We start from the raw sequence: 70,634 nt of genomic DNA on the forward strand, positions 1-70,634 counted from the left end.
GTCCTAATGCGGAAAGGCTTGAAAAAAAGTCTCGATCCTAGGGGTTACGTCCTACGGCCAATCTACGGCTCTGATACCACCTGAAGCGTCCCCTCATGAGAGAAGACTTAAATGTGATATAAATATCAGTCCCAGGAGGCTGATAACACATTTATTACATCAGATGGTATATCACCGTACAACTCTACGTGGTAATGGACAGTGAAGCGCCACTATCGCGAGGATAACAACTAAAACCCACACAATGTTATTAACTACGAAGAGGTCATCAGAGTCTTGCGCCACACAGAGCTTCCTGTGGGCAACCCTATCCACAGGCAAGGTTGGGTGCAGGACGGAACCCCTACTCAACGTCTTCGGGAACAAAGTCTGGATCTTCCTCTGTAAAAATTAGAAAAAGGGGTGAGTACAAATGTACTCAGCAAGTCCAACCACACCCACGGAGGGGGTATAAACAGAATATAATACACAGGGTAAACCAAGGGTGAGGCTAGGGTTTAATTTGCGGAAAGCTAATTTTTATGCATGGGTTTATTTGAAAGAAAGGGGTTTTCAAAATCCATTATCTTGCACTGAGTAACACGTAGGGTTGATGCACACAGGATCCAAGTTTTAAATTGCTACCGGACTCCTCGTCTGCCGTAGCACACGGCACAACTGCCGGACACTTTCCCAAAATAACTCACACCAACCCATCCATTCCCAGAAGAAACACTAGTTGTGTGACCAAACCGTAACTCGCCCAGTACCGTGGGCACGACTATTCGAATAGATTTTAACTCTGCAGAGGTGTGCAACTTTACCCACAAGCGGGGTACCACAGCACGATCACCACAGTGTCGGTGCAGATCCCAACGAAGCCATTACCCACCTTAAGTAGACCTGACTAGCCACCACGGGATCCACCAAGGGGCCATCGACCTATCACCGAGGTTTAACCGGGGCATAAGTCACACAGAGCTTATCTCTTCTTCTTGGTCACCTGTTGCTCTCAACTCTCCTGATGGCTATCAGACTAATTAGTGGGATTTATGCTAAACCGTTGCCCATACAACGGTAGAGTGGTTTGCATGATAGTGGAGTTAGGTAAGATGACACACCAACTCGGTCCTTAATTGTGACGAGATGGATATCTCCCAACCTTGCTCAACCACATAGGTACGAGCACACCACTCGGCAATTCACCCAGAAGTGCCATCCATCCCGTCTAAACTCATCTTTAAAAAATTCCACATTTTTCCTTCCCACACACTCACACATTTTCCTTTTATAAAACAAGTTGTACCGTGTTTAAGGTCCTAAGTGTTCTAGCAGCGATTAACGTCCAAACAAATCACATTCAGACATTAATCTAGATGGTCAAGGAATGCTTATAGCAAATCAAGGGGTGGCTATCCAACCATGTTTTCAGCAGGCAAAATATATGCAGTTTTGTAAAACAGGCCAATAGGTTGTGTTTATAAAACTGGGACAGAACATGCATCAAAGGATGAGATTGAACTTGCCGTTCTCAACGCCTTCCGGGAAGTCCTGATCGAGGTACTGTCCTTCGGGTTCGGGGTCGCACACTTGCTCGTGGCACTGCTCATCGACAGGTTCTCCTGCGTTTACACCGTGATCTACGACGCACACCGTGATCAAGAAAAAGAAATAAAGATTTTATCGCCGAGCTCGAATCGGGAACTATTAAGATTATAGAGATATGAGTAAAATTTTTGAGCAGTTTTCTATTGGCACGGCCGTAATTATGTCAGAGATGGCGTGGTCGAATTTCGGGAGATTCGGAGAATGTTAGGCGCATGAAATGATAGATTAAAGGAGTGCTTAGGGCTAAACGGGGGTTTAAGGGCCTCTTTGTAAATAGTTTTGAGGGTAGAAGGACTGGATTGTAATTTCTAGAAATACATGGGTTACTCTGAAAAGGGGCAGGGGCATATTCGAAATTTTGTTTATAAGGTGCAAGGGTTTGTTTTGGAATATAATAAAGAAGAGAGTTTATTTTGCAAAAAAGCTAGAGAGTGGAAGGACTCTTAATTAAAAAGGAAGAAGGGCAGGGGGGTCTGGACAAAATTGCCCTCTCTTCTTCCTTCCCCCACCGAGAAACAGGGGAGGAGGGAGCGGCGCACCGGCAGCGGCCTGGCCGGCGGTATCTGGACTACGGCGGCGGCCGGCGGGTGGGGCAAAAGGACGAGGAGAGCGAGGGGTTCTTTTCCCTGTCGCGACTCGAGCAGAGGTGGAGCGAGGTGGCTTGGCCACGAGGGCCGGCGTCCTGGAGGCGCGGCGGCGGTCAAGGGGAGGGGGAAAAGCGAGAGGGAACCTTGGGGATTCGATTCCCTGCTCACCTTGGGCGGAGGTGGCCTATGGACGGCTCCCCACGGCGGCACTGCAATGCCGGGAAGGGGGCTAGGGAAGGCGGTGGAGGTTGTGGTGGTGGCGGAACGCGACGTGGAGGCCTATTTATAGGCGGTGGGGCGGTGGCCGCGGAGGTGGTCGGCCGGCGAGCTTCGCGGGGCGCCTTTAATGGCGAGGGGGCGGCAAGGTTGGCACAGGATGACAAGATGGCTCGGGCAGCGGCGAGCGGCGCGCCGAGCACTTGCAGGCACGTGGGAGCAGTGCTTGCGCGTGCGGCCGTCGGCGATGGCGGGTGCTGTGCGCTGCAGTGCGACTCGGTGGTGCGAGTGAGGAAGCGGGGGCCGGCGCCAGTGTCGAGCGCGTGCGGGAGGGCACGGCAGAGGAGAGGGAGGAAGGAGAGAGAGAGAGGAGGAGGGAAAAAGAAAAGGGAAAGGGAAAAAGAAAAGGGAAAAAGAAAAGAAAAAGGGATGGACAAAAAGAGAGAGATAGAGAAAAAGAGATCGCGCCGGCGGGTTTCGCGGCGGCGACCGCGACCGGAAGAGCACGCGCGCTGGTCGGGCGTGACGCGCGGAACAAGGAAGAACAGGGAGACGGGACAGCGATTGGATTCGGATGGCGGGACAGGTTTTTCGGGAGATTGGGAGATCGGGCGGGGGACGATTTCGGATGGATTGAGCTCAACGATGAAAAGAGATTTGAAAATATTTTTAGCGCGTGATTTATTTTGGTAATTTTTTGGACTGTTACAGGGAGAAGAGAGTGGTCTTCTAAGCAGGAGTACCTAAAGCAAGTGTGCTTGTGTTGTTAGGATGAGGCGAGGAGGGGTGGTTTATATAGGCGTGGAGGTGCCTCAGATTCAACATTCCTGGACGTTATAATGGGCTTTGATGAGCAGCAATTACTGGTGCAATTGAGTCACAGGAATCTCATTAACCGCAAAGATTTTTTTCTGTGTCATCATTCACCTGTTAATGCCAACATTTTATTGTTTCTGATTTAATGCTTTCAACAGCAAAACGTTCTCTCATCTCAGCACGTCGCAGGGGGTGGTTTATATAGGCGTGGAGGTGCCTCGGATTCAACGTTCCTGGACGTTATAATAGGCTCTGATGAGCAGCAATTACTGGTACAATTGAGTAAGGAATCTCATTAACCACAATGATTTTATTCTGTGTCATCATTCGGCTTTTAATGCCAATGTTTTATTGTCTCTGATTTAATGCTTTCAACAGCAAAATATTCTCTCATTTCAGCACATCGCGTCGCGCCTGCATGTCACGTCCGCGCCTCGGTGCGGCGCGGCGAGCGAGCGCGCGCGTGTGTGGTTCACCGACCTCCTCTTACCGGCTTCACAAGTGGTGTACATAGGGTCTACCCTTTAAGTCGGTTGAGATCCTCCTCAATTCCCGATACAAAATTAAGCATTTGATTCGCTAGCATTTAATAGTAGAATTTGATTTTTTTATTACATTGAATAGAATAAATAGGCCAATCCCATAATTCCAACAGTCTCAACCGGCCTGCTCGCTAGGTGATCCACAGATCAAACAAAGAGGACGGCGGGCCCTCTCGATCGCATTCGTGGAGGCATGTAGCATTGGGATAGGATCGAGGTCGTATAGGTACAGTACAAATCATCCGAATCACCATGATGGTCTCCAAAGGGTGACTGGCCATTTTAGCTTTCGAGCTTTTGCACTGATGTTAGATTTCACTAGTGGCGCTCCCTTTTGCTCGACAACTTGTCTTGAGAGGCTTTAACTTGGCTACAAAGAAACATTTTTGTGATTGGATAGAAAAGATTTTTCATTTGGAATCAGCTCCTAATTCAAATTCCCCATGGTAATTGTATATTTCCAACTCCATTTCGATAGTTTTTTTTCTCGAATATGCACGCAACGTATCATTGTATTAAGACGAAAAAGAAATTGGTGTTCGGTTACAACCCAAATGGAACGGATTCCAGATGGACACAAGCCGGCAAGCCAGCTGAACACAACCCGAAAGATAAACTCCCGTGAACTACTCACATCCCGCACAACCTAAACGACCGGCTTTAAACGTAGCCCTCAGTCAATGCTCCACCCCACGGAAGGAGAGCTCTTGCTCTTGTTCTTCAACATCGGAAACATGTCCTGCAATGCGTCCACGTGGTGCGGCGGAGGTTCGCGAAAGAAATTCTCCACCGCTTGCTCTGCCGAAGCCGCCAAGGGCAGAGGCTTGTTTATGTATATTTCCAACTCCATGGTAACATGAGGTTTGGGTCGGGTTGGATTCGGATCAGTTGGGTAAAACCCAATTGTTTATGTATAATTTTTGGCAAAGGCTTGTTTATGTATATTTCCAACTCCATGGTAACATGAGGTTTGGGTCGGGTTGGATTTGGATCAGTTGGATAAAACCCAATTGTTTGTGTATAATTTTTAGATCGGGTTGAGTTTTTTTGGGTTTTGGAAAATTTTGTCCCAAGCCTAGCCCTGCATTGGTCGGTTCCGGTCGTTTTTTTATGGGTCGGGCAGCCCATGCTCATATTTATGGAAGATATAAAAAGATCAATTTACGAATAAATGATTCAATTAAATATATATTAAACAAATCTAGAGGTGTGATGTAAAATGAAATCTATTGCAACTAGATCATGTTAATTATGTATTTAAGGGTATGTGTTAATATATACATGTATATGTAGCTGATTACACTGAAGAAGCAAGTGATCCTGTACAAAAGACTGCACGAGCTGAGCTAGCCAAGCCGATTAGCCTAATAATCATAATAACTAGAAATAAGCTAGTACCACCTACACACACTAGAACTCTACTAGCCTCCCCGTGAGAAGCATGGCAAGCTTGCTACAAGCGGCGGTGGCCGGAGGAGGCAAGGCCGTCGTCGAAGTTCTGGGAGTAGCTGTGCAGGTCGTAGCCGAAGCTCGGCGCGGCCCGCCTCGGCCGCGCCGCGCGCCTCCGCCTCCACGTGGACCTCAGCCTCGACAGCAGCTGCTTCACCGCCGCCGCCGACCGGCCGCCGCTCCTGCTGGCATGGACCCTCCTCCGGCTGCTGCCGCCGGTGTACAGGCCGAGCTGCAGAGACGCCATCCTAGCGCTCTCTCTCCCGGTCGCAGGCACAAGGCTCAAATAAACTCGCTCGCACAACTAGCTGCCTCGCCGGCTTCTTTGCTCGTGGCTACCTCTTCAACTGCAGCGTGTGATGAAGAACTTGTGTAAATGAAAGCACCCATGGTGCTGCTTTATAATAAGCTGGGGAGCAGGCAGGGGCCGGACGGGGATCCGACGACACGCGTCAACGTCGTGGCGAGACTCGCCACTCGCCAGCAGCTTGGTGACGAGGCATCCACTACGACGGTCGTCGGAATGGACCAGGCAAAAGCCGATTTCAGGCATCTTTTTGGAATCGCCATCGTGCAGTACAAAATTAGGAAAGATAACCACCACCGTAGAAGCATGTGTGTATTTGGTTTAGTGGTAGGCTTGCCTTAGTGACCGATCGAGCTAGGATAAGAAGCGTGGCCATGGCTATTGGGCGATTGTAACGAACATGGCACCATTGATGCCATTTCGAGTGATTTTGGTGATCGAATGACAACACAACACTTGGACTAATATGATTATTAAGATGATCATTCTCAGGCTTTTAGGTTCAAGTGATGACAAAGAGAAAGAGAAGATAGGCGTAGCAAGGCCCGATGGACTGCCCCTACGGGGGTTCCGCTACCCGGTTAGCGGACGGGGGTCGAGGGGGAGCCGCCCCTCGCGGGTCTCAGGGCAGCGCCCTGAAAGCTCTTCGATTCAGGAGCACCGGAAGAACCGACGCCAGGGCATCGGAGCATCCGATGGTAGTCGGAAGAACCGACGCCTTGATACTTTGGTGCAGAAGGGAATCGAAGCCAAGTCAGCCTATAGGCACCGGTTGAACCGACGGTCTAAAATAGGGCATCGGTGCAATGGCCGTCCTTTGTACCAGAGACGATGTCAAGTGCCCAGAAGAAGTTTCTTCAGCACCGGTTCAACCGACGGTGCATCGGTGCATACCACCGGTGTAATGACGTCAGCGTCCAGGAGAAGATTCCTTCAGCACCGGTTGAACCGGTGAGGCATCGGTGCAAAGCATCGGTTCAACCGGTGGTCTCTGCGTCAGCCATCAGGAGTCAAACGGCTACTTCGTGTTATGAGTGACCGGATGAACCGAAGCTACCCTGCCAAGAGGCATCGGTTCTTCCGGTGGTACGCAGATTTTCAGCTAACCGTTGGAGCAACGGCTACAAGACTTGGTGGCCTATATATACGCCTCACCCCGGCCATTTGAAGATTGCTGGAGTTGCTGGACATCCCTCACACACCCAAGAACATCTCCAAGCCATACAAAAGCATCAAGATCATATCCTTAGCCCTTAGCACACTTTGAGAGTGTTGTGTAAAGGATTAGCTCTTAGTGAGTGAGTTTGCAAGGCTTAGAGCCTTTGTGCTGTGGTTCATTAGTGAACCAAAACAAGAGCTTGGTGCGCCGGCACCTTGGAGCGTGGAGCTCGCCGGCAACGTCATCGACCCTCCGACTTGGTGTGGAGCGGCGACGACACCTTTGTGCGGGGGACGTGGAGACCCCCATCCTTTGTGGAGAAGCTCCTTAGTGGAACCCGGGGCCAAGGTGACCGTGATTGTGTTCACGGAAGAGACTTGGTGGCCGAGTAGCAATACTCTTAGTGAGTGCTACAACAACGTGGATGTAGGTGTGCCTTTGTGGCTAACCGAACCACGGGATAAACACCCGCGTCAAGAGTTTGCTATCTCCTATCCCGCTCTTTAAGCTTCCGCATTTCATTCTAGTAATTTGTATGCCTTTACTTTCATAGAATAGTTTCTTGATAGGAAAGGCTATATGTTGCTAAACTCTTTTGGGATAGGGGTTTTACACTAGAACAACCTAGTTGCACATATTGATAGCATGTTTTAGTTTAAGTTTAGTGCAAACTAGTTGGAGCCATAGGTCTAAGTTTTTATTAGTGCCTAATTCACCCCCTCCCCCTCTTAGGCTAGAGCACCCGATCACTTTCAGCGGTGACGGCGCCATCTCGTCGCCGTTGGCAGTTCGGCACGCGGTGGCCTGCCCCATGCATGTGCGGAGCTTCGTGCAGATGATGGCCGCCATGGACGTGTCGTCGACGCACGCGCGCAGCGGCGCCGGCCGTCGCCGTACGTGTGGAATGTCAGTGCACAATGCGTTCCGGCCGCTATAGCTGCGCGCGGCCCTGCCGAATCGATCCGTGGGTGAGTTGGGCGGCCTGGGCCGCGAGATGTGATGCTCCTGCTCCCTGGAGCTGCGCTATTTGCCCGCCATGGCACATCATCACCGACTGACATGGTGTAAGCACTATCTCGGTTGTGGATGAAGTGACGATGGACAGACGCGAGCGACCACTGACTAGCTAGTGACTAATCAAAGGCTTTCATTCTTTTTTGGAAGGATCTTATCCTTGTAAGTTTTAACGACTAACGAAGTTTACATATCCACATACCGCGTGTTAAAGTTTGGAACATGAACTTTGGATATCCACAAGAATAAAGATGCATGCCATCAGGTCATCGTCATGCGTAGGATCGATCGAGGTGGAAATTAAACAGCTCAGAAAGTGTCATCTACGGGCTACCTCCCTACAGAAAGAGAAAAAGGGAACGAACGCACTAGTGTTAAAGCAAAAACTTCTAGACGAGAGAGGAAGCGCTGGTAGTTACATCCCTCTGAAAAAGGACGCTCGGGCGGTTGGTGGCGGCGGCAGAATGGATGTCCTCAAATTCATCTGATTCAGTGATTATGGTCTCTGATCGGCAAATCTTGCATTTCCCTTCTTTTGAAAATCAACCACAGGCCGGTAAGAGAGCTGTCGTGTGACGGAACCGTCAAATTAAAATTCTAATTAAGCGTAATGGCCGTCATTTGAACACATCGGGCGCATTAGCTTAACGGTTTGATTTGGCGATCCTTTCTCAACCCACGGCCCGATCGAAACATCACCAGTAGGCCCACGCGAAGGTGGACGCAGATGGTACAAGCATGGTACATTACTTGAAAATATATTCTCAACGAAGATGAAACAATAAGTTTTACAAGCCCAGTTCAAATATATATATATACATACATTTAATGTACAAAACTAACAATAGATGTTCTGAAGTTCGAGAAACAAAAGATTTTTTACAACTACTCCAGCTTCCATCTGCTCTGCTACACCACGACCGGTTGGACCGGTTCACCTGACCGGTCGGACCGGTCGGCACCTCACTGCCGACTCCACCGGTCAGACCGGTCTACGCAAAACAGAAAGGCTGCACACTCAGCCCACAAGTGTACAACTCGACAGCGCCCTAACCTAAGGGTCCCGCTCCTCGACCTGCCACCCCTCTGCATCCCGGCAGATGAACTTGACACAGCAGGGGCAGAAGTCGACGTCCGGGTGTCCTGTAATAATAAATGTGGCAACAAACCCTGAGTATTCTAATACTCAGTAAGGCTTACCCGACCAGTGTGTATAGCTTAGCCCACATACCTAGACATGCACGGCATTTGGCTGGTGATTTGTTTGCGGAAATAGCAATTAGAGGTGTATCCTTGCTTTCAATGTTTTAGCCGCATTTTTATCAATAAAATTACCAATCATCTATGATTGGCGAAACTATAACAATCAAGGTGATCAAATCATTAATCGGATGTCATCAGCCCACATTTCATCACTTCTCATTCTACTCATCTTCCTTCCTACGATGTGACCAAGAGATCAAGACTCTCATAACCGCGAGACATGGCGAATCGATCCGATTTAACCTTGCAAGGTGGACCTAACCAACACGGCACGCAAAAGCCCCGTCGGACCCCACGCACCAACCTATCCTCTCCCCGCCTCGAAATATAGGCACCAGCCCAACGACATATGGTCAGCCGAGCTCAACGTGAGACCACCAAAAGTAAACATGTGCAACCCTAATTCTCCGCGACTACTCGACTCGCCCCAGGAGTTGGGTGCGGGTTCCTGTACTTTCGAAGCAAAGCAGTACTCGGCTTACCGGTTTCACTACCTCCTACTCCCGGTATGCGGCTAGTACAATTCAATCCCCGATCAGCACAGCCGACAACGGAACGGTCCTTAATCGACACAGATGGGACTACTCATTTCCCCATCCGGTCTTCCATCCCACATTTTCCATCTTGAACATGATAGCTCATATAAAGTAATATAAGGACATCCTATATCTCACGAGTGACCAAAACATCACTCGACTTCTATCGAGCCATATTAAGCATAGCAGTGCTAACGACCTATTCATACTAGTATAAGGCCCAGGGAAACCTAGGGATCATGCAACTAGGGTTCCAAACAATTCCTATACCTAATGCACAATTATTAGAGATATATATAGGTGACATAATTTAAAATAGTAGGATGTGCACCGGGGCTTGCCTTGCGTCTGCTGCTCAACACTGGGGTGAGTTGGGCCTTGGGCCGACTCCCCGCGAACCTCCTGCTGCGGGCTTGCCCCTGCGGCTCCTGTGGCTCCGCAACCACCTCGTATACAACCTCCTCCGCCGCGGCTGCTACACGTATGCACATGCATATGACATGAGAAATGCATGCATGATTTTATAAAAATTACAAGTAATCAATACCCAAATAAATTTCCAACTAATTGTATCCACAACCACCTATTTACCCCTGCTCAGCCCAGCTATACCGGTCAGACCGGTCCCCCCCTTAACCTGCCGTGATACCGGTCAGACCAGTCCCTCCGACCGGTCAGACCGGTCTCACCCGGAGTAAAACCTAGGAACCTTGGCGCGGCAAAAATCGCCCACCAACTCGAAATACCTTCTAGGATCTAGTTCAGGGGTTCATGTGGATGCTTTGGACCAGAGGAAACCACCTAAAACCTTCTAGAACAAGAGATCGATCCAACTCCTAAATTTACCTTGAATAGCTCCTTCCCCCACGAAGAACTCGCGAATCCCGCGTCACCCCATGGAGGATAACTTGGAGAAGATGATCCTTGACCGATTTGAAGCTCTCCCTGCCCTTGGAATCCAATGGAGAGGATGGATTTGGGAGTGAGGGTTTGAGGGAGGGGGAGCTCGGGAGAGGGAGAGGGAGGAACGGGGTGCTGAGGGGATGAGTGAGTCGTTGGGAGAGAGAGGAGAGCGATTTAAATACTGTGTGGCCCAAAACCGCCAACTCGGGTTCGACCGGTTAGACCGGTCGCCCATACCGGTCGGACTGGTCTGGGCCAATCTGCCAGCAGAAGTTTTTGGTCTCGGTTTTGATCGTGTTAATTTACTCTAATGGTCGTGGTTAGTGTAAATTATGGTGATTAACACCTGGGTGTTACATGCCGTTTATATTAAAAAATAAATAAAATCCATATTGAACAATGCAACTAATGAAAAAAATAGCACCAGACCGCACTATTGGATTGTGATATCGACACGTGCTAAACTCAAACTCATCTGAACTCCAGCGTTTCCCTTTAATTTCCCTCTACTCGAGAATCGAGATCAGTATCTCTAGCTGCCAGCAGGATTAACTTTTGATGATTTTAGATGGTGCAGCTTCCTGCTAATTAAAACGATAGATTCAATTTGTCTTTGTTTTCTCAGGCCAATTTACATGTATTTTAAGGAATTTCGTCGGACTACAAAGTGATTTGGAATATCGCAGTTGCTCGAAAATTCATGTTGAGAATACATGAGTGCCTTTCTTTTTCTCTGAAACGATCACTATTTAGGTAATGGAAAAAAGTTGCAGTCTTTCCTCACCTTTCGAAGAATCGCACCATGTTGAAGCATAGACTACAATATTTCACGATCGTGTCTGAGCATATTTTTTTATTAAGAGGGGAGCTAATAATATAATTACAGAGAGGAATACAATAACTGGACGATCTAGCTAACCACCGGAGAAATCAACACTCGACTCGATCTCTCGGTGAGGATGATTAGAACACTACTAATCACTTAGCTACTATTTACAAACAAGTTACTATCATGCCGCAGAAGGATCCCCTCCAGCTACAAGCGGCGGCCGCCGCCGGAGAAGGCGAGGCCGTCGTCGAAGTTCTGGTAGTAGCTCTGCAGGTCGTACCCGAACGACCTCACCACGGCCCGCCTCGGCCGCGCCGCGCTTCTCCTCCTCCTCCTCCACGTGGCACAGATTCGTCGCAGCGTTCTCGCAAAGGCACAGATTCGTTGGCAACTTCAACTAGCTGCCCGCCCTCTTTGCTCGTAGCTACCTCTGCAACTTATCTGCAGCTTCTAAATGAAGAACGAACTTGTGCAAAAGAAACCAGCCTTGTTGCTAGTATATATAGACTCGGACACACACACAGGGTGTGTAGGGACACGAGTAGGGGTGGTAATGGGCCATGGCCCTAATGGGCTCTTCACAGCCCAATAAAGCCCTTAAAATTTTTAGTTCAAAAATACATATGTTTAGAGCCCGGCCCTTTTAGAGCCCGATCCTTAGATTTTCTAGTTCAAAATATTGGGCCCTTTACCACCTCTAGACACGAGTCGACCGTCGACACCGCACGCGGCGGCGAGACCCACTCACGTACATGGTGACGAGGCATCCACTACGGCGAGTCGGCGACCATCCGATCGCGGCCCCGGGGGAAAAAAAAAAGAAAAGGCCGACTTCAGCCTTCAGGCATCTTTTTTCGAAGCCGCGTGTCCTCGTGCGCCGCCGGATCGATCATGTCCGAGAGCCCGTGCTCATCCCCGTTTGGTGGCTGCCGAAACCGGCCGGCAGTGTTCGGCAGGGTGCAGCGTGGCATGTTCCATGCATGTGCGGGATTGCAAGCCGTGGGCAAGGTGTTGATGCACGGGAACCTGTACGTACGCACGCGCGTATAGGTGCACACCCGTGCACGATCCCGATGCTAATTCTACCTTCGCCTCTAACCTTCTCTCCCACTCCTCACATGGCAGGCTCACTACCACATCTTTATCCCACCAGCTCGTTGCCGGTCCTCCCATTCTGTTCTCGGTCTTCCCAGATCCAGAGCCCATCGTCCTTTCCCTTTTTCTTTCCTGGAGACGGTCACCCGATCATGTGGGGATGCAGCCGAGCAGCGGGAGACCTCCCCGGGGGCGGCAGCGCGCTCGCCCATAGCGGCGGCGGCGGCGCGCTCCCCGGGAGGAGTGGCGGCGACCCTCCTCAGGTGAGCTCCACGACGGCAGCGACGTGCTCCCTAGGGGAGCAGGGGTGGACAAGCTCCCGACAGCAACGGTCGCCCATAAATTAGGATCCGTCATGCACGATGCATTTGTTTCCTCGGATGGCTTGTGCGGTCGACCTAATCCCTGGTTGGGAGTTGGCGGGGGGAGATGTTTTTTTAAAAAAAATAAAGGATGGAAATCCAATCTCTATATCACGAGTGGATATATACTACCAAAGTTACGAGAGTACTTAGACTCTAAATCATAATACTTAAACTTCAAATCTGAAATTGAGAACACAAGAGATAGAAAAAAGCTAAAAAGACTAAACTTCAAACTTCTTCTGCATATTCTTCACTCAATTCCTCACAAGCTTCTTGCAGAGGACAGGGGCATCTCCACCACAGCCAAGCTTGAAGTATGGATCTCATAGCGGCGCCTCCAACGAGGAAATGACGCTGAGTCGTCACCGTCGCTCATCCGGCTAGCTGGGATAGGTTTTCATCCCGGAAATCCAAGAGGTGGGAGTCGCTTTGGCAATGCCTCCATGGAGGTAAACGTCGTCCTCTGTCCTCGAGGCTACGGTATTCCGGAGTGCCAAGTAGCGTGCCGAATTTGACACGTGTCATAAAATACCGGCCAGGATACCATGGATTCGTATCATAAATTAAATATACACGTGTTAAAGTGGCTTGGAGCATGGTCTTTATCTTGATATCTTCAAAAAAAAAAGGGGGGGGGGGGGGGGGGGGGGGGAGGGAGATGCCATCAAGTCTTCAAAAAAGATGCCATCAAGTCTTTCGAGGTTATTCCAAGCCATGGTGGTTCAAGGATAACAGAACAAATTCGCTTTATTTCGAGGTTATTTCCTGATGCAAGTTTTTGCCTGTGGCCTCTAGATTATTAGATTTTGGGTGCCAAGAATGACACTTTGGTGAAATGGTGATGGTTTCTGCCAAAGCGCTCGATAAATATCACTATGCTAATGCTCGTCACTAAGCTCCCAAAACAACATTTACAATAAAAAAGCTGTGATTTATCAATTCATTTTAGTAACAATTAGCAATAATCCGGAGAACCGTCTCCGCGAAACAAAGTCAAGCATACACGCATATGCCAAACACAACAGATGTGCTGGGCCCGGGCGGCCACACCTCCATTAATCCGAACACAGAAGAGCTCAAAATGAAATTATCTTTTCTTTTTCTTTTGAAAGAAACCGTCAAGTCAATGTGCGTATATCAACAAGAAGATGGAATGACAAAGCGCACTAGTGGCGTGCAAATGAAGTTGATTTGTAAGAGCAACTCTAACAGATTGATTTTTTCCTTTCCTCTTTCCATTTTTTAGCCATAAAGGGGATTTAGGGAAAAAATTATCTCCAACATATTGATTTTCTCTTTACCCCTTTCCCTTTTCCCCTTTATTTCCCTCCCCTCTCCCATTTTTAAAGGGGAATTCCACCTTCTCTCTTTCCTTCTCCCTTTTTATCCATTCTTTTCTAGCCATAAGATCCACATGCATGAGAAGATCCTGGCCACTCATGAATTAAAGGAGAAAGAGAAAAATCAATCTGCTGGAGCACATCTCCCCAATAAAATAAAATTATGATGAGAGATTCCACTATAAGATGAGAAAGGGAAAATAGAAAAATCAATCTATTGGAGTTGTTCTAAGATGTTCAAATTAAAGCCTTCCTGAATGCATGGCCTAATCCATTACAACATATGTGCAAAAGCAATCCGGCAGTTGCTGAATGCGGATCGATCGATGGCACTGTTTTGCAGAGCTAACTACACACAAGAAATGTCTACTACTAAAGAAACACTAAGAGGGACGAATGTTTCTATCGTTGTCCTCCATGTGTGATCCTCGCACTGAGGTTTTCGGCTCACACGTACGCATCCTAGCCCGCCGCCGGAGGCCACACCTCACTACTAGAAAAATGTGGCCGGTACCTCGAAAGTGGTACCAAAGGCCGGTATCTAAGGCCTCCAAAATTCACGAAAAATATTTTCTTTGGCTGGGATTTGAACTCGTGACCTCTAGCCTTGCGTGTTGCTCCTTTATCATCTCAGCTACACAGTTCTTCTGATTGAGAAGGTGATGCTTTCATTTTGAAGTAACTCATGGATGAGCCTAAGGTACTGGTTGGTAACACCAACCGGTACCTAAGGCTCCTAAGGTACCGGTTGGTAACACCAACCGGTACATGAGTTTCATTCAAAGATTTCATCCACCCCAAAAATATAGGTACCGGTTCATCTCCATACCGGTACTTTTAGGGTGGACCTAAGACTTGTTTTCTAGTAGTGCCTGCATCTCCGTCTGCCCTCGCCCGCGGCCCGGGGGGGTGTCACAAATGTTGGGGAAGCCACCTTCGGCCCCATGCCAAAGGACCACATTTGAAGACCTGCGCCCGAAGGCCCGGCTTGAAGGCTCAAAGATGGGCCTCCACAGGAAGGAATGAAGTGGTTGATGAAGAAGGGCCGAAGACCCTACGCCGAAGGGTCCGAATGGCGAAGACCCTCTAGCGGGAGGGTTGCTTTAGGCCTGCCCGGACCATGTGGGCCGAAGCCTATCAAGTGAAGAGGCCGATCATCGAGTAAGCGAAAGAGCATGTGGGCCTGAAACGGGCCACAAGTGAGTGCAAGCTGTAATCCACGATTGTTGTAAGATTACCTATATGCCCATGGAATATTCCTAAAATCTAGCCGTTGGAGGGTAAAAAGGTGTAATTAGGCGAGGGGTAGTTGGACCGTCGCCTATATATATCCTGTACGTTTCCCCATTGTGGGATATTGAATACAAGAGTTATTGCTGCATCCCACTGTGCTTTCATTGTGTTCCGCATGCTGTTCCGTTTCCGGGGAGTCTTCGTTCCCTTCCCGAGCTGTTGTAACCCTCCTTCGGTCCGAAGAGTGTCTTCCACCAATAGTTTGGCGCCCACCCGTGGTTCGTCCCGACACACCACATGGCAGCGAAGAAGAAGGGCGCAGGCAGCACTTCTGCGGATGCTCTGACATCTTCAGAGAACGCCATTGTGCCGAATGCCACCAACAGCGAAGACGCCTCCGTCGACCGCGTCGCCGATGGAGAGTTCGAGGTCGGACTTCATGACTTGAGCATATCGCCCGAAGACATCGAAATCATCAGAAGGGTCGAAGCGCGCCTCGCGGAGAGGTCGCGCAACGCGCATCAGGCAGCCCAAGCCGGCCCGTCGACCGTGCAAATGACCACAAGGGTGAAAGGAAAAGAAAGGATGCTCTCCGACGCCGAGTTGGAGGAGCAGCTCAACAAGCTAAAGGAAGAAAAGCTTCAGTGCAAGATGATGCATCAAAGGATTCAGGCGAAGAAGGCAATGTTGCAGCAAGACCGGGCCCCACGTGCCGCGCCCGAAGCAATGACTGCACATGGATCCGGAGTCATCAGACCTCGCCCACAGCCCCATCGTCGTGGATGATTTGTACCACGGCAACACCGATAAAGAAGAAGAAGGCAAGTACCAGCAGGTGCAGTACCACCGAAGGCAAAACCGCAAAGGTCCAAGAACCCCTCTCCGAGGAGTTAGGAGAGCTCCACTAGTCGAGGCAGTTCAATTTGGCCATCCTGCCGCAATACGACGGAGAGTCCGACTCAAGGATACCTACTCAAGTATGAAGCCGTGTTGAAGCAACCGGAGGGGGCTAGCATGTAAAACCAAGATCCTCGTGCTAGCACTAAAAGGCCTCGCTCAGTTTTGGTGCTCCAATCTTCGTAATGGCCACATCTACTTATGAGAGCAGTTGTGGGCGGAGTCGTCCACCGATTTTCGGGTGGTGAAGCTTGACATAGTCACCATGAAACCGCACCCATCCATCAGCTCCAGCTATCCCCGTGAAGCTAAACTAGCAAAGCAAGGGCTGAAGAGAAGAAACTGAGCGAGGTGGACTCGCGAGGGCGATGGCTGTGGTACCATATCGAAGACGTCGAGCGCGTCTAGCGTGTCTTCCTGCCACTCGTGCACCACCGGGTTCGCATTGATCATGCCCACCGTCGTCTTCCTCCCCTTGAATTATTTTTCTTTGTTGGGTCTTAATCATTGGCTCTAGTTGCGGGAAAGAGTCAAATAGGCCAGACCGTTTATATTTGGGCCCATAGAATTCTAACAAATAAGTCAGCTCGTATAGATCATGGACGCCCATGGGCTTTACCCCTAAAAATGGAGGCTCACATGGTCGTCGGCTCGGATCTCATGGCGGGCCTACCTTGTAGCAAGGGTATTTAAGTGAATATCCATTATTTTTGGCAAAACTTTATATATGTAGTGTAGCATGTGTATACGAATCAAAAATAAAAATGTTACACGATATAACGAGTTTCTAAACTTTTAGTTTCTGCTTGATGCTGAAAATCATAGCAGCTCACGCCTCATCCCTCCCCACCCAACGGCCCATAGGCCCATTAGCGGTCAAGCAGACAGGCCAAGCGCCCGTGCACCCCTCAGTCCCTTGATTTCCCAATACGCAGCCGCAAGACCACAACCCTAGCTCCTTAAATCAGCGATCCTGGCGGCAAGGGCGCGATCGATGAGGCCAAACGAAAGTAGGGACTCGTCGACCGTGAGGATGGACAACGGTAGGGGTTCTGCGGCCGGCAGACGATCGTGGTAGTTGGGCGGGCCACGGGATTCAGGCAGCGGCCAGGCCAGCGTCGCAGCCAGGCAGGGGCACAGGGCTTGGGCCTGCATGACGTGGGGCACGTGTCTAGGGAGCGGCATTGCTGCTTTGCCCAGCATGGTAGGGCCTCCACAGGTCCGCCGCTCTAACAGTTGTGCCCATGTAGGGCGTGGGCGACCAAGCAGAAGCAGGTCTGGGCAAAATTAAGTCTGAGTGCAAGATGAGATGACTAGTGATAAATTCGATCTTTGAAACTTATCATTGTAATTTATAAATTTGAACTATTAAAAAAAGGATAAAGTCCATTTTTTGCCATCCAACTCTTGCCCGAGTTTGATTTTGGCCGTCCAACTCTCAAAACCGGTCACATTTGGCCATCCTAGTGGTTTTGATTGTGATTTTGTTGATGTGGACGCCACATGGCGGTGCGGCCCACCTGTCAGCCCTTCTCTCCCCCTTCTCTCTTTCTTCTCTCCTCTCCCCCTCCTCTCACCCTGCATCAGCCGCCGCCCTGCCCCCGTGCGCCTCTCCAGCTCGCCAGGCCGGCGGTGCGGGCCCGCGGCGGAGCTCGAGCGGTGCTGGCAGGGCAGGCCGCCGCCACGCGCCGAGCCCCGGCTATGGCCCGAGCTCGAGGCTGCCCTGTCGCCGCCGCCCGCACTCGCTGCCGCCGCTCGGAGGGGCCGCCCGCTCGCCTTCCCGTGCGTTCCTCGAGGACCTCGGGGTGCCGTCCATGCGTCCCTGCCCCTGCTCGCCCCGCGGGCCACCCTGCTCCTCTATGCCGCCGTCGATCTCGGGAGAGCAGGGGGCGGTGGCGGCGCAACCTTCTCCCCCACCGCCGGCCGCCCTCAATTCGTCGTCTCCGGTGAGGTTCCCTTTAATTTCTTGCGCAGGGAGCTTCCCCGTCCTCTCCTCGCCCGATTCCAGTCCTCACCCGGTCGATTCCCCTACCGCAGGTCGTCCTCAGCGGAGCTCCATCGCCGCCGCTCCCCACGCTTCGTCGTGCCCTTGGCCAGCTCCACTAGCCTCCTGGCCGCCTACCCCCGCCGGCCGCCGCGCCAAGGTGTCGCGCCGCGCGTGCGCCGCGAGCGTGGGCGCTGCGCCACGGGCCGCGCTCGCTCGCTGGCCGGACACTACTCCCGCGGAAGCCTAGCGGGCAGCGGCGCCGTTCTGGGCTCCGAGAGGAGCTCGGCTTGGCTCTGGGAGGGAAGAGGAGTGGAGAGGGAAGCGGGAGGCGTCGACGCGAAGCAAGTGAGGGAGGGGAGAGCTGGGTAGGGGAGGGCGCAACGCTCGTCGTGGTGGCCGGCAAGGCCGCGTGCGGCGCGCCGGGAGGGCTCGCGCATGGCCGAGACGTGGCCGAGGCGATGGGACGGGGCGGTGGCGGGCGCAGGCTGGTCGGGGCGTCATCCTCGGCGTGGCCTGGCCGTCAGGCATCGCCGGCCCCCTGTGCCGGCGGCCTCTACCGCGGCACAGAACAGGGGAGGGTGAGGGAGAGGAGAGAAGAAAGAGAGAGAAGGGGGAGAGGAGGGCTGACAGGTGGGCCCATAGCCATGTGGCGTCCACGTCAGCAAAACCACACTCAAAACCACCAGAATGGCCAAATGTGACCGGTTTTGAGAGTTGGATGGTCAACGCTACCCGGTTTTGGAGTTGGATGGCCAAAATCAAACTCGGACAAGAGTTGGATGGGCAAAAATAGACTTTATCCTAAAAAAATTACAAATTTTCAAATTTTCAAATTTTGAATGCCCACCTCCAAATCTTGGGCCCGCCCCTGCTCGGGTCCACACCGAAGCTCCTCCAGGACATGCAAAATGCCGCCCTGGCAGCCGGGGCCGAGGCGGCGCGGCCGGCGGCGATGGCAGCTGCCACCGCGGCCAGCGACCACTACGCGCGGCTCCTGCAGCTCTGCCAGATCGCGGTGAACCCTTCCGCTGGCCGGGCCATCCACGCGCACGCCGTCAAGGCGGGGCCTCCTCGTCAGCGCCTACCTCTGCAACAACCTCCTCTCGTACTACGCCGGCGACAGCGTGAGTGGTGGGTCCTTCCGCGACGCGCGGAACCTGTTCGACGAGATCCCGCCTGTGCGGCGGAACGTGTTCACCTGGAACACGCTTCTGTCGATGCCCGCCAAGTCCGGTCGCCTCGCTGACGCCCATGCCGTGTTTGACGAAATGCCTGAGCGGGACGCCGTGTCCTGGACCGTCATGATCGTCGGGCTCAACCGCACGGGCCGCTTCCGGGAGGCCGTGAAGACGTTTGTGGACATGGTTGGTGAGGGGCTGGCACCGACGCAGTTCACGCTCACCAATGTGCTCTCAGTGTGTGCCGCAATGGAGGCCTGCGGGATTGGGAGGAAGGTCCACTCCTTTGTCGTCAAGCTCGGTCTGAGTAGCTGCGTGCCAGTGGCCAACTCGGTGCTCAACATGTAGTCATGTACGGCAAGTTTGGGGATGCTGAGACAGCAACAGCTGTGTTTGAGAGGATGCCAGTGCGTAGTGTATCCAGCTGGAATGCCATGGTGTCACTGTACGCCCGCCAGGGTAGGATGGACTTTGCTGTGTCCTTGTTTGATAACATGGAAGAACGAAGCATTGTCTCTTGGAACGCTGTCATAGCAGGGTACAACCAGAATGGGCTCGATAACATGGCATTGAAATTCTTCTCACGAATGCTGAGTGATTCTTTCATGGAGCCAGATGCATTCACAGTAACCAGTGTCTTATCAGCTTGTGCTAACCTTCGCATGTTGAAGACGGGAAAACAAATGCACTCTTATATCTTGAGAAAAAGAATGCCACGCAGCAGTCAGATCATAAATGCTCTCATCTCAACTTATGCAAAGTCCGGAAGTGTTGAGACTGCAAGGAGAATCATGGATCAGGCAGTGATTTCCGATCTGAATGTTATTTCCTTCACTGCTCTCCTGGAAGGCTATGTCAAGCTCGGGGATATGAAGCAGGCAAGGGAAATCTTCGAAGTTATGAACAATCGGGATGTCATTGCCTGGACCGCAATGATTGTTGGCTACCAGCAGAATGGTCAAAATGATGAGGCCGTGAAGCTCTTCAGATCAATGATCAAAAGTGGCCCAGAACCAAACAGCTATACGCTTGCTGCTATTCTTAGTGCCTGTGCAAGCTTGGCATGCCTTGATTATGGAGAGCAGATCCATTGCAAGGCTATCAGATCATTGCAGGAGCAATCTGTTTCTGTCAGCAATGCCATTATCACAATGTATGCGAGGTCAGGCAGTGTGCCATTGGCGAGAAGGGTGTTTGATCAGATTTGCTGTCGCAAGGAGACAGTCACATGGACATCAATGATTGTGGCATTGGCACAACATGGTTTAGGAGAAGAAGCCGTTGGCCTTTTTGAAGAAATGCTTTGTGTTGGTGTGAAACCAGACTGCATAACTTACATTGGCGTGTTTTCAGCTTGCACACATGCTGGTTTTGTGGATAAAGGGAAGAGGTACTATGATCAGATGCAGAATGAGCATGGCATTGTACCAGAAATGAGCCACTACGCATGCATGGTAGACCTCCTTGCCCGTGCTGGCCTGCTCACCGAAGCTCATGAATTCATTCAGCGGATGCCTGTCATGCCAGATGCAATAGTCTGGGGTTCACTCCTTTCAGCTTGCAGAGTGCGAAAGAATGCAGATTTAGCAGAACTTGCCGTGGAGAAGCTGTTGTTAGTTGATCCTGGTAACAGTGGTGCCTACTCTGCTCTTGCCAATGTCTATTCTGCCTGTGGGAGGTGGAATGACGCGGCAAGGATCTGGAAGCTGAGGAAGGACAAGGCAGTGAAGAAGGAGACAGGTTTCAGCTGGACTCAATGTGCACAACAAGGTTCACGTCTTTGGAGCAGACGATGTACTGCATCCACAAAGGGATGCAATCTACAAGAAGGCTGCTGAAATGTGGGAGGAGATCAAGAAGGCAGGATTTGTCCCCGACCTGAACTCTGCTCTGCACGATGTCAATGATGAGCTGAAGGAGGAATTGCTGAGCCACCACAGCGAGAAGCTAGCCATTGCATTCGGTCTCATTAACACCCCGGAGAAGACGACCTTGCGGATCATGAAAAACCTACGAGTGTGCAATGACTGCCACGCAGCAATCAAGTTCATCTCCAAGGTTGTGGACTGGGAGATTATAGTGAGAGATGCTACGAGGTTTCATCATTTCAGAGATGGATTCTGCTCGTGTAAAGATTATTGGTAGGAAACCTTTGTCGCAAGTTGAATGAGAAAGAAGTGTTCCTTTTTTCTCTTTGGTTCTTATATGCTATGGGGTGTGTATGCAAGAAACTCTGCAGTCAATGATAGATATTTGTAACTTGTAAGCTATTTAGTTTAGATGACTAATTTAGTTTGTAATCTGTTTTGCTAACCTTGAGTGGCATCCTTTCATTTTCAGAAAGCGTCAAGGTATAGAATTTGGATTTTCATGTGTACCGTGGAGATCATTCATTCATTGTTTTGTAAACGAAATAACAATGTTATTGTTAATGTAAACACTGATCGTCTTTCCCCCAGCTTATGCATAACTCAAATGGCAAATGTTGGAGGAAATGTATATTACTATCGTTCATGTATTAACATCCTTTCCACGAAGGATCAGTCATATCTGTGGCATTATGCCGATGATGTTTCCTTGTATTTATTGGTTTTCAGAGAATCACGATCGTATCAACAGAAAGATATTATGGCAGTTGTGTACAAAATTTCAAAAAACGAGACATCGAAAGGGCTTGCAAGAGCAAGCAACATCATAAGGTGATACCACACGACGTAATTGATACAATACAAAATCGAGGCAGGAAGCAAATATCCCTAGAACAGCAACACACTTTTTTAAACTTAAAAACACCACCTCAATATGTCTCTCTCCAATCTTTGACAAAGTGTAACATGTCAACTCACTAAAACTGTGTTAGTAATAGTTCAGAACATAGTGAAATGATATATTTTCTAGCTACAGTATCCAAAAAGTAGCCTATTCTAAGGAACAAAATGGTGATCCTTCAAAATGATCATGAATGTTGAATGCTGAAATTGGCCTCACTCGGAGCCCACATCAACACCCTTCTTTGCTAAGAATTCCTTTGCCTCCACAATATCCTGTATTAAGTCGAAGCTCAAACATGTCAGAATAAGTCTTATGGCCACCAAAAAAGAAAAGGAATATCATTCAGTGTGTACTTCTTGCCATTGTCAATACGAAAAAAGTGATGCAACATAATGCAATAACAGCTCAACAAGTTTCCAAGGTTCCTCTGTTTAGTCATGGATAGAATCAGAAATTTAGCCCCACCTCCAGGTACTAAAGTAGCTCACCTGTTGCAGTAGTATAGCTTCTTGAGGGCAAGTTGGGAAGAACATAAGTCCAAATCCAACCATAAAAAGGCCGTAGCATCCAAGAGCCACTTCCAAGTAGATTGGAAGCTGAAACAACAACCAAATTCATAAAGAAACTACGAATCATCTTCGCTATATTTTTAAGAAATTTAGATGTGAAAAATCAATGACACTGACCAGCCAAGTATAACTTCGAGGAACAGTTGAGGTTTCAAGGAATGTAACCCAGATGGCTGAGATTGCTACCAGTATAGCAACAATCTTGAATATGTGCTTCATTTGAGAATGAGGTGCTTTCCTGTCATGAAAGAAAACAGAATAAGGACACTGGATCGGTTTTCCTAACACACAAGCTGTTGCACAGCGCACTTTGACCCATATTCATGCTGGTACGGCCGTACCGTTGTGTGGCTTAGTCGCACATGGTTCTCTAGATGGATTTAAGCTCGGCAAAATTTAAAGACATTTGAGAACCATTCACACAGCCATAAAAAACCTTAAATGTTGGCACCTAGAGCATTACAGTTGCAATCCAGCAGGCTAGGGAATAGGTATGAAGAAGGCTCAAATAGATCTAGAATATTTCGAGTGGTGATCCTATGCATCTTTTGGTTGAACAGCACCTGAGCATGTGGACTGTTATGGGAGCCTTCATAATTTCAGCAACAGTTCTAGCTCACTCAGCAGCATCAGCTGAAGATGTGATTTGGCACATGCTTGCCACTTGCCAGTACTCGATTCAGCTTCATGGGATGACAAATTGGTTCAGGGAGCACTTGCGTAATAGTGCGCCCTGGGAAATTACCCTTTTTTCCTAGTGATTAACAGTAATCAAAGGTAAGCGGGGATAAATCGACGAGAGGGGCTGTATTGACAGACTTTGGACTCTGAGCCTGTCTTTTCCAAATTTTAATGACAGATGGCAAATTTTGGACCAGGGCAGCAGGGGCGGACCCAGCATAGGACATGGGTGTACACATGTACACCCGATAATTCTTGTTCTTGCAAACGAAATCCAAGCTAGTAGGTAGCTCAATATATTGTAACTGGATTCAGATCCGAATACAGATAGTTTTGTTAGGGTTTGGGGTGCTCCGTCTCGCACAACACAAGGAAAGAGAAGGGGCGAGCGCGGCATACCTGGAGGATGCGCTCGTCACTGGCAAAGGGCTGGGCCGCCGCTCGCCCAGTCGTCGCCGCCAGGTAAGGAAGATCTCGAGCAAGGGAGGAGATCAGGAGAAAGTTTGTCTTCGAGAGAAGGGAAAGGTTTGAGAAGAGAAACAGAGGGGAGGACCTGAACCTGAGGCCCTGAGCGGCAGAGTCGGTTCGTTTACCAAATTCATCAGATTAGAAACAGTATAATAAAATTATATGCTAAGATTAGTCTAAAAGACAAATTTATAATTGATAAATAAACGAAAAATATATATCTGGATATTTAGCTTTATTCTCTCTATTTTATTTTGATAATCATATTTCCAAAACTGAATTATTCTCATTTGAATTGACATCTTGAAATAGTATGGATGGTCTTTCAACTCCAGTAATATAAGATAATATTAAAAATGAGGAATCATAATTATTAAGATGAACAAAGTTCTTCTTTTTTATCATTATACTAAAATGAAATAGAACTACCAAAATAGAAAAGAGAATAGAGGAGTATTATTTTTGTACCTATTTTAGTTTGTGCAATACAGTAACTCGCTAACCAATGCATGGGTCTAGCCTACAACTATATTATTTTAACTTTTGATGATTGTAAATTTATTTATTAAAGATAGCAGGGTGGATGCATATCCACGCAAACTGAAATACTCGAGTTTCATTGAATATCTCAATCTCATATTATTGGAGCTCGCGAGCTCAAGGTTAGGTCCAAGTTTGGCTTGATTCTAAGTATAGCTTATCCTGAATTAAATTTTAGCAAGTCAAATATAAATAGCTCATGAATCTTGAGCTTTTCTGATAATAATATCTTCACTTATTTCTAAATAGCAGGCTATTTTCATAATTTTTATTGTTGATTTTGGTCATTAAAATTCTTATCAAATATAGAATTGAAAGTGGACATAGTTAACGTCTAGATTGTGGTCTCCTCCGATTTGGAATCGATGTCACCTTATCTTCTTTATATTTAGATGATTAGTAAGAAAGGAAGGGAAATGACGTGAGGAGGATGAAGTAGAGCGCGCCACCAACATGAAGATGGCCTTCACAAGGTAACCACACAAAAAAGTTGGTGAAAACATCGTTGAGTGAACCATTTTGGCGAGCAAAAGAAGGGTTGGCTCGCTCATCAGACCATGTTGTCATGACGAGCACACATTCTAATATGGTTGGCACCCTCATTGTTGATAAAGTCAAGATCGCGACAACCAGCATCCCGAAGGATGATAGGAAAATTTTTAAGGAAGGGGGGTGGGTGGCATGTATGAAAGTGTTAAGAAGTGATGAAGACCAAAAGGTTGCTTGAAAGGATTTTGATCGAGATGTTGTCGTGTGAAATTTAATTATATCGTGATGAAAACCGATAAGGTTAGTAAATACTTCATGATATCACCCGTAGCAACGCAAAAGTATATTTATTAGTACCATAACAAGTTATTCTACCTAACAAAGTCTTACTCTTAGTGTTAGAAAACATATCCTGCAACACTTCAAACCATATAGTGGAGCAAAATATTACATTGATAGATATTTTATGTGCTAGATATATAACGTAAGTTATAAATAAAGCAGTAGACATCCATACATAAGACATATGAAATCTTTATTATCTAATTTTAAAAAACTTTTTTCTAAAGAGAGATATGATGTATGTTTAAGCAATAACTTTTAGCTTAGAAAATAGTATATGTTTCAAACTAGTCATAATGACTTTTATTTAGAATATGCTTAAGTGCAAAAAAGAAATTAGAGTTTTTGTACACCCAAATTTAAATTTTAGGTCCGCCACTGCCTCACCTTGTCCTTCGTCTTCGACCATGGTACGGGCTGTTTATAATCCTTGGGCAGTGACACCAGACATGTCACAGGCGATCTTGGGCAGCTGCGTTCATGGTGCCTCTGGCTCTCATCCCTGTCGAAATCCACGCAAGGGATATAGTGGTAGCTGCTCTTGGCACCGCAATGCTTCCAGTGGTAATGCACGCTAGAGCTGAACAAAGGCGGAAGCTTTCTCTTCTTACTCAGAGCCTTATTCTTCGCCACCTCAAAATCCTCATCGCCATCACCCTCACCGTGCTCCTCTTCCAATTCCAGCTGTGGCGGCTTCTCCTCCCCTCTGCAGGCGCCTTCCCCGAGTTGTCCCCGCTTTCCTCGGGCATATGCAGCTCGACCTCCTGCTCCGGCTCCATCTCCATGTCCGGCTCCTGCTCCTTCTTCTTAGGCTCTGTGTCGGTTATTGGAGCCGGCATGGAGTGATCGACCTTTGCAGCGGTGGCATCCGGAGAGGAGGTGGCATTGGCGTGATGGGGATGGGCATGAGATTCAGACGGGGCAAGATGGTGTTTCTTGTGGCCATGCGGGATGGGGCGAGGCTTTCGGTGAGCATGCCTGCTGTCGGCGCTGGTGCTGGTACGATTGTGGGAGGCGGTTGGTGGAGCGGCAACTTCGGCGGGAAGGAGGATCGCTTAGTGGAGATCTGCTGGGAGGAGGAGGTCGGGGAGATGGCGAAGGAGAGGCCGAGCGCAATGGCGATGCCGACCTTGGCGCCGAACCCGAGGGCACGCCGAACACCCACTACCGGGTGCACAACGCCATATGTGAACTTGGGCGGCAAGGGGCAGGCAGAGCAGCGGGAGACACTGGAGATGAGGAAGTGGTAAGCAGAGGGGGATGAGAGAGAGAGAGAGATGATGATGATGAAGCGGCAGGCCAAAGGGACGCGATGGGATGGATCCGACGATCCTCGTGCAGTTGCTTCAGCCAATGGCCTTGCACTTTTGCCCATCATGCGTATCCCCGCCACCTAACACATCCGAGCCTCCATTTTCGGAGGCGGGTGACTTGGTCACCCGTCCATACAAATTTCATCTTTAGCGGTGGTGCCACCCGCCCTATAAATAACTTTTTATTTTAAAATTTTATTTAAATAAAAATATATAGCAAAATATATAAAAAGTAAAATTTTTATCGTGAGATTATTTTAATATGTAGAACTTTAGAAAAATATCAAAATCATATTTCAGCGTATATAATGATTAAGAGTGTGAAACCATAATATATAAGTATAACTCACTCGCTTTACTCTATCAAACAATTGTGGTTTCCACACTCATAATTACTTTTTTTAGAAGATGGGAAAAAACAACACTCATAATTACTGTGCAACAGAATTTCTTGTGCCACACACATGCAACTGCTCTGACATGGATGAGTGCTAGCACACACAAGCTGTGTTTGGTAGGTGATTGAGGACGCATTTGCACAAAAACCATTGGATGAGGCCACTGCAATCGAGGTGATCAGCAAGCAAGTTACTGCTCCATGTAACCATCCCATACAAGATCGTCTATACAATCGTGGTGATCAGCAAGTTACTGCTCCATGTAACCATCCCATATACTGCTATTGGCCGGTGACGGCGCCATTATCTCGTCGCCGTTGGCAGTTCGGCACGCGGTGGCCTGCCCCCCATGCATGTGCTGAGCTTCGTGCAGATGATGGCCGCCATGGACGTGTCGTCGACACACGCGCGCAGCGGCGCCGGCCGTCGCCGTACGTGTGGAATGTCACGTGCACAATGCGTTCCGCTAGCTGCGTGCGGCTCCCCTGCCGAATCGATCCGCGAGATGTGATGCTCCTGCTCCCTGGACGCTATTTGCCCGCGTGCTAAATAATGATCAACCATGACAGTATGACACATCGTCACCGACTGGCCTGGTGTAATCACTGTACGTCTCGGTTGTGGATGAAGCTAGTGACTAAGCAAAGGCTTCATTCTTTTTTGGATGAATCTTATCCTTGTAAGTTGTAACGACTAACGAGGTTTAAATATCCACATACCACGTGTTAAAGTTTGGAGCATGAACTTCGGATATCCTCAAGAATAAAGGTGCATGTCATCGGGTCATCGTCATGCATACTCTCTCCGTTCCAAATTATAAGTCATTCCAAAAATCTTGGAGAGTCAAACCATCTCAAAGTTTGACCAAAATTATAGAGAGAAACACAAAGATTTATGACATTAAATAGGCATACTATGAAAATATAGCTAACAAATAATCTAATAATATTTAATTGGTATCATAAATATTATTATTTTGTTATATAAATTTGGTCAAACTTGAAAAACTTTGACTCTCCAAGATTCTTGGAATGACTTAGAATTTGGAACGGAGGGAGTAGGATCGATCGAGGTGGAAACAGCTCAAAAAGTGTCATCTACGGACTACATCGCTATAGAAAGAGAAAAAGGGGGCGAACGCACTAGTGTTAAAGCAAAAAACTTCTAGACGAGAGAGGAAGCTGGCACTACAACGAACACGGTTTTTAGGAGCGGATTGAAATACATTTTTCGTGGCGGTGCTATACATGTCTCTAGTTCTCGCAGCTACAAATGCTGTTTTCAGGGGCCAGTAACGCGCGCACTACTGAAACCCATTTCCAAGGCAGGTGAGGGGTAATCGATTGTAGAGGCGGGTCACCCCAACAGTCCCTGGAAATCCATTTCCAGAGGCAGGCTACGGGGCGACCCGCCCTTACAAATCCAATAAAAAACAAAACAAAATTGAGGCCCTGCCACCGCGGCCCCACCACCATGGTTGCCCGCTGCTCCTCCCTCCCGTCACCGGCCCATGCAACGAAGAGAGAGTGGCGAACGCCAGGAGTCGGCGGCTCCCGTGGCAAAGATTGCGGTGCCATAAGGCACCAAGGCCATCAGTGCCGTGGATGGTGCACCAAATGCGGTCCCGCACGGAGGACGAGGGGCTACAGCCCGCCACTGCGTAGGATCGGATGTACCTCTCCATGAGATGGCCCTCAGCTCACCTGTCGACCTCATCGATGATGATGAGCGACCTGCCGGGGTTGAATTCGAGGACGCGGTCCTCGCGCCGGAGCTGTGTCGCGGTTGCCGTGGCGTGCACCGACTTGATCACCAGCATCTTGCGCCGAGGCTTCGTGCGACGTGCGGCAAGTGGCGGTCGCGCGGCCCGCGTCGAAGGAGGTCCTTGAAGAGCCACCACTCCGCCTAGTGTTGGTGCCCTAGGTACCACAATAGCTCGTCGGGGAGCACCGCGGCGGCATCCGCCGAACCCGAGGGCACGCCACACACCCACTACCGGTCGCACAACGCCATATGTGAACTTGGGCGGCAAGGGGTGGGCGGAGCAGCGAGGGATAATGGAGACGAGGAAGCCAGAAGCGGAGGGGGATGAGTGTGTGGGGGGGGGAGGTGGGTTGAAGATGGGGTGAAGGAAAAGATAAGGGGGAGAGAGAGAAAGAGAGACGGGGAGCGGATGAAGCGGCAGGTCGGAGGGACACGGCGAAATGGGTCCGACGATCCTCACGCACTTGATTCATCCAATGGCCTCGCACCTTTGCCTATCACATGTATCCCCACCACCTAACGCATCCCAGCCTCCATTTCCATGGGCGGGTGATCATTCCATTTTTAGGGGCGGGTGACGCACCCACCCACCCTACAAATAAATTTTTTACTTTAAAATTTTATTTAAATAAATACATATAGAAAACACATAAAAAAGTAAAATTTTTGTCATAATCTTATTGTGATATGTAGAACTTTAATAACTATCAAAATCATATTTCAGCAGATATAATAGTTAAAAGTGTGAAACCAAACCATAATATATAAATATAACTCACTCACTTTACTCTATGGAACAACTCAAGGCTCACTTTATGGTTTCACACTCATAATCACTGTATGCACTGAAATATATTTTTAATATTTTTTTCAAGTTCTATAGATTATAATAGGCTTATGGTACAGATTTTACATTTTTATATGTTTTGCTATTTTTTGAATTAATAAATTTCTTGAATAAATATAAAAATCATTTGAGCGGGAGGTGAGGGTTGATTCACCCCTAAAAATATATTTTTAGGGCCTAGTTGATTGACTCCGCTCCAATTGTAGCAGTGGATCATGTTTTGACCCGTCCTAGAAAAAATCGAGACATTCATACCAATTATTTTGGCTGTAGTTTGGTATTTAACTACATCACTCTGATCAGATGATCGGCGAATGTGTAAGGCTGAAAAAGGACGCTCGGGCGTTTGGTGATGGCAGCACATGGATGTCTTCAAATTCATCTGATTCTTATGGTCCCTGACCGCAAAATCATGCATTTCCCTTCTTTTCAAAATGAACCAGGCCGGTAAGAGAGCTGTGGTTTGTATTTAAAAAATCCAGATCGATCAATGTAACTAATAGAAAAATTCAAAAAAAAATCAACCCGCGCTATGCCATCGCACCACTCAACTCAGTAACAACATCAGCCTGTTGCAGTGTGACATCAACATATGCTAATAAACTCAACTCATCTGAACTCCAGCATTTCCCTATAATTTCCCTCTACTCGAGATCAGTAGCTGTGGCTGCCAGATGATTTTTTATGGTGCTGCTTCCTGCTAATTAAAACGATTGATTCAATTTGTCTTTATTTTTTCCAGGCCAATTACATGGATTTTTAAGGAATTTCGTAGGACTACAAGTGATTTGGAATATCACAATTGCTCGAAATTAAAATTCATGTTGAGAATATGATTACAGAGAGAGGAATAATACAATAACTGGACGATCTAGCTAACCCACCGGAGAAATCAACACTCGACTCGATCTCTCGGTGAGGATGATCTATAGTACTAATCACTTGGCTACTATTTACAAAGAAGTTATCATGCCGCAGAAGGATCCCCTCCAGCTACAAGCGGCGGCGGCCGGTGGAGGCGAGGCCGTCGTCGAAGTTCTGGTAGTAGCTCTGCAGGTCGTACCCGAACGACCTCACTGCGTCACCCCTCGGCCGCGCCGCGCTTCTCCTTCTCCTCCACGTGGACCTCAGTCTCCTTAGCAGCTGCCTCCTGGCGTGGAGCCTCCTCCATCCGCCGCTGCCGCCGGTGTGCAGGCCCAGCTGAAGAGACGCCATTATATATCCTCTCTCGATCGCTCACAATCGTCGTCGCAGCTAGCGTTCTCGCAACGGCGCAGACTAGCTCGACACTTAACTAGCTGCCCGCCTGCCCGCTCTCTCTGGTCGTAGCTACCTCTGAAACTTAACTGCAGCTTCTGAATGAAGAACGAACTTGGGCAAAAGAAACCAGCCATGGTGCTGCTATATATAGGCTCGGACACACACAAACACAGAGGGTGTGTCGGGACACGAGTCGACGCGCCGCGCACGGTGAGCCCCACTCACGTACATGCAGTGGCGGACGCAGAGTTTCAACTTAGGGGGCTTAATTCTTCCTCCTTTTTATCTCCACTCATTTCTTCACCTTTTTTCTCTTTTTCTCTCATATTTCTCATTTGATTTCAATGGAGATTTTGGACAGTAGGGGGCTAGAGCCCCCCTAGCCCCCTTAAATCCGCCCCTGCGTACATGGTGACGAGGCGTCCACTACGGCGAGTCGATCGGCTAAAGGAAAGGCCGATTTCAGGCTTCTTTTTTCGAAGCCGCGAATCCTCCTGCGCCGCCGGATCGATCACGTCGAGAGCTCGTGCTCATCCCCATTTGGTGGCTGCCGAAACCGGCCGGCCACGCGCGCCGGCAGTGTTCGGTACGGTGCAGTGGCATGTTCCATGCATGTGCGGGATTGCTTGCAGATGCCGGCGCCGTGGGCGTACGTGTTGATCGATGCACGGGAATCTGCACGTACGCACGCGCGTATAGTGGAAACGGATTATGATCCTAGCAATCTCTTTATAATCCAACTTGATTCTTATATATATTTTTAGTTTAGAATTATATTAGATTATTAGAGCCTGGCATTATCTAAGTTAAATTTTAAAACTCTTTATCACCTCTATGTATGTATACGTATGATGCATACGTGTGCACGATGCGTTTGTTTCCGCGGACGGCACGTGTGGTCGACCTAATTGATCCATGGTGGGGAGATGTGAATTTGTGATATGCCTCCCCTCGTTCTGAGGCTACGGTTTCCCGGAGTGCCAATTAGCGTGCCGGACATGACACGTGTCATCACATATCCCAGTCGGGATATGATGAGCGCGTGCGGAAAGATTCGTTGTGCACCAGAGCTTGCATTGTGGTTGCTGTGACAACGGCCAGACGCGAGGGCATCGACACTGACAAATACTACCTAGCTCTATTCCTTTTGGACGATCTTATCCTTGCGATGAAGATTAAATCCCGAAGAACATATCTACACATCACGTGTTAAAGTGGCTTGGAGCATGGTCTTTTGATGTCTTCAAAAAAGGGAGGGAAAAAGATGCCATCAAGTCTTCATCGTGCGCAGGATCGAGGTGGGAAAAATCAGAAAGTGTCAACTCTGATGACTAATAACCCTGGAAAGAAAGAGAAAAAGGAACACATAAATCCCTAGGCGAGAGGAAAAGCTTCTGCTGCTTGAATGTGGTCGAGTCATCGGCCTGTCCACATGATCAGCACGTCGTGCAGAAAGGAAGAGCGGTCAGTGGTGACGCAGTAGCATAAGGATGTCGTATGATCATCTGATCCACTCACCATGCATGGCTCAACGCGCTCCTTTTGTTAGTTTTCCCTAATGGCACCACTTGGTTGTGGTTGCAGTGACGGTTTATGAACATGGTCACTGCCACTGACCAGTAAAAGGGTTACTCTTTTCGAATGGTCTAATCTTTGTAACGAAGGCAAATTAAATCCAAATGTATATATATCCACAACACGTGTTAAAGCTTGGAACATGGTCCCTTGGATGCCTTTTTTTTTATAAAAAAGATGACATGAAACCATCGTCGTGCGTAGGATATATCAAGATGCATGGTAGCAGATCAGAAAAGTGTAATCTCTACCGAGTACAACCCTAAAATAAATAAAAAAGATAAAAAGGGAACATGCATGCACCAGTGTTAAAGAGAACACCAGCCTCAAGATGAGATGAAGCTGCTACATTCATGCAATTGACAATGTATAGAGGGGCGAGAGCACCTAGGTCACTGTGTAATAAAGGTTTTCTTTTTCTTTTTGGATGATCCTATCCTTGTCATGAAGCGAAAATAAATCCACAGGAATACATATCCACAACATGCATGTGTTAAAGTTTGGAACATGATCTTTGGATATCTTCAAAAAAAATGACATTGAGTCATCATCATGCATAGGAGCAGATCAGAAAGTGACATCTCTACCGAAGGCGACACTGGATTAAAAAAAAGAACAACATGCCGCGACAGTATCCATGCAAGACTCTGCAACCTCCTTCCTCCTAGCCACGGTGTATGGTCCATCACGACGAAACGAAAACCTGCCTTCCTACAGCACCTGCGCTCCTTGAGACCTGCGGCCGGCGTACCGTGGTTAGTTTTGGGCGACTTCAATCTCATTTACAGAGCTAGGGACAAGAACAACACAAACCTGAACCTGCGCCTAATGGCTCGTTTCCGCGCGGCTATTAATTTCTGTGGCCTCAAAGAAATACATCTACAAAATCGAAAGTTCACATGGAGCAACGAAAGAAGACGACCAACTCTTAGTCGCCTGGATAGATTCTTTTGCAACTCAGCTTGGGATCTAAGCTATGACAACCACTTGCTGCACGCCCTTTCTTCTACACACTCTGATCATTGCCCTCTTCTGCATGCACGACACACGGGCCCTCGTCGACCTACCCCATTCAAGTTCGAGAATTTCTGGGTCAAACTACCACGTTTTCAGGAAATCGTCACGCAAGCGTGGACACAACAAACGACTCACACTGAGCCGTTCCATCGCCTAGGACACAAGCTTTATACCACAGGCCGCGCGCTCAGGAACTGGAGTAGGTCGTTGATCTCCGACGCCAAACTCAACTATCTCATGGCCCAAGAGGTCATCCTACGGCTAGATACGGCACAGGAACACCGGCAACTCTCGGATGCACAATACTCCCTAAGAGCTAAGCGGAAGAAACGACTTCTTGGTTGGGCGACGATTGAAAAGGCAAGGAAGAAACAATGCTCACGTATATCTTATCTACGAGAGGGTGACGCCAATACAAAGTTCTTTCATCTCAAAGTGAATTCCAGAAAGAGGAAAAACTTCATTCAACGGTTGAGAAACGGCAATGGCTGGGCCATCTCACATGAAGCGAAACAAGAAATCATCCATGACCACTTCTCAAACCTGATGAGTACGCCACCACAGCCAACAAGGGACTTCAACTGGGACCACTCATCTTTCCCGCAGCTTGACCTCGAGCCTTTGGCGGCCGCTTTCACTGAAGACGAAATCTTGCACGCCATTAAGCAAATGCCACAAGACAAGGCGCCAGGCCCTGATGGCTTCACAGGACTGTTCTACAAATCATGCTGGCCAATCATAAAGAACAAGGTCATGGCGGCCGTCAACTCCTTCCATAACCTGCGTTGCTCCAACCTAAACCTTGTCAATAAGGCAAATATTGTGCTCATACCAAAGAAGGACGGGGCCGATCGCGTGCATGACTACAGGCCAATCAGTCTCATTCATGGTGTTGCGAAAATAATCAACATGGCCCTGGCTATCAGGCTGGCACCCTACATGAGCAGCCTAATCTCCCCATGACAGAGCGCTTTCATCAAGGGTCGTAGCATTCACGACAACTTCCTTTACGTCCGCAAGATTGCAAGGCGTTTCCATCGCAACAAAACAGCTTCGTTGCTTATCAAGCTTGACATCTCCAAAGCTTTTGACTCCGTGCGTTGGGACTACCTCAATAACCTGCTTCAACATCGGGGCTTTCCTGCACGTTGGCGCGATTGGATTGACGCTACTTTAGCTTCCTCATCGTCGCAAATCCTACTTAACGGCTCTCCGGGCAAACCGATCTTGCACGGCCGTGGTCTACGACAGGGAGACCCCCTCTCCCCACTCCTCTTCATCCTCGCTATAGACCCACTTCATCATCTTCTGGCAAGAGCAACCGACCTTGGCCTCCTCAGCAAAATAGGCGACCGGGTTGCGCACTTCCGTACATCAATGTACGCTGACGATGCGGTCATCTTTGTCAAGAAAACCACAACTGACATGGTCAACCTTAAACAACTCCTTACGGGGTTTGGCGAAGTAACTGGCCTTGTTTCCAATTTGCAAAAAATAAGTATCACACCAATAAACTGCTGCAACATCGATCTCGAAGAAGTTCTTGCGGATTTTGGGGCAACTAGAACCGGCTTCCCCATCAGATACCTCGGTCTACCGCTTTCCGTTCGACGCCTCCGGAAAATCGATTTTCAACCAAATCATTGACAAGGCCAAGGCGAAGCTGTCAACATGGAATGGTCGCCACCTGACACAAGCCGGACGCCTCAGTCTTACCAAGTCCGTCCTCTCCTCCCAGCCGATTTATCTCCTCACTGTGCTCAAAACATACAAGAAAATCCTCCAGGAAATTGACGGCCTGCGAAAACGCTTCTTGTGGGCTGGTGACAAGGAGCTTACTGGCGGCAAGTGCAAAGTGACTTGGACTCGGTGCTGCCTACCAAAACCTAATGGGGGACTGGGGCTGCTTGACTTGGAAAAGTTAGCACGTGCCCTTCGCGCCCGTTGGCTCTGGCACGAGTGGACCGCAATGGACAAAGCGTGGGTTGGCATGGAAACTCCTTTTGCGACGAGGCTGACCGTCAGCTCTTTGCGGCCTGCACAACTATAACGTTAGGCGACGGGAACATCACGTCCTTCTGGTTTTCTGGGTGGCTCTCCGGTAGACGGCCAAAGGACATCGCGCCCAGCCTTTTTCGCCTTTCAAAATCAAGGCGTCGCAACGTTGCAGATGCACTTACCAATGACAATTGGATCAGAGATCTAAACATCGTCAACGGATTAACGACAACACATCTGCAAGAATTTGTGATACTCTGGAACCTGACCCGTCAAATTTAGCTACGGCCTGGGCACGACGACCAAATCCGTTGGAAATTCACGGAGTCCGGTAACTACACGGCGGCCTCGGCTTACAGAGCACAGTTCCTCGGATCCACCAGAGAACCACATCTTTATTCCATTTGGCGCACATGGGCCCCGCCAAAGTGCAAGCTCTTTGGTTGGCTGATTCTTCAAGACCGTGTGTGGACTTCTGATCGCCTTGCTAGGCGTGGTTGGGAGCACAGTCCGGACTGCCCGCTGTGTCACCGGACGATGGAGACGGCAAAGCATCTTCTAGCCGATTGCAGGTACACCAGAAGAGTTTGGGAGTTCATATCCTCTTGGACCCAACAACCAAGCTGGAGACCGAGGGAATGGAGAGCATACGCATCTCTACAAGATTGGTGGGATATGATCACCACGTCGACGACGGCCTCCCGCAAAGCCGGTAGGAGCCTCACCCTACTTGTGATCTGGGAAGTGTGGAAAGAAAGGAACGCCAGGGTTTTTTGGCGACAGGAAAAACCTACACTTTCCTTAGTGGCGAAAATCAAGGCGGAGGCGGTCTTGTGGGCGCAAGCCGGGGCAAAAGATCTAGCGTCTTTAATTTCGCGAGAGTAATTTTGTTCTCTCCCGGCTTCCTGCCGGTTGTAAACTCCTTTCTCTATCAATGAAATAGGCACCCTCTCGTGCCCGTTCGTTAAAAAAAAAAGAAGAACAAATACGCGTAGATGTGTGCCAACGGTTTTGATGGGAGCGTTTACACTGTTGTTTCATTTGTGGTTTGTTTCACCTATTTGCTGTTTTACAGAGGATCATTTTAATCCAATAAATTTTGATTGAACGGTCATTGTTTGAACGTGGGCTTCGGACAGCGCCGGTGAGGGTTGCGGGGGGAATGCGCGAGCAGCAATGGGCCGGCGGCAGGACATGTGATCCCGAGCGAGACGGCCATGCATGGGAGGTAACGGCACTGACGACGCCCCGGCTTGCTGATGGGCGCACGTGTGGGACGCCGCTTTTGAATGAGCTGAAGCACGCCACCACTCCATGCGCGTAAAGGAAACGCAAGCAATACTACATGGTGACAGTCAGGTGGCAATCTTCCATTCGTGAGTAGCAGCAAACAATAGCAGAGGCTCCCGTAGGCCTTGAAATATTCCAGCAATATAGATTTACATATATGTGCAAATCATCCAAACCATCATGGTGCAAGGATATCAGAACAAATTCGCTTTACTTTGAGGTTATTCCCTCATGCAAGTTTTTGCCTGTGGCCTCTAGATTAGTAGATTTTGGGTGCCAAGGTTAACACTTTGGTGATGGTTTCTGCCAAAGCGTCGATTCAAATATCACTATGCGAATGCTCTTCACTGAACTCCCAAAACAGTATTTACAAAAAAGCTGTGATTCATTGATTCATTTTAGTAACAATTAGCAATAATCAGGAGAACCTTCCCTGCGAAAAAAAAGTCAACCATACACGCATATGCCTAAACAACAGATGTGCCGGGCGGGGCGGCCACCTCCATTAATCCGAACACAGAAGAGCTCGAAATGAACTTATCTTTTCTTTTTGTTTTTCTTTTGAAAGAACGGTCAAGTCAATGTGCGTATATCAACAAGAAGATGGAATTGCTAAGCGCACTAGTGGCGCGCAAACGAAGTTGACTTGTAAGATGTCCAAATTAAAGCCTTCCTGAATGCTGATCGCCTGATCCATTACAACATACTAGTATATATGAGCAAAGCAATCTGGCGGTTGCTGACACTATACCACAATCCAAAAATAATGACTGCATTATGGTCGCTATAGGTCGTTTTAGCGACAAATCGATTGATGGCACTATCTTGCAGAGCTAATTACACACAAGAAGTATGTACAAAGTATGGACGGCCTGCAGAAGAAGGATCTCTCCACCCAGCTATGAGCGGTGGCCGCCGGAGGATCCAGCAAGGCTGTCATCGTCGAAGTTCTGGGAGTAGTGCAGGTCGTACCTGAGGGACCTTGCCTCAACCCGCCTTTGGCACGCCGCACTCCTCCTTCTCAACCTGGACAGCAACCTCCTCAAGAGCCAGCTTACCGGCACCGGTGACAGCAACCGCCACGCCGTGCAGGTGCAGCTGCTACCGCGGCTCACCCTAGTCCGACCACCACGGTCGTACAGGCTCATCAGCGACACCACTGTCCTCTCTCAAGCACCCTCATGCGCGCCTTCACGACTGCAGGTGTTGTTCTAGGCTTGTAGTTGTCTTTCAAGGAGTGAAGGCTAAAGCCAGATAAACACATAAGATGTTGAAGTATAAGTGTATTGTCTTTTGAGGAGTGAAGACTGAAGCCAGATGAAGACAACCTCTATTCTTTAAATCTGAATAATATTGTGTCGAATATTTTGCAATTAGGAGTGAACGTGGGTTCCTGTGAGGCTGATAGGCTTTCCTTAGTAAAACAGCTTAGTGCTTCTGCAGTTGGTAGTGTTCCTACTAAAACTGATCCTCAAAATTTTGAGAGTTTTCCACTGGACAGCGATAACGAGGAAAGTTTAGAAGAGTTAGAAAAATCTGCAATCAAACAGTTGTGTGGTGAACTTATGGATGAAGTGTACGATGAAGAAATTATCACCTAAGAAGTGGTCCTAGGACTGTAAGGAAGAGAAATAGGTCAAGTGCTAAGCCACTTAAAAGAAAAACCTGCAAAGTAGGACTGTTTAAAAATTTTGACACTGTTTTAAAATGAGAGGATTTTTTTTGGAACAGCAGAGGTCTTAGGGACTTGGCTAAAACAAAATTCCTTACTGACATGACTAGAGAGCAGAACTTATATTTCATTGCTCTTGTAGAGACAGGAAAGAAAGACTTCACTCAAACAACGTTTAATGGTCTGTGTGGAGGAAAAAAATTTATCTGGCACTGGACTGAGCCTCATGGGATGTCTGGTGGGATTCTTTTAGGAGTAAATTTGGATGTGCTAGATATTGGAAGTATACATGAGGGTGATTTCTATGTGCAACTCAGATTGAGAAATAAAACAGATAACTTTTAATGGGTTCTTGTGGCTGTTTATGGAGCAGCACAACCTATATATAAAGAAGTCTTTTTTGACCGAATTAGTCCATGCTTGCAGTTAAGAAAATTTACCACTTATGATTGGTGGTGATTTCTATATCATCAGAAATCAAAGTGAAAAAAATAATGAATGGTATAACAAGAGATGGCCTTTCCTTTTTAACGCCACCATTGATGGATTAAATCTAAGAGAATTAGGAATGTCAGGAAGGAAATTTACATGGGCTAATTCGGCTAGAGCCCAACATATGAGAAACTTGATAGAGAGATGGTCAATACGGAATGGGAGCAACATTTTCCTTTAGCTACAGTAGTCACCTTGAGTAGGGATACTTCAGATCATACTCCTTTACTATTAAATATAGGTGAGGGGTCGACATCTAAATAACAACCATTGCTCAAATTTAAACTAGGTTGGTTACTAAGAGAAGGTTTCTTTGATCTGGTGTCAGATGTTTGGAATAGAGAGAATAGAGGCACTTCAGCCTTAAAGGTTTGGCAAAACAAAATTAGAAGGCTAAGAAAATTTCTGAGGGGCTGGGCAAAAAATATGAATGGTGCATATAAGAAAGAAAAGCAAGAGCTAATGAAAAAGGCCGATGAGTTGGACAAAAATGCTGAAAATTGCCTCTTGAATCAGCAGGAAATTGATCTCAAACAATGTGTTAAGGATAGGTTGGCCCAGCTACTAAGAGAGGAGGAAATCAAATGGTTCAAAAGGGCTAAGACTAAAGAATTGTTACAAAGCGATAGTAATACTAAATACTTTCAAATGGTGGCAAATGGCAAGCGACGAAAAACTAGAATTTTCAGGCTTGAACAAGAAGAATGGATAATTAAAGGGGTGGAGAACTTGAAAAGATACATTACCAAGTATTATAAAGGTCTTTTTGGTCCATCAAAGCAAAATAATTTCTCTTTGGATGAGTACATGATAGATGATATTGCACAGGTTTCCAATGACGAAAATGAGATCCTAATAGCGAGCTTTTCTGAAAAAGAGGTTAGGGATGCGATTTTTCTAATGATACACAATAAAGCTCCGGGACCTGATGGTTTCCCTGTGGAATTTTATCAAGTCTGTTGGATTCTCATAAAAATGACCTAATGGCCTTGTTTAGGGACTTCCATAATGGTGAACTGCCTCTTTTTAGTTTAAACTTTGGGATAATAACGTTGCTCCCAAAACTACGAGAGGTTAAGATGATCCAACAGTATAGACCAATTTGTATGTTAAATGTTAGTTTCAAAATCTTTACAAAGGTCATGGCCAGTAGGTTCAGTACAGTGGCTAATAAAGTAATTAAACCGTCTTAAACAGCTTCTTGCCTGGGAGATATATAATGGAGGGAGTGGTGATTCTGCATGAAACTATACATGAACTCCATAGGAAAAGCAAAGTGGGCTTATACTGAAGCTAGATTTTGATAAGCCCTATGATAAGGTCAATTGGAACTTTGGGTTGAGATGATTGTAAGTGGTGGAAGCGTTGGAGTTAAGATCAACGATGACATTGGAAACTTTTTCCAAACAAAAACAGGGTTAAGGCAAGGAGATCCCTTGTCACCGGTGCTCTTCAATGTCGTGGCAGACATGTTAGCGGTGCTTATTTCAAGGGCTAGGGAAAACGAGCAAATCAAGGGTCTAGTACCCCACCCGGTAGATGGAGGTTTGTCAATTCTCTAGTACGCCGATGACACGATTCTTTTTTTGGAAAATGACTTACAACATGCAAAAAACTGGAAACTAGTGTTGTGTGCTTTCGAAAAGTTGTTTGGCCTTAAAATTAACTTCCACAAGAGTGAACTTTTTTTTGTCTTGGTGGAGCTAAGGATATAGCAGCAAGTTATACCCAAGTCTTTGGGTGCAAGAAGGAATGTTTCCCTTTTAAATACCTTGGGATCCCAATGAAATTCCAGAAACTTGCAAATAAGGATTGGGGCTTGATTGAAGAAAGGTTTCAAAAGAGGTTAAGCAGCTGGAAAGGGAAACTACTATTTGTAGGAGGGAGACTAGTGCTCATAAACTCTGTGTTCTCAAGCCTTCCCATGTTCATGCTATCCTTCTTTAGAATTCCTAAAGGGGTTCTCAAGAAGCTAGATTACTATAGATCTAGATTTTTTTTGGCAATGTGATGACCATAGGAAAAAGTATAGGTTGGCAAAATGGAGTGTTCTGTGTACACCCAAGAGTATGGGAGGGTTGGGAATTGTGAATCTTGAGGTCCATAATATTTGCTTGCTTAGCAAATGGTTGTTTAAACTCTTAAATGAGGATGGTACTTGACAATAGTTGCTTAAAAAGAAATATCTAAGCAACAAGACATTAGCATAAGGAGTCAAGAAACCAGGGGATTCCCACTTCTGGTCCGGCTTAATGGAAATTAAGGATTTCTTCTTTGCAAGAGGAGGATTTATTGTCCAAAATGGAGTTCAAACAAGGGTTTGGGATGACTGGTGGATAGGACAAGAGCCGTTAATGAACCAGTTTCCATCGTTATATAATATTACAAGGAGAAAACACCAAACAGTAGCAGAAATGCTAAGCACAAGACCACTCAATGTCTCTTTTAGAAGAGCATTAGTGGGAGATAGATTGAAATCATGGATTCAGCTGGTTACACTAGTGCTAAGCGTCAACTTAATAGAAACATGTGACAAATTTGTGTGGAGATTGAATAAGAACAACTCCCTTACAGTTAGATCAATGTACTTAGATTTGATGCAGGCTGCAAATAATCTAGGAAGTTGGGTCTTATGGAAAATAAAAGTGTCACTCAAGATAAAAAAAATCTTTCTATGGTACTTGAAGAGAGGGGTTACATTAGCAAAAGATAACCTGATTAAGAGAAATTGGAAATGTTGTGCTAAGTGTTGCTTTTGTAACTCTAATGAGACAATACAACACTTGTTTTTTGACTGCCATGTGGCAAGATTTATTTGGAATATGATCTATGTCTTGTTTGGAATTCAACCACCTACTATTGTTTCAAATTTGTTGGGATCTTGGCTAAGAAATTTTTCTTCAGCACTTAGACAACTGATCTTAGTAGGGGCTTCGGCTATGTGTTGGGCTTTATTTATGGTTGAGTAGAAATGACATAGTATTCAAACGAACCATAACTAACTCATATCTACAAGTAATTTTCAGAGGGACGTACTGGAAAAGGTGTTGGTCGCAGTTGTCTAAAGAGGAAGAGAAGAATTACTTGAAGGAAAGCTGTTGTCGATTGGAGAGCGCGGTCATGGAGCTATTCAGTAAGGTTGGATGGAACTTCAGGAGCAGGGTTGAGGCTTAGTAACTAGCTTTCATTTTGTTGGTTTGTTCCAAACTTATTGTGTCTTTGGTGGCGTATGCTAGCAGTCTGCGTACTACATTCTTATTTGTTGAGTTGTGTGTTTGAGTGGCTGTAGACATTCACTTGTGAATGATCGAGTCTGGAATATGAAAAAGATATTTGTGTTGATTTGTGAATTGGGTTGATTTGTGAATTGAGTATTGTATCAAGGTCAGGGTCAGAGGCCTAGAGTTTCGGAATTCTAGTGACCCCTACTTTCCACATTTGAGGTCTAAGGAGCTTACACATGAGGGATAATTGTCGAGAAAATGAAGCCTGTGCTCCTAATTTCTAGTGTTGAGGAAATTGTCCACCTCCTCCGTTAGCTTGTATGCCAAGGAAAATGGAACCCTCTGCTCTGCCTGCTGGTCTTATAGGGCGTGTTTGATATCAGGGCTATGCATGGCCTGGCCAGCGAGCCAGGTCCAGGCCAGCCACGGCTCGGCCTGCGGTGCACAAGTGTTCTTGTTTGATTTGCATGCAGCATTTGGGCCAGGTTATTACTTTTCTGTGTTTGATTCATAGCCAGCAGCATGGCCCAACCCCAACTACCAAAACGAGATGGTGTTTGATTCCAGCCAATCCAGCATGGCCCATGGAGTCACAACTCAACATATTTCAACAGCAACACATGAAAATAGCAAAGTTCACATGATCAGGTCTAAAATAATAGCCTCAGCTAATTACCCAACATCATCGGCCATTTCAAAATAACAACATTGAGTTGGAGTTAGAGTTGACCAACACCAGTTTTCATCATCACACAGTTATCATCAACTAATCATCATGTGTGTAAAAAATAATCAGGTGGCATGTGTAAACATATTATGAAGTAATGAAACAGGAATGGATCGTGATAGCATACAACTTCATATCAGTGCAACAGCAAGCCAACAGAGGCTACATTAGAATACAACAAGTTGAAATATAAGTACACTATCCTTAGTTAGCCACCCTCCTGCTAAGTAAACCCAAAAGAACAGGTGCTGATCAGCCATCTACCATGCACAGTTTCTAGCCAAAATGGAACCCAAAAGAGAAGAGAGTGGGGGAGGGAGGTGGAGGAACTATACTTCTCAACAGTCAACCCCCTCTAAGTGATGTCTGCACAACATGGACAGAACTACATATAGTAGTTCTTGGCCAGGTAGGTCCTAAACCATATGGCCCTATGGGGGGTGGACATGTTGACAAAACCAGTTGCAACAGCCTTGTTCTCAAGGAGATGGGTGTAGGCAACAATCAAGGCCTCAGTGGAGAAGTCAGACATCTCCATCTCCATGACAGCAAGGTAGAGGTCTGGATCGACATGTGCAGCACCTGTTTTCAGCATAGCATTGGCAACATTGTTGACAGCATATGTCATGTTGGTCATCATAAGCATCTCTTCCTCACTAAAGTTGGCCCTCTTCCTCTTAGCCCCTACAATGTTGTCCTTGCTGCCATCCCCAAACACAGGTGTTGTGGCCTTGCTGCCCTCCCCAAACTCAGAGGTACTTTTGTTTTCAAAAGTACCACAAGAGAAGTCCTGCCCCTCAAGCTTAGCAGCCACACTGTCTGCATTGTTCACCCCCAATGGTTCATTGGACCCTAAGGCAAACCTACCAGTTGCCAAAAGTGCTCCCAAAGAGGGCCTCCATCTCTTTGTAGAACCTGATGGGGGTGTTGAGGTATTCAGCATCCTTAGGGTGGTCCTGTAGTGAGTCCACAAAGTGAAGAAGATACAAGACAGTTAAGAAGAGAGGCCAGAATTAAGAAGAGAATTGTACATGATGTCATACATTACTTAGTACCTTGCAATGACCAAGGTAGTGGTCCTGCTCAAGCATTATGGCATGGACATCATCATCAAATGTTGCCCCACTAAGATCCTTCAACTTGGCTACCTTAGCCCACTTTTGTTTCCACTTTCTCAGATGATTATACACCTGAGTTGGACTAACAGCCACCCCACTGTAGTCCCTAAGAGCCTTAGCTACAGCATTGACATCCTTATCTTTGTATGTCTTGTCAGTCCTAGACCCCTCAGACACAATCTGGGCCATCCTCCTTAGGACAAAACCAGAAGTGTTGTTATTCCACCTCATGGGTCCTTGCTGTCCTACAGCAATTGCAGGCTCACCATTAGGTGCTCCCCCATCCAGGTCAACCAAAGCAGGTTGTGCTGGCTGACCAAGTGCCGTTGCACCTTGCATCAAGGTAGCAGCAGGCACAAACGCAGCATCGACATCACCATTACTAGCAGCCATCCTACCATTGTAAAAGGTACAGAAGCAATGAAGCACAAATAACCACTGTAAAAGGTACAGAAGCAATGAAGCACAAATAACCACTGTAAAAGGTACAGAAGCAATGAAGCACAAATAACCAAATTGCAACATGGTCTCAGACATAGCATTGTAAGACTACAGCAACAATCCACCACACATTAGTTCCATATCCAGGGTCTACCAAATTATTTTACACATCCATGACATACAAGTAAATCAAGTCCTAGATGTCCCCCTAGCAGCCCACATAGCATTGCAAATCTCATCCCTAAGAGTCACCATGGTAGGTGAGTCTAGAGCCACCTCTCCCTCATCATCCTCAGGCAGGTCACCATGAAAACCTTCCTCTACTGGTACAATCTCATCTAGGCCAAACCCAATGATCCAGTTGTGCAGAATGCAGCAAGCCAGTACAAGCTTAACTTGACTCTTGTACTTGTGGAAAGATTTGTTGTCAATAATTCTGAACCGACCCTTAAGTGCACCAAAGGCCCTCTCAACTGATACCCTGAGAGAGGAGTGCCTAAGATTGAATAGCTCTTTTGAAGTGGTGGGGTGGTTTCTGTTCCCAAACTCACTCAAGTGGTATCTGACCCCCCTAAATGGAGGCAAGAAGCCAGGTCTGCATGCATATCCACCATCTACCAGCTAAAAATGGCCTACAATGTGTGGAGAAGCAGTGTCAATATGTGTACTAGGTTGCAGTGGGCATAAGTAAATCTCTAGCTAATGCAATTACCTGCAGGGACAGTGAAGCCATCATTTCTCTCAATGGCATCAGCCAGGATTAGTGCATCATGGGCTGAGCCCTCCCAGCCAGCAAGAACATATGTAAACTTTAGGTCAAAGCTCACTGCAGCCATCACATTCTGTGTTGGATGCTTGTGTCTACCCCTGAAAGCTTGTTGCATGTGTGTAGGCACCCTTGCCAACACATGTGTGCCATCAATGGCACCAATGCAATTCTACAAAAAATTGGCGAAGTGCATTTAAGCAACAAGTGTACCAAGTGTCGCCAACCTAATGAGATGTGCATCTAATGAACAAGTACCATCAAAAAAGGAAACCATCTGTGGCTCCCCAAAATCTTTGGATGTGTGGCAGTGGAAGGAGGCTTCATCATGTCAGCCCTTAACTCACCAATTGCATACAACACTTGGAGAAAGACTCTACTCACAGTCTCAATGGACCTCCTAAAAGATTGGTGCACTACCCTAAATCTCTAGTTGTGACCAACCACATGCAAAAACATTGCCACCTGCTCTTCCACAGGACACCCTACTGTCTCAGGTACAAGGCCTCTATTTCTTAGCAGGTTACATAAAGAAAAAAAGGGACTCTTCTCATGCGCAGCATTGCAACGCATTCAACATCGTTGTAATTGTACATCAATTGCAGTGTGCTCTGCCTATGCCTTGAGGCATGAGTCCTAGGGCCATAAGGGATTGCCTCTTCTCCCCTAATCCTTCTAAGCCTATTTACTACAAAGGTCACCATCACAACAACCATCCCAGCTGCTTGCCTAGCCATCAAAGCATGTTGTGCATTTGCATCCATCTACATTCATTCACAAATGTATAAGTAATTTAGGTAGACCCTGGCTAGCCTCTGCATGGTAGTGTAAGCATTCACAAAAAGGCACGGCCCGCATAAAAAATGCCTCTCTGTGCCACATAAGCTATTCATCATCGACCATTCATCTCCCAGTACCAACAAAACATGAACATCGGCAAGAATAGTAACACTATGAAACAAATCAATGAAGTACCAACAATAAGAACAAATAACCATGGACGACAATAGGCAGGATTGACCATGAGTATAGTAAACATCAACAAAAAGTACAGAGATCCGAGGCAAACATTAAAAGTAGACCGAGAAGGTTGGGGGGGAAAAACCGATTTCACCTCAGGTGAGTCGGAGGGGTGCAGATGCTGCTCAAATCGGAAGGTGGTGGGGAGGAAGGAGCAGATCTGGACGACGAAGCACAAGAGACGCAAGATCCACGAACAGAAACACCGCCTCGCCGGAGAAGAAGAAGACCGCCTCGCCGGAGCCCGCCAACAGAGGGAGACGCGCCGCCTGGACGCAGATCCACACCGGGAGAACGGAGATGAAGCCCGCAGAACGCAACCGACGCGCCGGCAACGGAGCTCACCTCGACGACAGTACCTCAACGGGAGTGGAGTGTGGAGAGGAGGAGAAGAGCAGAGAGAGGGAGAAAGGGGGTTAATATAGGCCATGGATTTCAGCGGGGAAGGGAGCGCGCGGAAGTTTCCCTCTTCCCGCGCGAGCCCGCCAGAGCCGCGCGCAGCCGCCAGAATCGCCAGCGCGAGCGCCGCAAGAGCATGGCCGAGGAGAAACGAAAACCTAGAGCGTATGGCCAGAGCCAGGAGAGAGAAGGGATTTTGCACGCCGCTGGCTAGGCTCCGAATCTGGGCCAAGTAAATCAAACACCCACTCTGCACGCCACGGGCTCGGCCTCCCCCTTTTGGCCCATATCAAACACGCCCATAAGCTCGTGTCAGGAGCGGCAGGGCACGTTCCATGATGTCCATCTCATCGGCTGGGCGGGTGGGCCCGCACCTGCAGTAATAAATAGGCAACTGTCACAAACCAGATAGGACCCTATTTATTTCCACCAGCTTTTTTAGTCCCTGTGACATCAAAAGAATCTTATTATTTATAAGTATTAAATAAAATCTGTTTATAATTTTTTTTTGACACATGGGTGCTAATTTACGAGATGAATCTAATGAGCATAATTAATTCATGATTTGCTGTAGTGATGCTACAGTAACCATCCTCTAATTATGGATTAACATACCTGATTAGATTTGTCTCGCAGTTTAGCCTTAAGATTCTGCAATTAGTTTTATAATTAGACTTCATTTAATACTACTAAATACTAAGATTTTTTTGATAGGACATGGCCTAAAGTTTAGCCATTGAAATCAAACAACCTCTAAGTACAAGTGGAGGTGGCTAATAATCTGGCAACGGCGATGGCGTCTCGACACATGCCATCACCGAACTGGTGACCGCCAGTGGGCTTTAGTTTTGTTAAGGTTTCCGACGGTAGGTTCGGCAAGCTGATCGATCGAGTGTGTTATCGATAAACCCTGTCTTCTCGGGGAAGACTGTCTTTCTCTGGTGAAAGCCTTGTGACTGTGTATGGGGAGATGACCATGGCCGCACGAATTGTCACATGCACAATGCGTTCCCGCACCGCCGCCGCCGCCGCCGCATCGCGCACGCTGCACGTAGTGACGTAGATCATCGATCTACGGTTGGGTTGGCGACCGGCGAGAGCCAGATCGAACCGAACCGCCACGAACGCCGGATCAGGCTGCGCGAAGAGGGCGATAGGCACGAGCACGCACCTATACGGCTATACTCTTGCCGCGACCTTAGCTTCTCGTGTCGATCGGCCTGCCGCGCCGCGGCTCAGCGGCTGCCGCTTTCCGGTCGGATGCCAACGCTAAAGCAACCCTGAACTTGGATCAGAGCTGAGGAACGAAGCTCGTGCGTGCGGTACGAGTCATCAGCGTGGTCGGGGGATCGACAGATCTCACCCGAAAAGGACACGGCCGGTGGTGGCAGTTTGGATTTTGGAAAGGGCCGGCGCGTAGCCATGATCGGCCGGCCGTTTGTGCCTTTTTCGTGTCGAGCCATGATCGACGGCCACATCACATTGCCATGCTTGCAATCGTTTCGTCGGTGTTTTAGAGGGCGAAGGGATTGGATACCTGACTGCGTGATTAATTTGAGAAGACGCTTATTTACACGGGTGAAAAAACATGAAAAGATAAAACTCGTAGATTGATCAGGATGCCCATGGCAGACTGCGACTGCATCGAGCAGCTAGCATTTTTAGTTCAAAAGCATGGACTGGGTAACATTTTGCTTCCTCTTATTAAGCACGCAGTTGGCCAGGAATTTGACTTGTGCAGCTGTGCCGTCTGTTGGCCAAATCAATGGTCGCTCAAATCGGCCTCAGAGCCCAAAAGGTTGAGAAGCCTGAATTCACATAATAGGCCGTCTCGTGCGGCCCGCTTACCGAGCCCAGGCCCAACTACCACCTCGCTTCGCTCCCCCCCCCCACTATAAGGCATGAGCCAGCGCAAACCCTAGCCGACCCCCTCGACTCGCGCCGCCGCCGCCGCCGCCATGTCGAAGCGCGGTACGTAGCTCCCCCAGCTCCATCCGCCCTCCCGCCGATCCGGTTCCTTCCTCCGTCGCTCCTCTCTCGTCTTTGCTAACTCAGCTGCCTTCTGTGTCGGAATGGAACGCGGGCAGGGAGGGGAGGGTCGGCGGGGAACAAGTTCCGCATGTCGCTGGGTCTGCCCGTGGCGGCGACGGTGAACTGCGCCGACAACACGGGCGCCAAGAACCTCTACATCATCTCCGTCAAGGGCATCAAGGGCAGGCTCAACCGCCTGCCGTCCGCCTGCGTCGGCGACATGGTCATGGCCACCGTCAAGAAGGGGAAGCCCGACCTCAGGAAGAAGGTCATGCCCGCCGTCATCGTCCGCCAGCGCAAGCCGTGGCGCCGCAAGGACGGAGTCTACATGTACTTCGAAGGTAACCAATGACGCCTCCTGGTCCTACTATACCGCTCGATCTCGATGTGCCCAACCGGACCGTAGCAGGGTCTGTTTTGATGCTTTGACGCTTTGTTTCTAATCTGTAGTGTGCGTCTCAGGCGTTCTGTTGCTTGTAGTGTATTTCGCTGACCGACTTTTCTGTAGTAGGAACCTCATCGATTTATCTGCCCTCTGTATGGAACAAGCACCTCATTGCTTGTTCTATTCTTTTCTCTGAATCTCTGTGGGCTTTTAGTAGTATGTAATGACATTTAATGACGGAAGGACTGCGAGGTTCTTCAGCTTTACATGGAGCAAATTTGCCGTGTTTGCATATTCCTAAGCAAACGTCATAAAAGAAGCTTCTTGGCGTTGAGGCTTTCTTCTTTGTAAGAATTTCTCCACCTGGAAGTGGTCTCATATTCCATCGCCCTAGGTAGTGGCGTAGCTGCCTTGAAACTTTGGGACTGGCCATGAGACATATACGTCTTATATACCACTATATCGTGTCTCTTTCAGTAGGTATCTGCATTGTTAATTTGTTACAGAATGTGGTTCCTAAGATACCGCTGTTCTTTGTGCATTTAGGCGGTTTTGATTACCTTGGTAATCCACTCCCTGTCTGATTCTGTATGTTTGAACATTTTTCTTTGTGAATGTGGTTTGCTTGCTCTAATCTTGGTTTGTATCAACCACTTCGTTGCTTCTTTTGTTCCCTTTTCCTGTTGGCTTTTTAGTAGTAAGGATTGAACAGCACTTGATGACGGAAGGACTGTTAGGTTCTTCAGCTTTTTATGGAGCAAACTTTCCATGTTTGTATATTCCTAAGCAAACGTTCTTGGTGTTGAGGCTTTCTTCTTTGTAAGAATTTCTCCACCTGGAAGTGGTCTCATATTCCATCGCCTTGGGTAGCGGCATTGCTGCCATGAAACTTTGGGACTGGCCATGAGACATATATTCCTTATATTTCATTGTATGATGTCTCTTCCAATGGGTATCTACATTATTACTTGGTTGCAAAATGTCATTCCTGTGCGTTTAGGACATTATGATTAGTTTATTGCTCATCTGCTGTTTCCTTAACTGTGTATGATTGAATGTTTTTTCCTTTGTGAATGGGATTTCCTTGATCTACAGATTAGAATCAAGCATTTCATAGCTTGTTTTGTTCCTTTTTCCTGTTGGCTTTTAGTTGTATGGACTGAACACTCAATGACGGAAGAACCATGAGGTTCTTCAGCTTTATGTGGAGCAAACTTTCCATGTTTGCATATTCCTAAGCAAACGTCATAAATGAAGCTTATTGGTGTTGAGGCTTTCTTCTTCGTAAGAATTTCTCCACCTGGAAGTGGTCTCATATTCCATTGCCTTGGGTAGCGGCGTTGCTGCAATGAAACTTTGGGACTGGCCATGAGACATATATTTCTTATGTACCACTATATGATTTCTCTTTCAGTGGGTATCTGCATTATTAGTTTGTTGCAAAATGTCATTCCTGAGATATCATTGTTATTTGTGCATTTAGGACATTTTGATTAGTTTATTGCTCATCTGCTGTTTTCTTAATTGTGTATGATTGAATGTTTTCCTCTGTGTGTGTGATTTGCTTGATCAGGTTAGAACCTATCATTCCGTAGTTTGTTTTGTTCTGTTTTCCTGTTGGCTTTTGGTTGTATGGATTGAACACTCAATGACGGAAGGACTGTGAGGTTCTTCATCTTTTTATGGAGCAAACTTTCCACGTTTGTATATTCCTAAGCAAACGTCATAAATGAAGCTTCTTGGTGTTGAGGCTTTCTTCTTTGTAAGAATTTCTCCACCTGGGAGTGGTCTCATATTCCATCGCCTTGGATAGCAGCGTTGCCGCCATGAAACTTTGGGACTGGCCATGAGACATATATTTCTTATATACCACTATATGAAGTCTCTTTCAGGGGGTATCTACATTATTACTTTGCAAAATGTCATTCCTGAGATATTGCTGTTATTTGTGCACTTTGAGCATTTTTATGAGTTTACTGTTGATCCGCAGTTTGTTTCATTGTGTATGTTACAATGTTTTTCTTTGTGAATGGGATTCTCTTGATCTACACTTGGTTATTAGCATTTCGAAGCTTGGTTTTTTATTTACCCTGTAGGCTTTTACTAGTATGGATTGAATGACACTAAATGATGGAAGGTCTGTCAGGTTCTTCTGCTATATATGGAGCAAACCTTCCATGTTCACATATTCCTAAGCAAATGTCGTAAAAGAAGCCTCTTCTTGTTGAGGCTTTCTTCTTTGTATGAATTTCCCCATATGGAAGTGGTGTATTCCCCATCGCCTTGGGTGGTGGCGTTGCTGCCATGAAACTCTAGGACTCTCCATGAGACATATTCCTTATATTTCATTGTATGATGACTCCTTCAGTGTAGGACCAGATTATTTGTTTGATACAAAATGTCAAATATCACTATTATGTAGGACATTTTGAATAGCTTCTTGTTTGATCTTTACTGATTCATTCATGTTGTGTTAATTAGATTCCTGCAATATCTCCCAGAAGTTTCTGGTTATTATGTACAAATCATGTGCTGTTTATTTTAGCTGTTAATTCCATATTGTGGTATTTGACTCCAGAACTGAACACATGTTGTAAATTACTTTTGCAGATAATGCTGGGGTTATTGTGAACCCAAAAGGCGAGATGAAAGGTAGTGAGGCATTGTACTCGATGCAATCTCTTAATCCTGGGTCTCGGTCCACAAATTCTCATCACATGGTTTTTCCTTTTGCAGGATCTGCTATCACTGGACCCATTGGCAAGGAGTGTGCTGATCTTTGGCCTAGGATTGCTAGCGCAGCAAACGCCATTGTCTAAAATCAGGATTTGGAGAAATTTACAATTTTGTGTGCTCCTTATTTAGATCTATCTGATGTAATTTTGTACCAAAACATCTATGGTAATGTACTTGCGAGTTGTCTGTTCCTGGAAATGTTTTATGATAATTGAACTCAAAGTGGAAAGCATTGCCTAGTCATTTTGCATTGGGCTTGCTGGTGCTGACTGATCTTGTTTTCCTGTCTTTCTGGCTTGGGTTCGGACTCCACCATTTGTCATTTCATGACTCGAGCATTATGCACGAGCTTTCTCCGTTTGTTCAGTAATGTTTCTTGTGATCATTCCTTACAATGGAAACATACAGATTGATGGATCTGGATATGCAAACCATTTGTGATCCCAGAAACTGTGTATTATGAAGGTATATAATTTTGATACATGCATTATTTTTCTTCAAAACTTCGAATTGCCCTGGTTCTTCTGCATGATGCAACTATGGGCTATTCGCAATAGGGTGAAATAAGATTGGCATACAGAAACAAGACTACATAGTAGATCTATAGCAACTCAAGCTTCGCCCTGCACTTTATAAACCTATAAAGTATAAATTATTCCATGGGACCAAATAACAAAAATACTGTTGAATTCTGCACAAAATTTGGAAACAGAAACGGGAAACGTTAGCCATGTCTCGCTTGCACTACATCCAGGACTCGACCGTGTGGTTGTACATGTAGGAATTCATCCCGCTGAGGTGCGCCTGCAGGGCGTCGGTGTCGAGCATGTCTTCCTCCTTCATGCCCGCCTGAAACCAAGCAGTCCGATCGTGTTCAATGCCGTCCAGAATTTCATCGCGTTCGTGTGGTTTCGTGAGATTTACTCGGATCACTTACAATCTGGTCATACTCGTCGTGGTTCTGAAGCGCCCTCGACGGCTCGCCGTAGTCGTCGTTCTTGGCGAATCTGCCGCGCACGCGAGGCCTGCTGTCCGCCAGGGTCTTCCTGCAGGCGTACTGCCATTGTTGAGGCGCAAGCAAGAACAGAATGCCGTCAGTAACATGCAGGGTCCGAAGGTTAATTTGAATCCATGGCATGGCGCTCTCGTTCTCGGCGTCACCTTGATCTTCTTGCTGAAGTTGCGCTCGTTCCGCTTCTTGATGTACCTGTGGATCTTCTCCCGTCTCTCCTCCACGCTGATTTTTGCGGTCTTGAAGCTCGCGTCCTCCAGGCTCGACGCCTCCGTCGCCGCCGCGGCTGCCGGCAGCCGCCCCGGGCTCATGCCGCCGCCCATCTGCCGCGCAACCACCAAGAAACGTGTCATGCCTCGTGCGCGCGTTCAGTTCATGCCGCGTGTTCCGGCGCTGAGCTGTACCTGCATTTCCCCGGCGTTGCCAGCGAACGCCATCTGCGCCGCGGCGGCGGAGTCCGCGTCGGGGCTGCGCGTGGCGGCCAGCGCGGCGCTCGCGGTCTCCATCATCCGCTGGTACTCGCCGATCTCCTCCATCCCCATCATGGACGTCCCCATGCCGGTGCAGCCAGTCCCGAAGAAGCCACCTTGCGCCGCCGCGTCCTTGCCGAAGAAGCACCCCTGCGCGGCGGTTTCCATGACGCCGGCGGGGAGCAACGCGCCGGGCTGCGGCGGCGGCTGCTGCTGCTGGCACAAAGCCTCTTCCAGGCCCACGTACCCTCCGCCGGCCATCGCCGCCGCGAAGCACTCGTCGCTGTACCCGGAGGAGGTGAGGTGCATGAGCTCCGACGCCGTGCTGCTCATCTGCGTCTGCAGAGCCGCCGGTTGCTCCGCCGCGGAGGCCATTGGGAGCGCCACCGGAACCTGGCCAAACTGCTGCTCCGGCTGGGGTGGCTCATCCCCGGCCACCGCTGCCGCGAACTGATAATCGATGGGGAGGAGTTCGGTGTCGGGAACTGGTGGATCGTCTTCCTCGAGGAGCGCCGACAGGGTGGAGTCCAGGGACGGCATGGGGGAGAAGGCCGCCGTGGCGCCCGACGACACGTTGTCGCCGTGGCTGCAGGGCGCGGGAGGCGTCGTCACGGACGACGACGAGGCGTCCTCGGAGGACGCCGTGAACATGTCCGACGCCGCGTTCACGGCCGCGAAGAGGTCCCCGCCGCTGCCATCGTCGCAGAAGTCCAGGATGTGCGCCGCAATGGGGCTCGAGATGTCATCCTGCGAGAATTCAGAGGTCAACCAAGAACTTGCAGCAACATCCATTTCAGACCAAGCTTCATTTTTTATCATCAATAGAACAACTGTGTATTGCAAACCTGTTGTGTACAAATACTAATCGTCATGCAAATGCTAAACTGAGATTTTTTTTCAAGAACACAAAAGATTTGAACGATTAGAGATTGAAATTGCAAACTGCTAAGTACTAACGACTCCGTGTTGTGAAAATATTACTGTGATTCTTTTATAGTCTTTTCTTTCCAGGGAATCAAATGCCGCACAGTTGTATGTGCAACAGTAATGTTCTATTTGCCATCTCTCTGGGGATGGCAAACAGTATAAGGGTACTATTAGGATTAGGGAATTTAAGCAAAAGAAATGTCCCAATAATCAAAATTCCCGGCGAAATGGATATAAAGTTCATCCATACCAACAAGCTAAAACAATCAAGTCGGGGTATATATTCTCTTGGTACCGCAGGGGGGGTCCAAAAGCTCAAAAGATTTCTTCCTGATCTTGCGTCTTTCTTGCTTTTCTTGGATAGGCACCAAACAATTATTGCACCCCATGCCCATTGGTCTTGCAAGATCAAAGCATGCATGGCCACTGCCGATCCAATGGATTCCTGATCAAGAACAAGCATGGGCGACAAGGGGAGTGGAGGGTCATGCATGCATCAAGCCATGCACTGACCGAAAAACCGTTGAAGAAAGGCCTGAAAACACCTTTCCCAGAGGCTCTGAAACTCTCAAACAATGCCAGGGAACACATTGAATTGAGCCTAATGTTAGTCCAAGAGATTTACGGCGAAGGGATGGTCATCGTCAAGCATGGTGGATCTCCGACTCCAGAACCGCTAGGGCGAATAATTTCTCTTCTCCCTTTTGCTGTTGTTGACGGAGGGTGATCAGATTGGAGAGGATGGAAGACAATAAAGGATATGAAAACTCATAGATCATGCAAATGGCAACAACTTCTATTTATAATGCAGAGAATACGAACAACAGAAAGTTTACAGGCTATTTATAGCCCATAAGAGACGGCAAGAACTTTGGATTCAACAAGCAAACAGTACTACTTGCTTATTTAGGAGAAGGGTTTACAGATATGTCATTATTGTCAAAATCTTAATTTACGTGATCTTTCAGCAAAAACATCGATGGGAAATTAACTATTTTTGTGCATGCTATGTGTTGTAATATAGCTCATGAGCAACTACTTAACCATCTCTTTGCCTATCCAAGATTAGTTTCCCTTACTCCTAGCTCGGTTTTGACCGAGACATTGTTTTATTTTCTTTTACCCTTTGTAGGTAGAAAGTGGATTTTTTTTTTATTACTCATGTTCATTGACAATGGAATATGATGCTTAATTAAGCTGTGCATCACCATGGCTCAGGGCAATGATTAGCACCAAAGTGAAAGTTCTCATGGGCAGTGATATTTAGAGAGGCTACCAACCAATGATAACTTTCAAATGTATATATAACTTTCTACAAAATAACATAAAACTCTTTATATTAATGTATAATTTTGTAAAGTATATTTTTCCATATTTTTAGATACATTCCTTGTTATGTATTGTATAGTAAGCCAGAAAATATCAGTGGAAATGTTGTGTACAAAGACCTAACTAGAGAAGAAAAGTGGGAAGACATTCTCGCTTTAGCGTGAGCATCGGTAACCCTTCGGTTGGTGACATATCAGCCAAGCCATCAATTTTGGCAGATGCTTCTAAAGAACTAGATGCCAGACGTCACAAAAAGTAGTAAAGCGTATACACGATGAGTACATGATTATTCAACAAACCATAAGTAACTCTATCTCATGATTTCTTCATGTAATAGTGTAACATGATTTTGTAATACTAATAGGCCTCAAGGTTTTGACGAATAACCTAATCCTTCAATGAAAAATAGTATGCACATGACATCAATGTTGATGGTTGCAAAGATAGTATAGAACTACAAAGAAGGTGCACACATACAATTGCAAAAAAATGCATACGATCTTCTAGAGCAAGGCACACCATCGATAAGATCGCATATAATAGATGCTTAAAGAAAGAACTCCTAAAGCAAGACCATTTTCTTGATCGTGAACTAAGTGAGACGAGAACTTCATAGCACTTGTTAATTAGTTTAAACAAAAGCATTAAAACATGTGGATATGAACATGATATCCACCTTAATAAGTTACAACAGATGCACTAATTTATGAGTGAAAATGCATCAAAATTTCAATAAAATAAAAATCAATTGATAACATCATGGTGGCATTAAAACTAGATGGACAAATCTTAAGAAGATGTTGTACCAAATTACACTGCATATCTCATTTGATGATGTCTTGATTCAATTCATCGCAAACATCATATTCACCTATCAGGAGTGTCCACTAAATCTTCCAAACAATGATGTAAATAAGATAGAGAAAAGGTAGCTAGAAGGTTTAGGAATTGAGAAAAACAAGGTCATCTCTGAGACATGTGTCTGCTATATGAGAACACAACCGACTATATATAGAGTTTAGGTAGATGCCTTATGTGGACGTACCATTTGATACCATTGCTCCTAGGTTGCATCTCCAACATGGACATGTGCATGATTAAATTTACGTCGGCTAGATACTATTTACTCCATTAAGTTACCTAGTCGAGTCAATAAATACAAAAAAAATTTATACTCGATAGCAATTTTCAAGCTGTATTCTAGTCTGAACTTGTGTATACTTATTGTTGTGACAATGGGGCATTCTAATGATTTAATAAGTTTACTTCATAATAGAGTTAAAATGTTATATTTGGATCATTCGGTTGTATATATTTTACTTCATTAACGCATTACACTAAATATGAGATATTTTCATTTGTTATTTTCTAGTGGTTGGTAAGTTCTCAATTGATCCCAAGTATATATTTAGTCGACTACAATAGAAATAAAAAATTAATAAGTTTAACCATATGTCCACTTCGTTAAGCTAAATTCGAATTTTATTTTGCAGAAAAGACATATACCTGATTATCTGAATAACATTATAGTTTAAAATGGGAGGAACCTTATTATCAAGACTTAAATTTCAATGTTTTAGATTTGTGTTGTGGGGTACTGAGTATATGAGGTAAAAAAAATTAAGTATTGAGAATATAGAGAACCAAATAAACAGTGTGGTTTCATCACAAAATATTATCATAAGTATGCGAACACTTATTTTGAGACTGAGGGAACATGGCAGCTACCTAGCTAAGGGTACGTACACGAAATCTCAACTCCTAGACGAGGAATAGCCATAATGGAGACATCTCATTTCATGCTGATGAAAAGATAGTAGAGTTAGCATGATTCATGCACATCTCTCGGTCCTTTATATACATCTGCATGTAAATTAAGTCGACGTGCACACACGCATCGCCGAATCTCACCCTGTCCCTTGCTCGAGATATTTGAAGCACAGACGCCCCTATCTTGGTCAAAATATCTCTGGAGCCGACAGCAGAGGCCGTCGATCTCTCTGTAGCCTGGAGGCTAAACGGTCAGATCTGCGCCGACGAGCCGTCGATCTCTCTAGTTGAATATATTTTGCTAGCACAATGTTTCAAAGTTAGATGGCTCGAAATTGAGTCTCTAGGATCTCAATAACCTCGATTCACTTTCGCAAAAAAAAAAAAACTCGATTCAAATCTCTGTATTCGAATATTAAGTTTCAATTCAACCGTTCAACTATATTAAATCTCTTTAGAATATTATTAAGTTAGCTGTTAAGGATAAGTACCCAAAATCTCTGCTGCTCCTAGACGAGGAATAGTCATAATGGAGGTGTCTCATATCTTGCTGATGATAGCTGGATTAGCATTATTTCACATATGAAAAGATAGAAGCATTAGCGTTATGGCATTATTTGGAGCGGAGCGGAGGCGTCGATCTCTCCGCGGCCTCGGGGGCTGGACGGTCGGATCGGCGCCGACGACCCGACGCCCGCACTGTTCGACACCTCGGCGCCTGTACGCCCGGGTTCGTACGCGATCGGGCCACGAAAGCGCGGCACGGGCCCCCGGGTCGGGAAATCGGAGATGACCCGGCCCGTCGCGGTCGACCCCCAGGTGGCCAGGTGATCTTCGAGCCCCAGGTGGCCAGGTGATCTTCGGGCGGGGGCTGGCACGGGCCAACCAGCGCGCGACATGCCCCCGTGCGAATGGAACCCGGTCGGGCGGGTCGGCCTCCACCGCCGTCGGTGCCTCGTCGCGTCCGGGGTGCGTGCGAGCAAAGGCTGTGCGGGGGTCCCACTGGCCGGCCGGAGGGGGCAGACTGAGATCTTCACCCCGAGGACGAGGAGAGATGCAGAAAGGGCCGAGACATCCGATGCGATTCCTCATCTCCATCGCCGTGGATGGGATTGGATCGGATCGGATCGGAACGCAGTCACGAAACAGACAGGAAGGATTTATCTCTCAAAATCTAATCTAAAAATAAAGTTTATGAAGAAAGTGATTCACGGCATGAAATGTGATCGCGCCCAGCATGCTATTAATTTACTTCAGAGAGGCGAGATCGGTGCCAGCCTTATCTCTTCCGATCGTCGCCGTGTAAATACTTAGTGGCATGCCTAGCTAGCTCCGGGCGGGGAATCTGTCTCCCAATGCATCACTAGGCCAAATCCCCGGGGCCAGAACATGTTCAAAGCGCGGCAACCCTTTTGGCTTCCTGCAGGTAACTTGCACGTATAATGCACTCAAGTAGCCAAAGCCGACCACCCGCTGCTGTCAAATTTGAGATGAAATGTGCGAGAACCGTACCCGTGGTACATGCAACAAAGATCAGAGATGCATGCACGTTGGTAAAATAGTCATCCCATACAAATTTGTGCAAAATAAGTACTACTGCCTACGTTCACTTCTACACGACGCTTTGGACAACAAGATCGAACTGGTCGCAACTCGCAAGTGAAAAAGAGTGCTCTCTCAAACAACTTATAGATTTGGCTGGATAACGATAAATTGTGCTGGTGTTAGCATCTCCGGAACGTGGGTTAACCAGGGTGTAGTCGTCGTCAAAGGCGTGTAGGCGTTTGCTGTTCCATGTGATGCGCGAGCATGGAAGCAGAAGCACGCTAGAATAATATTTTAGATTGTAGATGCTGGTGGGTGGCGTGGCATCTTCGTGGTTAGGCTATCTCCAACAGAGTAGCCATTAGGGTACCCATACCCAAAATGCCTACTCGAGGGAGAGAAAACATCATCCAACGGATGACCCAAACGGCGAACCCAAAATGGGTGGCGCGCGATGGAGAACGCAAATATGCATCTTCTCTCTCTTCAAGACGCATATCTCTGCTGTTGGAGCTCCACCGCCAGCAGCCTCGCCCCCGCCACTGCAGGCCCGTCCACTGGCCGTCTCAGCCCCGCCGCTCATGATTCGCCACTGGCCGTCTCGCCCCGCCCTGCTGCTGGAGCTCCGCTCACCGGCTGCGCGCCCTGCTGCTGGAGCTCCGCGGCCACCCGCGTCGCCCCGCCTCTGCACCTCCACCCACTGGCTCGTCGGCCACCTTGCCCCCGCCGCTGAAGCTCCAGCCGCACCCTGCCTTGCTTCTCCTGCGCTTGAAGACGGAGGATGGCGACGAAGGTGGAGGCGAGCCCGCGGCGGGGCGAGGCGGCTGACGGCGGATCCGGGGCGGGGCGCGGCGGTGCGGCGAGGCGAGCCCGCCGTGGGCTGCGGCGGCGGGGCCAGGCGAGGAGCCCGCGGCGGGGCGCGGCCACGTGAGGAGCCCGTGGCGGCGCGGCCACGCGAGCCCGCGGCGGGGCGGGGCGCGGCGGGGTTGGGAGCGAGCAGCAGGGCGCGGTGAGGAGCGACCGACGACGGTAAGTGGGCCAGCGGGCAACGACGGTGAGACGGGCCGGCGGACGACGGCGAGCAGCAGCCAGCACAGTGAGGTGGGGAGCGAGCACGGCGAGGAGTGGCGGGGCGGTGAGGATGGGTCCGCTGTTGGAGATTGGATCTTTTGGGTGGGGAACTTTTTTACTGTGCACGACCCAATCCGACAAATGGGTCTTGGATTTGCCTTCGTCCTGTTGGAGACAGCCTTATCCTTGGCCTTTTCGGTCACGATGAGTGATGGCGTTTTTTTTTCATTTTTATATTTTTCAAAATCATTTTTTACAGAAATATATTTTCGGTTTCGCAATTTACAGATTTATACCCCTACCGCCCGGAGGGGGGCGGCCCCCCAGCGGGGCGGCAGGCCCCCTGCCGCCCCCCTGCCGGGCGGTAGGGGCTTATATGTAATTAAAATTTTTGTTTTATCGCATGGAGGCTCCTACCGCCCGGCAGGGGGCGGCAGGCTCCCCCCCAATATAAAAGCCGAGGTCCCCCCCACTGCATTTGCAGCAAACAACATCCATAGAGGAAAAAAGGAGAGACGTGGGGTGAGAGAGGGAGTTGCAACAGCGAAGCCCTGCCGGATTTTGGATCCAAACCGCAGGTAACGAATATTTCTCAACTTTGTCATTCTAAATTTTTTGTATTTTTAATTCTATAATTAATGTTTTTTTATAATTGTAACCGCTTAGGGTTCGGATTAGTAGTTATAATTGAAGCCGTACCATGGTTTTAGAAACTGGTTTAATTAAAATTAAGTCTTTGGATGGCCAGATATGTCGAGCAAGGTGGCGTTTCAAGTTCATTACAGTGATTTCTATAGAATTACTCGTGATTCCTATGGAGTAAATCTATCATCATTGGATCGAAGACAGTGCAGTCTAGATAAACCCCCTAGAGAGGAGTTTTGGTTCCATACGCAAATGGCTTCACGGGAAGTTCAATGTGAATCCAAAGACTCATTTGCTTACGGTTCATACCGTGACTTCCTGGGAAACAAATAGGGATTTCTAGGAGTTGACGCTTAGAAGTAGTACGGAAGAATGGAAACATTACATGCACGCAGTTCTTCAAAGAGGGTGGCCTCTCGCAATGGTAATTCAGATTCACCAGAAGGTCGGTGATTTAGGTGTAGGATCAACACACACAACATATGATGAAGGATCAACACACACAACATTCAAAGAGGATAAAGAAGAAGAGAACGTACAAGCTACAGAACCAGAACCAGAACCACAAGGTTTAGCAGATGAAGACGAGCGGATACCTGGAATTGTGGAGGACATGGAGAAAGAAGACCATGATGCACAAATAATGGAGCAATGTGGGGACTCATCGGATGATGAGAACGATGAGCGCTTCCCAGTGCTAAGTGAATGGCGTGAAGAGGGTTTTGAGAGTCCAGTGGTACAAGATATTAGATGTCCGGAGTTTGAATACAGAGTGAATGAGGTCATACAAGGGGTAAAGTATCATACCATTGAAGATGTGAAGGATGCTGTGAAGGTCTGGGCTATATCTCTGAGAAAGGAATTCAGAGTGTTGAAATCTAGCAGCAAAGAATACGAGGTGAGGTGTGCAGATAGAGACTACATGGCGAGTGCATGCCTACAAGGGAAAGTTCAAAACACACTGGGAATGTTCAATTATTACACCACATACTTGTAGATTGACAGGTGTTGTGGGACATCACCGTAATATCACATCTACTTTCGTGGCCAAAAAAATGTATGGGGGGTGATTCTTGACAAAATAGATTACGAGCCTGCATTGATAATTAGGGACATTAAACAGAATTTTCAGTATGTGATCAGCTATGCAAAGGCTTGGCGGGCTAAACAAAAAGTGTTTGACATGCGGTTTGGCACTTGAGGCTTCATATGACAACCTACCTCGTATGCTTGAAGCAATTGTGCACAGAAATCCTGGAAGTGCTTATGATACATACAATGTACCGAGCTTGTCAGGGGGACCAAGCATTTTGCTGCGAGCTTTCTTCTGCATTGGTGCATGTGTGAGGGCCTTCATTTACTCCCTTCTTGTTCTGTGTATTGACGGCACTTTTCTGACAGGGAAATATAAGGGAATAATATTGACGGCGATCGGAATTGATTGCAACAAGCAGATAGTTCCCATCGCTTTTGCCTTTGTTGAGAATGAGAACACAGAAAGCTGGTACTGGTTTTTTGAACGTCTGAAGAATCACGTTGTTGCTGGAAGGCCTAATGTTTGCCTTATCAGTGATAGGCATGCAGGTCTACTTGCAGCTATAAGGCAGCTCCAAGAAGATAGTCAATTTTCACCTCCTATATGGCCAGATGTTGTCAATAGGTGGTGTGTGAGGCATATGGCTACTAACTTTTATGAGCGGTTCAAGAATAAGGATCTGATGAATTTGTTCAAGCGATTGTGCACTCAGAATCAGCAGAGGAAGTTCGATGCTTTGTGGGATATAATTGATGACATGAGCGCTGAATTGCTTAAGAGTCAGGCCTCATCATCCAACAGCAGACGTTCTACAGATTTATTAGTTTGAGGTGCCAAACCATTTACACAGTAGATTGATGGTGCACCTAAAGAGAAGTGGTCACTTCTGTATGACACAGATGGGAGGCGTTACGGGATCGAGACGACCAACCATGCTGAGTGTTACAATATGGTAATGCGTCGTGTTCGTGGATTTCCTCTTGTTGGCATTGTTGAGTTCATCATGTATGGATGTGTAAGGTATTTTAGGGAGCGGTACGCATCAGCCGCTTCCTTACTTCATGATCCAGGAGTGAGTTTTTGCGGAAGGGTCAATGATTACATGGAAAAAAAGATAGAAAAGGCTCGATTTCACTCAGTTATATCGATGGGCACAAAAGAGCAAAGGTTTGGGGTATAATGCAAGGACAGGACCGGACAGGGTGTCCACAGACAAAGGGTAGTTCAAGAAGCTTTGATAACCATTGACGGGAGGGTGTTCTGCAGATGTCAGAAGCCAAAGGTGCATCACTTACTATGCTCCCATGTCATCACGGCTTGTTCTGTATCTGGATTAGATGCTGCGTCGTATGTTTCTCACTATTTCACAAAGGAAGCCGCTGCACAGACTTAGTGTCATGAGATATACGGCATTGGTATTCCAGGACCATTCACTCAAAAAAAATCTCATCCAATGCTCATCCCAGATCCAGCAATGAAGAGGGGCATAGGCCGACGGCAGACGTGTCGTTTCCAGAACGGAATGGACGAGTCCGAGGTTGGAAAGAAGAAAAAACATTGCAACTTGTGTGGAGCAGACGATCACACTTATAAGAAGTGCCCACAGCTTTCAGTACCCACTGCTGCTGCCGAGGCTGGACCTTCCGGGAATCCGACGGATGGATCGGCTCTACTTACAAGAATTCGCCGCATCTAGTTGTGCACGTAACATCTTGCAATGTATTTGTGTGTACGAAACTAAGTATATTATGTATATACTATATCTAGATGTCTTGTTTAATTAGTTGGCAGTGTGTATTTCTCTCGAATTTGGTTGTAACGAATGAAACCTTCAATGTAATATGTTATGTGGTATTTTGTTTAACGTTCTATTTATATTTCGTTCATTGTATCTTATGTGGTATTGTATCATAGAGCCACACAAGGTTCAAGATTCATAAATAAATATAATCATTGCAATCAAATATAGCAAACATATAAATATTACAATTAAAAAGGTACAGGAGCCTGCCGCCCCCTGCTGGGCGGTAGGGGTCTCCATGCGATAAAACAGAAATTTTAATTACATATAAGCCCCTAACGCCCGGAGGGGGCGGCAGGGAGCCAGGCCTCCTGCCGGGCGGTAGGAGTATAAACCTTTAAATTGTGAAACCGAAAATATATTTCTATAAAAAACAATTTTGAAAAATATAAAAAACGCATGAGTGATGATGCTGCCAACTCGCCTGACGCCACGCAGAGCGCGCAAGCAGGAGGAAGGCATCGGCCCAAGGTACCGTGCTTTTCAGCCCGTTTAGGTGGTCCCTTAACGGGCCAGCAGCAGTAAAGAGAGAGGATCAGGCCTACGAAGCCCAACAGAAATGTCTAGTTTTTCTAAAAAAAAAGAGAAATGTCTAGTCTTGTCTTGCCGGCCGTGTGCCACTCAAAAAAGGGAACATGATCGTCCGCAGTCGCTGCTTTCGACGTTACTCGGCAGTCGCGCATCTCCCACGTCCGTCGCTGATCCAACCGCGATGCCAGGCAACCATGCACCCCGCGGGAGAGTCACTGGACCTAGGCCCAACAAGAGAACGCAGATATTTTTTTACCGCGAAACTGCGTCATTTGACGGCACCGCGTGCGTTTTGGCGCGAGGACGAGCCGTGGGCGGCGGCGAGCCGGCGATCGTCTTTGGCCCGCGCCCGTGCAGCAGCAGACCCCGACGATTCACGTGCCCGGAGGCTGTTTGCCGTTGCCGGCCACCGCCCGGAGTGCTGGAGTGCTGCCCCGTGAAACAACTCCAAGCAGAGGACCAGGTATGACTCTGCTCTCCTACATGCATACATGGATTGATGGATGTCCTCAGTAATTTAGAGTCTAATAACACCATCTCTAGTTTCTGAACTGCTTTACTGCAAATGATAATTTTCAGCCCTCCGAGCACAACTGGACTAATCTGAACGTATTTGGAGGAAAGAAAAATCCGCATATTTGAGATGGAAGAAAATAGGTTTGTAAAGCCATGTTTGTTACTTTTTCACTATGAGATGTTATAGATTTTACTTGTTGAATGACCACCAAATCACTTTTTTGTTCCTGTAGAGTGGGTGCGCTGCCTTTGTTGCCTGAAGTTGGCATGGAGTTCAGTACTATTGATGAGGCTTGGATGTTTTGGATTAGCTATGAAGGTCAAAACAGGTTTGAGGTTAGAAAAAGGTACACAAACAAAATAAAATCAGATGAGAGGGTTAGGTCCTGCAGATATGTTTGTGCAAATGAGGGTCATAGAAAGGAAGATAAAAGGGATCATCTAACAAAGTGTCCAAGAGCTGAAACTAGAACCGGTTGTCAAGTTCGCATGGGTGTTATACTAGATCGAGAGAAGGGGAATTATAAAGTGTCTGATCTAGTTTTGGAACACAATTACATCCTTCAGTTGCCAGAAACCTCACACTTGATGGCCATCAATACAGTCCCTCAACTGTGCATTCAAACCTTTTATTTTGCAGGGGGCAATCACATATGATGTTATTGCTGATTTCTAGTAGTACATATTGTTTAGGAGAACAACTTTTGGAGAATAGCTTTTGTCATTGAAGTGTAAAGTTTAGGGAATTACATCTCCGAACAACGAACAACAACGTATTTTGTGCATCTCTGAACTTGCAACAATCAGCATTACTTTTTATTCAATTCTAAGACAATTTACAATTTGCATGAGTTTGCTACTTAGGATACAATCACAAGTTACAGAGTCTTGCTAGCTTTGATGCTACTATTTCTTCACCTTTGTCAGCGGCACCACCAGTTGGTGTACACCTTGAGGCAGAGCAGAGGTATTTTGACTCCTCTTGGAATGATCCTACTTGCTGCTTCAGGTAATCAGAAAAGCTTCCAATTCGCTTTCACCTTTCAGCCATTCAGTAGCACTAGCTCCCGAAACCTCGAGGTAATAAACTAGCCATTCAGTGACACTAGCTCCTCTTTGACTGAAACGATTGATGCTTCTCTGCCTCGACGAAACTTGCCGAGGTCGACCTCGAAGCTTGCAGGCCTGCAGCTTCCAGGACGGCAACGGCACGACGCTCGGCGAGGGACGGCCACGGCGCGGCGCTCGGCAAGCTCGAAGCTTGCAAGCCTGCAGCTTCCAGGACGGTGACGGCACGACGCTCGGCGAGGGACGGCCACGGCGCAGCGCTCGGCGAGGACGGCGCGCCACCGCTCTTGGCGAGGATGGCGACGGGAGACGGCAAGGTCGCAAGGACGGTGCGGCGCGGCAGTGGATGTGGCCCTCCGCCCTCGGCTGGAACTTCGGAAGACGGCGGCGGCGAGGAGATGCTGGTGCTCTTGTTCCTGGGCTGAGATGGGCCAGTGGGTGTGACTTGTATTGGCCCGTTGATTCCTCTGTAGCCCACCTCTCGTCTATAGGACTTATAGAACCTTTTTCCTCAGTGCATACTCTGTTTACAATCTCTCTCAGGAATGTTCCTTCTGTATTCATTGGATTATTAGTAGTGATTATTATAAATGATGTTGTCAGCTGAATGCTCTGCTATCTAGCTGCTTATTAATTAGTTATCCAGGAATTAGTCTCTCATCTGCCCTTTTTATTTGTTTCGAAGTCTCTCAGGAAAGCTATAGTCTTAGTTATCTTCATCATCATTATTATCTTTTGGCTTTAGTTATCAGTTAGTTACATTCTAGAGTTACTAAATCGGTAAAGGTATAAGGCATAAAACAAATCAACGATACTCAGGAACCCTGGGTGAAGTGCTACATTATGGTATTTTATCTGTGTGCTTGCGGATAAAATCTTAAATATAGAAGAAAGCATAGAACTCCGCCTATGTTGACTGAAAGACTTACTTGAGTCGTCTCAACATAGCCGGTTCCAAGCCCGGGTGAAGGAGGAGGGTGCGTTAGGTTTGGTGAACCAGCATAAAAAATAGCCACTCTAATAGATTTGAAACCAATAAGAAATTCGTTGGGGCATAACCCTCTTAGCGACGCGCTGCATCGGAACCCGGGTTTAGTGTCAAATGGGCAAGGGCCGGGTCGCCATCCCCCCAAGGGCGCGTCGTATCGTGACCTGGGTACGATGACAAGTGAGCAAGGGTCGGGTCGTCGCAGTCTTAGTGACGCGCTACATCTTCGCCCGGGTGGAGTGAAAAATGAGCAAGGGTCTTCGCACTTTCCTCGACGGGTGCGAAGGGTAAGGAAGTTAGCTGAGCCAACTAGGATTCGTATAGGTAGCTGGAACGTAGGGTCCCTAACGGATAAGTTACGAGAGCTAGTTGATGCAGCACTTAGGAGGCGTGTAAATATTCTATGCGTTCTGGAGACTAAATGGAAGGGTCAGAAGGCGAAAGAAGTTGAGGATACCAGTTTCAAGCTTTGGTACACGGGGGAAACACTGGGTAGGAATGGTGGAAACACCGGGTAGGAATGGTGTAGGCATCTTGATCGATAGGAGCCTTAAGGATGGAGTCGTAGAGGTTAGGAGGCGAGGTGATCGGATTATCCTAGTCCGGTTGGTAGTTGGAGATTCGACACTGAATGTGATCAGTGCCTATGCTCCGCAGGTAGGCCTTAGTGAGAGTATCAAGAGGCAGTTCTGGGAAGATCTAGATAGCATGGTTAGTACCGTGAATATTAATGAGAGACTCTTCATAGGAGGAGATCTTAATGGCCATGTGGGTGCGACTAACCTAGGGTGCGAGCTAGTGCACGGGGGGTTCGAGTATGGTAGCAGGAGCCAAGAGGGAGAGGATGTTTTGAACTTCGCGTTGGCCTATGACTTGTTGATATCGAATACTTTTTTTAGGAAGAGGGAGTCTCATCTTGTGACCTTTCATAGTGGACAACACTCAAGCCAGATCGATTTTATCCTTACTAGGAGGGGGGATAGACGTGACTGCTTAGATTGTAAGGTGATACATGGAGAGTGTGTTGTCCCCCAACACAAGCTGGTGGTGGCGGACTTTCGTTTTCGGGTACGTATCCACCGGGACAAACGTGCCAAGACTGCGAGAACGAAGTGGTGGAAGCTTAGAGGAGAGGCGTCACAAACGTTTAAGGAGATGATGCTAGTTGAGGGGCCTTGGGAAGAAGGAGAAGATGCAGAGGACATGTGGTTAAAGATGGAAACATGTATTCGAAAGGTGGCCTCAGAGGTATTTGGTGTGAGTAGGGGAAGCAAACGGGAAGGGAAAGATATGTGGTGGTGGAATGACGAGGTGCAAAGGACTATTAAGGAGAAGAAGGAGTGTTTCAAGCGCCTCCACCTTGACAAGAGTGCAACCAACATCGAGGACTATAAATTAGCGAAGAGGGCTGCAAAGCGAGCGATGAGTGTAGCAAAGGGTAAGGCGTATGATGACCTGTATCAGTGGATAGGCACGAAGGAAGGGGAGAATGAGATTTATAGGATGGCTAGGATCTGCGAGCGGAAGGCAATGGACATCAACCAAATCAAATGCATCAAGGATGGGACAGATCGACTTCTAGTCAAGGATGAGGAGATCAAGGATAGATGGCGAGAGTACTTTGACAAGTTGTTTAATGGGGAGAGTGAAGATCCTATCTCCGAGTTAGATGATCAGATTGATCAAGAAGAAGCAAGCAACAATCAAAAGTTAGAATAAATCCTATAAGTGATATTACAAGTGGTGTATGCAAGCATGAATCAAATGAAGAAGCAAGTCAACCACAACAAGAAGATGCACTTGATCATTAGTGGTTCTCAATTCATATGGATGAAAAATGGATTTCATATTGTTCATTGGTCTTCATCAAGCTTATAATTGGACTTCACACTTTGCTAATTGGAGCATACTTGAAATGACTATCCTCTACTCCAAGAAAGCAAATGTATCATTGTATGTCATATGCATTCATATTTTGCTAAGGACATGATTAGAGCATATAGACATGACAAGTGGTAAATAGGTGCATTCATGAAAAAAAATCAAAAGACTTTGAAGTACATATGATGCCACTATTGCCTCCATGATTAATTGATACTAGTGGCTACATATGACTTGTTCATGAGCATGCAAACCTAGTGTTTATTCTAGCTAAATGAGCAAGAAAGAGACTAGATAACCCTATCTAAAGGTGTGAAAAAGCTTGTCTTTGGTTCAAACCGAATTAGACTACTTTTGCAAGTTTGCTAGTTTGAACCACATTAAGAGGAAGATAATGGAAACAATCTAGTTGAAGCACAAGACAACAATAAAAATGGATATCAAGTTCAAATTCAAACATGATTTCTTGATTCACCCACATACCCATAGTACCCACCTTCACGTGGTTTCTCAAAAGTGGTGTCTAGATTAATCATACAATTGGTATCCTACAAGAACACAAGTGATCCTCAACTTTAAGTGATCATCAAGCTAAGAAGACCCATGCTAGGACATAGGGGGAGGTGCCCCACCCAATGGTATCATGGACAGAAGATCTTAGTGCATAAAAGCCTATGTCCTACTCATGGCATGAAGTTTTTCAAGAAATATCTCTTTATTTGGTGTCCATCAAAAATACAAGTGTTCAACCCTCAACATCCTTAGTGCAACCTTTGGCAATATGAGAGCACGCCCTTTGTGGTAATCAATGACAAAGGGGGAGAATTATGGACAAAGATATGTTGTGGGGATCTGTATGGACAAAAGATATGCTTGTCATGGCACAACTATGGAAAAGATATGTGAAGGATGGACCATGGACAAGCAAGATCACGAGTGAAGATTGAAGCATGCAAGAAGATCAAAGACTTCAACAAGTGATGCACACAAGTAGGGGGAGCAAGGCTCATGAACATTGTTTGTTTGCATTTGATATGTGCATGTTCGTATGCTTGCTCGCATTTGCACTAGTTTTTAAATTTCGATAAACTTGCTTGTGTGGTGTATGCTAGTTATAGAACTTGAATGATGATTTGATGAACTAGCATGCATAGGATGGTAGCTAGATACTTTGTTTTTTTACATGTGGTACTAGAACCTTATCTCTATTGTTGATCTCATAAGGTATCTAGTGTTTTTGTTGTATCTAGCTAACCAAGATGCTAAGGGTGATCTTCAAAATTATGCAAAACTCCGATTGGTATCACGCTTCAAAGGTTTATTCTATACACCTTAGTATCACTTAGTAGTTGTTTGAGTACTAGTGCTTAGGTTTGTGTGACCTTGCGCTAGAATTGTTTAGAGAGCTCTTGCTAGCCCGAGCACCTTAGTTGCTTAACTAAGTCTTTTGTAAGGTGCTAAAGTCATAGGTAGAGGGGTGTAGTCTTGGCTAGACCGATAAATTTAATTCCGCACTTGTTTTGGTTAGCCGGCTCGATTAAGTTTTAGAAAGGACTATTCACCCCCCTCTAGTCCGCCATCTCGACCCTACATCGCGATCTACCATTCATTCCACAATATAGGGTGCATCCGTAGATAAACAACGTATAGGCACCACGCCTAAACAATGCGTATCACTCACCCATCACGTCAAAGGATGAGCTCTATACGAACTAATGAACTGAAATAGTGATGATTCTACTATGCATAAGGTATAATCTAGAATAGCAATAAACAATATAGTATTGAACATGATCAATTAAGCACAAAGCCAGAACTATAGCAATCAAGATTAACTTGATAATTACAAGAGAAAAGTAGCAATTAAAGGATTAAGAACAATACCGGAAGCTCTACTTCTCCTAGTGACTCCAGAGCCAAGCGAAGCTTGATCTCCTTCTACTTCTAGCTAGCTAACTATGCCCTAGGATAGGGAACCCTAATGATCTTCTGAGGAAGCCGTCATCTTCCGAGAATTATGAGGTATTCAATGAGAGAGATATGCCTCCAAGGAAGGGAGGGGTCTACCCATATATTTATACTCCGGTGGAATGAATATGAGCCCTCGGATCAAACCGACTTAGATGGACGGCGATGCGGATGGATTCGGAAACCCTAGTGCGGGCCCACAAGTCGGTCGCGCACCCTGGCTAGGTCGGTCGCTCGCCCTAGCTGACAAGTGGGCCCCAGCCTCGGTCAAGTGTCTTCCCGAGTCTTCTGGAGTATTCTTCCACCGACATTGCACTGGAATTCTGTTTTCCTTCTCCGTTTACGTATTCCTCCGTCTTTTTATAGATAAATCCCTGCAAGTATACAAATTCACCAAAACTGTGGAACTCTGTCAGTTTGAACCCTAATCTTTCATTTC

General features: G+C 47.1%; 4 protein-coding genes, 1 long non-coding RNA gene and 2 pseudogenes across 9 annotated transcripts; 3 read left to right on the top strand and 4 right to left on the bottom strand.

Moving 5' to 3' along the window:
- Positions 1-4,973: 4,973 nt before the first annotated feature.
- LOC120687328 lies at positions 4,974-5,559 on the bottom strand. Its single transcript, XM_039969302.1, has one exon. It carries the CDS (start codon positions 5,442-5,444, stop codon positions 5,202-5,204), a length of 243 nt encoding a protein of 80 aa, XP_039825236.1. The 5' UTR covers positions 5,445-5,559; the 3' UTR covers positions 4,974-5,201.
- Positions 5,560-18,994: 13,435 nt separating this feature from the next.
- LOC120693520 lies at positions 18,995-21,636 on the top strand (annotated as a pseudogene).
- Positions 21,637-22,056: 420 nt separating this feature from the next.
- Positions 22,057-26,586, bottom strand: LOC120692951 (dolichol-phosphate mannose synthase subunit 3-like). 2 transcript variants are annotated; one of them, XM_039976339.1, is made up of 4 exons: positions 25,552-26,586; positions 22,762-22,882; positions 22,564-22,671; positions 22,057-22,347 (listed from the first exon to the last, which is right to left on the bottom strand). In XM_039976339.1, exons 2-4 carry the CDS (start codon positions 22,861-22,863, stop codon positions 22,288-22,290), a joined length of 270 nt encoding a protein of 89 aa, XP_039832273.1. In that variant the 5' UTR covers positions 22,864-22,882; positions 25,552-26,586; the 3' UTR covers positions 22,057-22,287. The 2 variants fall into 2 exon arrangements, with proteins under 2 accessions (XP_039832273.1, XP_039832272.1); XM_039976338.1 differs by having other exon boundaries at positions 23,725-26,584.
- Positions 26,587-43,126: 16,540 nt separating this feature from the next.
- Positions 43,127-45,136, bottom strand: LOC120688882 (annotated as a pseudogene).
- A 3,238-nt stretch (positions 45,137-48,374) lies between these two features.
- On the top strand, positions 48,375-51,906 carry LOC120689536 (60S ribosomal protein L23). The gene is made up of 4 exons (XM_039971829.1): positions 48,375-48,456; positions 48,573-48,857; positions 51,512-51,553; positions 51,638-51,906. The coding sequence occupies exons 1-4, from the start codon at positions 48,444-48,446 to the stop codon at positions 51,718-51,720; spliced, it is 423 nt and encodes a 140-aa protein (XP_039827763.1). The 5' UTR covers positions 48,375-48,443; the 3' UTR covers positions 51,721-51,906.
- Positions 51,907-52,239: 333 nt separating this feature from the next.
- LOC120689535 lies at positions 52,240-55,202 on the bottom strand. 4 transcript variants are annotated; one of them, XM_039971825.1, is made up of 5 exons: positions 54,297-55,202; positions 53,054-53,866; positions 52,799-52,972; positions 52,575-52,694; positions 52,240-52,486 (listed from the first exon to the last, which is right to left on the bottom strand). In XM_039971825.1, the coding sequence occupies exons 1-5, from the start codon at positions 54,537-54,539 to the stop codon at positions 52,382-52,384; spliced, it is 1,455 nt and encodes a 484-aa protein (XP_039827759.1). In that variant the 5' UTR covers positions 54,540-55,202; the 3' UTR covers positions 52,240-52,381. The 4 variants fall into 4 exon arrangements, with proteins under 4 accessions (XP_039827759.1, XP_039827762.1, XP_039827761.1 ...); XM_039971828.1 differs by having other exon boundaries at positions 54,672-55,199; XM_039971827.1 differs by lacking the exon at positions 54,297-55,202 and adding an exon at positions 53,965-54,264.
- An 8,861-nt stretch (positions 55,203-64,063) lies between these two features.
- LOC120687741 lies at positions 64,064-65,942 on the top strand. Its single transcript, XR_005680821.1, has 3 exons — positions 64,064-64,237; positions 64,354-64,431; positions 64,524-65,942. It is a non-coding gene; the product is annotated as an uncharacterized LOC120687741 (long non-coding RNA).
- Positions 65,943-70,634: the final 4,692 nt, after the last annotated feature.

Source organism: Panicum virgatum, chromosome 9N (genome assembly GCF_016808335.1).
Source record: "Panicum virgatum strain AP13 chromosome 9N, P.virgatum_v5, whole genome shotgun sequence".
Taxonomy (NCBI): Eukaryota; Viridiplantae; Streptophyta; class Magnoliopsida; order Poales; family Poaceae; genus Panicum; species Panicum virgatum.

What these genes read in the sequence shown, in the direction of transcription:
- LOC120687328 (XM_039969302.1), bottom strand. Translation starts at nt 5,444, where the DNA reads ATGGCGTCTCTGCAGCTCGGCCTGTACACCGGCGGCAGCAGCCGGAGG.
- LOC120692951 (XM_039976339.1), bottom strand. Translation starts at nt 22,863, where the DNA reads ATGAAGCACATATTCAAGATTGTTGCTATACTGGTAGCAATCTCAGCC. An exon ending in CTCGAAGTTATACTTGGCTG is followed by an intron (nt 22,672 to 22,761) that starts GTCAGTGTCATT and finishes TTGTTGTTTCAG; the next exon opens with CTTCCAATCTACTTGGAAGT. An exon ending in AAGCTATACTACTGCAACAG is followed by an intron (nt 22,348 to 22,563) that starts GTGAGCTACTTT and finishes GACTTAATACAG; the next exon opens with GATATTGTGGAGGCAAAGGA.
- LOC120689536 (XM_039971829.1), top strand. An exon ending in AGTCTACATGTACTTCGAAG is followed by an intron (nt 48,858 to 51,511) that starts GTAACCAATGAC and finishes TTACTTTTGCAG; the next exon opens with ATAATGCTGGGGTTATTGTG. An exon ending in CCCAAAAGGCGAGATGAAAG is followed by an intron (nt 51,554 to 51,637) that starts GTAGTGAGGCAT and finishes TTCCTTTTGCAG; the next exon opens with GATCTGCTATCACTGGACCC.
- LOC120689535 (XM_039971825.1), bottom strand. Translation starts at nt 54,539, where the DNA reads ATGCATGACCCTCCACTCCCCTTGTCGCCCATGCTTGTTCTTGATCAG. An exon ending in ACTTCAGCAAGAAGATCAAG is followed by an intron (nt 52,695 to 52,798) that starts GTGACGCCGAGA and finishes CAACAATGGCAG; the next exon opens with TACGCCTGCAGGAAGACCCT. An exon ending in ACGACGAGTATGACCAGATT is followed by an intron (nt 52,487 to 52,574) that starts GTAAGTGATCCG and finishes GCTTGGTTTCAG; the next exon opens with GCGGGCATGAAGGAGGAAGA.